Source organism: Elaeis guineensis, chromosome 12 (genome assembly GCF_000442705.2).
Source record: "Elaeis guineensis isolate ETL-2024a chromosome 12, EG11, whole genome shotgun sequence".
Classification (NCBI taxonomy): domain Eukaryota; kingdom Viridiplantae; phylum Streptophyta; class Magnoliopsida; order Arecales; family Arecaceae; genus Elaeis; species Elaeis guineensis.
In genome coordinates, this window is record NC_026004.2 from 26,312,352 (window position 1) to 26,384,440 (window position 72,089).

The 72,089-nt window shown below is 36.2% G+C and overlaps 2 protein-coding genes and 1 long non-coding RNA gene across 5 annotated transcripts; all 3 read left to right on the forward strand.

The window, feature by feature from the left end:
* The first annotated feature begins 10,051 nt into the window (after positions 1 to 10,051).
* On the forward strand, positions 10,052 to 11,347 carry LOC105054612 (uncharacterized). Its single transcript, XR_012135851.1, has 2 exons — positions 10,052 to 10,962; positions 11,034 to 11,347. It is a non-coding gene; the product is annotated as an uncharacterized lncRNA (long non-coding RNA).
* Positions 11,348 to 14,768: 3,421 nt separating this feature from the next.
* LOC105054611 (uncharacterized) lies at positions 14,769 to 33,297 on the forward strand. 3 transcript variants are annotated; one of them, XM_073246997.1, is made up of 2 exons: positions 14,769 to 16,092; positions 33,176 to 33,297. In XM_073246997.1, the coding sequence occupies exons 1-2, from the start codon at positions 14,979 to 14,981 to the stop codon at positions 33,256 to 33,258; spliced, it is 1,197 nt and encodes a 398-aa protein (XP_073103098.1). In that variant the 5' UTR covers positions 14,769 to 14,978; the 3' UTR covers positions 33,259 to 33,297. The 3 variants fall into 3 exon arrangements, with proteins under 3 accessions (XP_073103098.1, XP_029123287.1, XP_010934471.1); XM_029267454.2 differs by lacking the exon at positions 33,176 to 33,297 and adding an exon at positions 19,009 to 19,337 and having other exon boundaries at positions 14,772 to 16,092; XM_010936169.4 differs by lacking the exon at positions 33,176 to 33,297 and having other exon boundaries at positions 14,777 to 16,423.
* A 1,085-nt stretch (positions 33,298 to 34,382) lies between these two features.
* On the forward strand, positions 34,383 to 35,864 carry LOC105054609 (heat stress transcription factor B-2b). Its single transcript, XM_010936168.4, has 2 exons — positions 34,383 to 34,782; positions 34,864 to 35,864. Exons 1-2 carry the CDS (start codon positions 34,513 to 34,515, stop codon positions 35,668 to 35,670), a joined length of 1,077 nt encoding a protein of 358 aa, XP_010934470.1. The 5' UTR covers positions 34,383 to 34,512; the 3' UTR covers positions 35,671 to 35,864.
* The last annotated feature ends 36,225 nt before the right edge of the window (positions 35,865 to 72,089 follow it).

Here is a 72,089-nt window from a genome sequence, read left to right on the forward strand (position 1 = left end):
CATATAAATATCTAAAATACTCTTTATCATCATAATTAAAATCTTTGATTTCAAATTTGAGCATATTCTTCAATCTCTTAATTGCAAATCTGATGGTGAATTCTTTGAATTTACTTTGCTCTCTATCAGATTGCTCTCAGATCTTAGTCACCTCACATGAATTATCATCCTATGCTAGCACGATGTTCACACACAATTTCATATACCCTTCATCCCGCACCTCAATTCCATAAATTAGATTTGGAGGAGCTAGTCTAGATGTGATTTCTTCTAACATGACTTTAGATAAAATCTTAACTATATTTATTTGTGCCATTATATCCACCCATAGAGTTAGTCATTATTAGAAAAAAATATTAGGACAAACATTATGAAAAGAAGCACAATGAATTTCAAAATACAATTGTAGATAGATTTTAAAAAATTATAAAAAAAATTCATTCAATATTAAAGGAGAAATATAATTGCAACCACAAAAATATAACAGTCCTAACAATCATGATATAAGATAATAATAATAAATAATATAATTATTTATTATTATGTGTATATATGCTTAAGATATTTATGGGGTTGAAGCATATATCCTTCTAATAATAAAGACTCTTCTTCTTAATCTTTTCCAACTCTGAAAAAGATAGTGAGGCTATTATTATATTGGGACAGCCAAAAATCATACAATAAGTGTTTATTGAAGGAAATCTTTTTTATGCTATTTTATATCAAAAATTTGCTGATTTCTAGATTGACGAAATGAAATAAGATTTTTGTATGAATATTTTTAGTATAGTAAAGAAAAAAGAGAGTGGAGGCACTATTTTGAAAGGCAATATATGCAGCAATATTGATCCAAGAATTGATTTTAATGAGTATAAAATATTTGAATATAATACTAATGATTGTGTATTCTTGGAGTAGTTAATTTATTTTATAGGAAGCACAATGAGTTTGAATGTTTAAAGAAGTATAGAGAAGCTTAGAAGAATAAATCCTAAAATTAAAAAAATATTTGAAGTATTTTGAAAATAAAAGAGGATGATTGGATGAAGCTATATTATGAAAAATCAAGAAGAAGAAACTAAGAGTCAACCCCTAGAATAAAAGAGTTGACTGTGATATATATTTTTCAAGTGGTATAGACTAGGAGTCAACCCCTACATAATTGCAAGTCGACTCTCTCAGTCAGATAGAATGCAGAAGGTTTCAGTATAAGATCTCGAGTTGATCTCTACTTGACTATGAATTGATTTTCTTAAAAAAAAAATAGAGAAATATTTCTATAGAACAGTCTTCAAAATGACTCCTACTTAACTATGAGCCAACTCATAGTTACTCAAGTCAACCCCTTCTTGGTCTCAAGTTGACTCGACTGCGGCTGATAGTTATAATAGATAGTTCTATAGAAATTTAGATTTATTTCAAATGATTTTCAACGATTAGTTTTTGTTCCCTAATAGCTAAAAATGGCTAGTTTGATTTTTTTTTTAATAAGATTTAAAAGCTTCCAAATATAATCAGGAGCCAAGAGAAAGAAAGAAAAAAGTAAAAAAACTCAAGTTCTTGATGAAGACTTTGAATTCTTGAGTAAGTCAAAAAGAGAAGATTCAAGAGCATTTATTGAGTGAGCTACCTTAAGTGCATCCATAATAATCTTCAAAGAAGCCTCTAATTGATTGAAAAAAAGAAGTTCAAGCTTCAACAAGTATTCATCATCAACTTCAACCGAGCTTCAATGAGTTTTATTCTTCTCATGCTCTTACTTCTTATTTCTAATTTCTATTATGTATCTTGTTTCTTTACAATTTTTTTGAAATAAAAACTTATGGGATAGACTTATCCAAATCCATAATTAGATATTATATTGACTAAGTCTATGGATGATTTAGTTGGAAAGACTTTGGTTGATTTTTTATACAAAATCAACTAGATTGATTGTGAGTCCCCTAAAATAATCGATTGGATTGATTGTGAGCCTACTTAAATAATCGATTGGGTTGATTGTGAGCCAAGTTAAAACAATCATGCTATAATCAAGAGGATTATAGTGAAATTCTTAAATAGAAAAACTTGAGAAATGGATGTAGGTACTGGATTTGGCACCGAACCACTATAAATTATTGTATTTATGTTGCTTATTCTAGTTCTTATATTATACTTTAATTTATTATTTATTTTACTGTGCATACTTATTGGTCTTACCTTACACTATTTAGTTTATTTTTATTAAGCACATACTTATCTTAAGATTACAAAATTTTTAGGAAAAACTCAATTCAACCCCTTTCTTGGGTTGTTACATCTAGACAACAATTGGTATCAAAATAGATACTTTTTTATCTTTTATAGACCTAATTGTTTAGAGCTCAAGATTAATGGTAACTCTTAGAATGTCTTTTGATGAAGGATACTTTTTTGTAAGACCACCTCTTTTTTGTGGATTTGATTATATTTTAGAAAGCTAAAATAAAAATTTTTATTCAAGTACAATACTATGATTTATGAAATATTATAGTACATAGTACACACACTACTAAAATTTTTGATGGAGTTCAAGTTCTTAAACATGAAAATGAATGGAACAATAAAGAAATAAAATTAGCTCAATTGAATGTAAATACGATAAATATATTTTGTTGTGCTCTTGATGAACATTAGTTTAATAGAATATAAATATGTTCTTCTACTATAAAAAATTTAAATATATTGGAAACAATTTATGAAGACACTAATAAAATGAAAGAATCAAAAATTCGTATGCTAACACATGAATATAAAATATTTTAAATGAAATTCTATGAATTTATTTTTGATATATTTTCAAGACTTACAAATATTATTAATGATCTAAATTTATTGAAAAAAATCTTATACTAATACTAATCTTGTGAGAAAGATTTTTAAATCTTTGTCCAGACCTTAGGAAGCAAAAGTGACAACTATTTAAGAGACAAACGATCTAATTAGCTATCTTTGAGAGAGCTCTTGGATTTTCTCATAAACCACAAGCAAATCATGATAAATTAAGATGAAAAAGATAGCAATAAGAGAGAAAATATTAGCATTCAAGTTCTCAAATTAGAAAGATAACATAAAAATTGAGAAATTCAGTGAAGAAGACAAAGACTTATTACTAATCATCAAAAAATTTAAAAACTTTGTGAAGGTGATGAAGAAGAAGAAACTAGAAAGAAAAAATAAAGCTTCAACTAAGGAGGAGACAATCAAGAAAAAGAAGAAGGCAACTTGGAGTGACAGCGAAGACTTCATCTTCAAGAAAAAAGAATAAAAGATAAATAATTTGTGCTTTATGGCACAAAAGGATGAGGAATACTCTGAAAACCCACTAATTTTATTTTTGATAAATTATAAGAAGCATTTGTGAGTTGACAGATATTTTAAAAATACTGGGATATAGAAATAAAGAACTTAAAAAAGAAAAGAAGCCATGATACTGTGTAGCACCCAGTCAATATACTGCTCAATTTGGGATTCTATAACTATTTACTTTATACTCCCAAGTGTTATAAAAATATTTATTTCTAAATTATTAATATTTGTTATGATATAACATGCAGACTTGACTGGTTAATTTGAATATGAAATATGTTTACCGTTCCCCCACCCCCCCAAGAGGAGAAGGGGAAATGGGTTGAGTTATTGTTTTTTTTTTCTTTTTGGTAATGAGGGCACTTAAGGTAAGAGCATGGGTCATGCTAGTAAGTTGAAGTATTTCTCCATGTGTATGTATATTTAAGAAAACATCTCTATATAATAAGACTCTGATTTGATTTTATTCTTCCATAACTGTGGAATACCTTCAAAATATCTTTGGAAAAAAAAATCATAACTTGGCTTAAAAGTTGGGTTTGTACTTCATGAGTTAATTGATTAGTGTCAGTTTAGAGAGAGATATTCTAAAGTTTGGATAAACCTTCCAGAGGCTTCTGTGGAAAATATTTTTCATTATTCTTTTTATAATATGTAATTATTTATTTGAAAAATCAGATATTAGATTTTGTATAGCACTTTCAGTCTTCACTTTCTATTGGCATCAGTGGTTTTATATTTTTCCTTAATGTTCTTTCTAAATCTCAATCTTCCAAATTAAAAAATATTATCCCTTATATAATTTTTTTGGCTAGCTTTTTCAAATTTGCGTATGGTAAGTGTCTATGAATGACCATTGGAAGGGTTAGCTCTTATTGTCGAGTTATCCTTCTACTAATCTTTTGGATGTATAGAAGAGATTTATGCATAGTAAAAGTCACGTGGTTAACAATTTTGTTAGAATGGGCCAAATTCACTTATTTTCATAGTTAAGAATATGCTTCCACCTATATATAAATAAATATATTTTTATTTCTATAAATTATATATAAATATGGAAACAAATGAGTATGGTTAGAAATAACACAATATGTTATACATATAATCCAAGCAAAATTGATCATTCAATATTAGTAATAGAATATTTTTCAGAAAATGAGATTAAGTATTAGTAGAATGACAATATCGTGAAAAAAACCATCCAATAATGTAGCACAAAGGATAAAAAAGAATAGAAATAAATGATGAATATCCCTATTTCTTTATCAACAAAATATTCACAAATTTCGAAGCATAATTATAGGAAATCCAAAAAATTAATATTCAAAAAGTACCAAATAAAACTATAATAGAAGGAATAAAAAAAATATATGACCACATTCATCATATGTATATGCGCAAAAGAAAATATTTTTATCCTAGAAATAACTTTACTGATATAAAGCTACTCTCCACAAGCACCACCTACAAAAGAAAAATAATTATCCTAATAAACCACATGCAAATACTAAAATAATTAAAAAAAAGGTAACTCATCATGAATAAATTCTATATAAACCTTATATATCTAATATCACCCTTCAGAATTTATGTGTTGATCTCTTTCCTAAAAAAATCCTATACATATAATATCTTATAAAAATACTTTTTTGAAAAGGACTTATGGTTTGATTTTTGTCCAGATTATTTTTTTAATAAAAAATATATTACTAAAGAAGAGAGGTTAGTAAGATTGCCATGTGCTCCACGCACAGGAGCAACAACGATCCAAGCCTTCCTTTAAACTCCTCTCTCTTGATAAAAAAGGAAAATTCTAACCCCAAATCCTCATCAACCGCCTTACTGTCTCCCTCTCTCAGTCTACCTACACTTTACCTCCTAATAATCGTGCCATCACCCCCCTTTTCAGGTTTACACCCTCTTCCTCACCCACCCCCCTCCTCTTCAACCCTAATCAGCCTCTTATATTTCAATTGTCTTCTTCTCCATGGCATCACTGCACTGCAACCCTTAAAGCTCTTCAAGAGCTTGAGGAAATACATCGATCCCTTCGACGTCATTCCAAGGTAAGAGGGCCTAAATTCGACCTCTGCAGTCTTTTTTTTCTTCTCCTTCCTGATCCCTCTCATTCATTATTTTTTCTCCAATCCTATACCGCTCTTCTCCTCTATTCTTCCCCCAAAAAAACCCACATCCCTCTCTTCTTTCAAATCTTTACTCATCCTACTCTTCAGCTTTCACCTTATAATCTTCTTCCTTTCTCTAGATATTTTTCCAAACCCTAACCCCAAATGAGGAAAAAAAATCTGAGGTTCCCTAATCTTCTTCCCAAAATATTTGAAAAAAAATATGAAAATTTGAGTTTTTTCTCCTTTCCTTGTGTAGTCTTTTTCCAATCCTTGCCTTCCCCTAACACTTTTTTTTAAGAAAAAAAGCTTTGCTCTCCCCTAGTAGCATCGCCTTTAATTTTTTTCTTCTGCATCCATTCCTCTTTCATCATTTTTTTCATTAAACAAACCAACATCAAAAATTATTGCAGCACGATTAAATATTTTACAAAAAAAATTCAACCATGGCACTACATGTTCTTTAATCTTCCAACTTTGTTTAGAATATATTTTTTTTAAAAAAAAAAAATTAGCTGTATCGATCTCTATGTATCCTGGCTTTCTCTGTTTATCTATTTGATCTAGTTCCTCCTCTATTCATCAACACCTATAATAAAAAAGGGTGATATCTGCCATATATCTCTTAATACCGTGAGAAAAAATGGAAAAGGAAACAAAATTGCACCCTTTTTTTTCTCTATTCTTCTATTTTATTTTGTCTTTCTTTTTGATTACATTTCTTTGACCTACCTTTATCATTTTATGGCTGTCAAAATAGAGAAACGGAAGGCTATTTAAAATGGCAACCCTCCTATTGTTTCTTCACCCTCATCTTTTATGGGAAGAGGAAGGCTGCTCTACTGGGAGCAATCCTAAGAAATAAAAAAAAGGCCGAGGACGTGTGCTGCACTTCCCCCCTTTGGTGAGGAGAAATAGAGGTGAGACATATGCACTGCATGTGGATGATCTGCTCCACATTATCTGAGGTGATAGTATAGATCTTCTCTTGATCTCAAAATGATCTGCTACCGATGAGCTTTGGATTTCATCCTTTCACAACATCTGAGCCTATCTCAACTGGATTAGCCAATCCAACCATCCGATATGGGTGACTGAATGTGGATGCAGTATATGTGGCAGCAAAGGTAACCCTAATTTTTTTTACTTTCATTTTGGTTCCACAAATATCGTATAACCTTAATTTTTTTTTCCTGAAGGAGGATCAAATTAGGATTGTTACATCACATCATATTCAAAGCACAATACATCAAACCTTGAGAGAAGAATTGCGAAGAATCATGAGGTCCTCATCTATAGTAGAAGAATAGCACAGCGTGATCCACTGCCCTACTCATCTATAACAGAAGAACAACACGATTTGGAGAGAGAAAATATGGCACTTTCTTCGATCAACACATGTCACCTATTGTACTCTCCTTTAATATATTTGTATATACATATAATATCTTACAAAAATACTTTTTTTTTGAAAAGATTTATGGGCTAACTTTTATCCAGATTATTTTCTTAATCAAAAATTTATTATTAAAGAAGAGAGATCAGCTAATTGCTACATGCTCCATGCATAGGAGCAACAACGATCCAAGCCTTTCTTTTAAACCCCTCTCTCTCTCTTGACAAAAAAAGAAAATCCTAACCCCAAATCCTCACCGTCTTGCTTTCCTTCCTCACTCCACCTCCTTCCTTCCATCCCCTCCTGTTCAACCCTAATTATCCCTTTATGCTTCAACTATCTACTTCTCCATAGCATCACTGCACTGAAAATTCATTGTACCATAACCTTCAAAGCCTTTCAAGAGTCTGAGTAAATATGTCAGCCCCTCTTATGCCATTTCAAGGTAAGAGGGCCTAACCTCAACCTCTATAGTTATTTTTTCTTCCCTTTTCTTATCCCTCTTATTCATTTTTTTCGATCCCATACTACTCTTCTCCTCCATTCTCCAAAAAAAAAAACACATCCCTCTTTTCTTTTAGATCCCCACTCATCCCATTCTCCAGCCTTCACCTTATAATTCTCTTCTTTTCCATGGATATTTCTCCAAACCATAATCCCAAATGAGGAAAAAATATAGGATTTTCTAAGCTTCTCCCCAAAATATTTGAAAAAAAAAACTAAAAAAAATATTTTTTCTCCTTCCCTTACCGTCATTTTTCAATCTTTGCTTCCCCCTTAACATTTTTTAAGAAAAAAAAGCTGCTCTCCCCTAGCAACATCGCCTTAAATTTTTTTTTTTGCTTCTATATCCATTCCTCTTTCATCATTTTTTTCATTAAATAAACCAACATCAAAAATTATAGCAGCATGATTAAATATTTTACAAAAAAAATTCCACCCTATAACACATGTTCTTTGATCTTCTAACTTTATTGGGAATATTTTTTTAAAAGAAAATTGGTTGTATCGATCTTAATATGTCTTGGCTTTCCTTATTTACCTATTTGACCTAGCTCCTCCCCTATCCGTTGACACCTATAAAAAAAGGGTGATGTCCACTATGCGTCCCATAATATAAAGAGAAAAAAATGGAAAAGGAAAAAAAAATCACACCCTTTTTTTCTTATTCTTCTATTTTATTTTGTCTTTCTTTTCGATTATATTTCTTCAACTTACCTTTACCATTTTATGGACGTCAAAATGAAAAAGTGGAAGGCTGTTTAAAACAACAACCCCTATTATTTTTTCTATTGAAAAAATATGTCCTAAAGTCAATCGTCTGGATGATTGTGCTACTTGTAATTTGTATATGAATTATAAAATAATAAAAATTATTTGATAAATTCATCGTAAGGTGTACATCTTTCTTAATAAACTCCAATGTTATAATGAAATTCTTAAAACTATTTACTATCGATAAAAGAAGATTTATCATAGAGTTCTTAAACTTGTTCGTGACTAAATGATACATTATTACTAGGATAATAATATTTATCAAGTATAAATCATTGTGTGCCATATGGACTGATTTTCGTAACCAAGAAGTATGGAGACATTGATATGGTATACAGGTGAGATGTAAGAGTACATCATCACTGAACAGTGATCAAACTGTGGAGCACTCTGCTGTCTAGAGTAGCTCGCGAAGGATATGGACATAAGTGTCCCTCCGATCTGAGATTACTATAGTGACTTGCAAGCAACTCACTATATTTTGGTGTCAGACTATTTATATTTCTAATACAGTGATGGAAGGCTACTGGATACAATCAAATACTTGTGAAGTCGGTGTGTGAGTTAAGATGGGATTGACCCCTCCATATTATAAAAGTAAATGTATCACTGTGTTTCAATTGAGCAAAATCTTGGTCAGGGTAATCTTTGTGAGGAGTCATAAGATTTAAAAAGATTAAAATACAATATGGATAACTATTCTAGGATTGACAGTTAACCCTAAGTCACCTTGAACATTAGGGTTAAAGAGATGAATTATGCGGTAACCATGTCCCAGGTTCTTGAATGTTGCTTTACAAATTATTCAACATTATCCGATCATCGGATATCATTATTAGATGGTCACTTCGATTGGTATAGAAAGTTATTTCTATGCAACCGGCTTAGTGTTCAAATCTATGGGGTCACACATAATAGAAGTTTCAATTTGATCTGATGGTTGATTGACGATTGAGAATCATTGAAGGGTATAATTGTTAATATGATTGATGATTAATCTTATGCAAAGGTTGCAATAAATAATTTACTAAGGGTTAGTAAATTATAGAAAGAATTAATTAGCAATTGGATTGCTAATTGGCTCAATTTGATTGAGCAATAAAGTTTGGATCAAGTCTAATTGAATTGGATTCAATTAGGTTCGATCCGATTAGGTTATTAGATGACCTAATCACTAAGAGAGATTAGTTTCTGATTTGATCAAGACTTAGGATCAATTAATTTTTGATTTGATTAGGATTTAATTGAGGTAGTTTCATAAATTTATTTGGTTCAAATCAGATTGGTTTTGGTTTGGATCCAAAATCGGAAACTACCTAGAGTCCAAGTGTATGGGACTACTCTCTTGCGCCACCTCTCCTAATGACACCACTACTCATGCAAGAATGGTTTTTGCATGAGGTTTCTCCATGCAAAAGAGAGTTTCTGCTCCTCCTTTCTTAACGTCCAAAGTTGGGATAAAATTTGATTTTAAGGTATGTTCAAATTGTGTTTGAATTTGATTCCTTATATGGATAAGTTTTGATCTCATCCAAATATCTTGCCACCCACTATTATTTCCTCTTGTTTTGTGCAACAAATATGAGAAGGATTTCAACGTGTGAAACCCGATATTTTCACTGTGAAAGAGAGAGGGTGGCGTGAGCATTGGATTTGGATAAGGAAGTTTTGGATTTGATTTAAAACTTCCTTATCAAGACAAGTTTGTTTCATCCCAACCACTCCTTTCTGCCACCTATCAAAACCACTTCTTTTGTGCGGCAAAAAGCAGGAGGTTTTTACTGTGGAAACAACTAAGGGGCATGAGGTTTTTATTAGCGTGAGAAAGGGCTTCTCAATGCTAGGAAAAAAATTAAGTGGGGTGGGTCCTAGAGTCCTTCTAGACATGGACTCCTAACTAACCCTAATTATTAGGGATAAAAAGGGGGGCACCTCTCATGCAAATCTCGCGAGTGAATATTAGATTTTGGTGTGTGAAAACCAGAAGGGAGCCTCCCTTCTTGAGAGGTCTCTTGGGCATGAGAAAATTAGAGGAGAAGGTCTTCTCTCTTGGGTGTGGGTTCCTCTTTCTTGGAGCTAGAGTTTCGGTGAGAAAAAAAATCAAGAGAGAAGGAGTTCTCCCTTGCCTTCTTCCATCAATCTCTTTTTCCTCCATTGATCAGCCACAAAGGGCCTCTGTAAGGAGCCAGCACTCCAAGAAGGTCGATCCGATCATGCTTCATATGGATATCTGTAAAGACCGGATGCGTGTGTGGCTAGGAGCAACATACAATCCTTCGATCTTCAGCTGCAGTGATCTTCGATCTGCACTCAGGTATAGAGATCCGATCTCTATCATATTAGATTAGATCTAATATTTTAGATATTATTTTCAGATTATGCATATATGTTTTATGTAATAAGATCCATACTTAGGCGGTTGTAGATTAGATCTAGTGCATAGTAAATTAAATTGTTTAATCTAGTTGCTTCCGCTGCAAGAATTTTTTTTAAGATCCATGCATGAACTACCCTAGCTTTCTTTCATCTTCATCCTAATCTTTTATGGGAAGAAAAAGACTGCTCTTCTAGGACCAACCCAGAAAAAAGAAAGGTCGAGAAGCCCGTGCTGCACCTCTCCCCACTGATGAGGAGAAATAAGGACGAGACATGTGCACTGCATGTGGATGATCTGCTTCAGATTATCTGAGATGACAGCATAGATCTTCTCCTGATCTGTTGCTAATGAGCTTTGGATTTCATCCTCGCATAACATCCAGGCCCGTCTCTATTGGATCAGCCGATCCAACCATCTGATGTAGGTGACCGGACATGGATGCAACTCACGTGGGATCAAAGGTAACTCTGATTTTTTTCTACTTCCATTTCGGTTCCACAGATGTCATATAACCTCGATTTTTTTCTTAAAGGATGATCAAATTAGGATTGATATGTCACATCATATTCAAAGCATGTCATATGAAGTCTTGAGAGAAGAATTGTGAAGAATCATGAGATTCTCATCTATGATAGAAGAATAACACAGCATGATTTAGCACCCTACTCATCTACGATAGAAGAACAATGAGATTCGGAGAGAGAAAATATGGCAACTTCTTCAATCGACATGTGTCATCTGTTTTACTCCCCTTTAATGTATTTGTATTAATATCTGTTTTAAATATGTACTGCCTCGGAATTAAGAAAAAGCATTTGAATCAAATTTGCTATGTTGGTTGCTTGATATCATGGATGCAAAATAAACTTTGGACCTATATAACAAGAGGTGCTACTAGGTTGGTTTCAACACTGAACTCAGTACATAACGTATGGTTTGGTTCATGTTGGTCCCGATATATTACTCATTTTGGATGATAAACATGTATCATATAGTCAAGTCAGATTTTTCTCCTTTTTATTTGGTAATTTTGGTCAGAATTGGGTTTGCCATTGTTGGAGATACCCAATCCAATGTGAAACTTAGCCAACTCAAACTTGGTCATGCTTCTTCCACTATGATCACCCAACAGACGCTAATCTTTGATAGAACTTGCTCTAATTTCTAAGTTTATCCGGTCTAAATTATGCTCATGTAAGAGATCGTTGGTTGTGCCTATTTCAAGTTAGTTGATCAAATATAAGTTAGTCCTTAATCTTAAATATTAGTAGAGTCCAACCAAAGACTATATGAAATTCCTTACCAATTCTTCTGTTGTGTAATATTTCAACTTTTCCGTTAATTGTCCGATTTAGCAGAATCTACTCCCAGATCTTGTACCACGTATGGAAAGTACTGCCGTAACTGGATCTAATATGATGGCAATATTTCACAAAAAAGAAAAGAAAAAAAAGAGAGATGGCAATAAATGGCTGTGAAATCCCTCTAATTGAGGTTTGCCAACCTACTAAGATTGTGTAAAAGGAGACGGCAAGTTTAAAGAACAGAGCTCACCTAGGGGAACTCCTATGCCATTTCAAGTTCTCCTTTGTCCATGTCCACAGTCTAGATGTGAAGGATGAGATAGCTGCTAGATTTGTTCCTAATGACATCTGCTCTTAAATCTTCCAGCACAATCTCTTCATAATCTCAGATATGTGGTATGTTTGCCAACATTGGCTACGTATCATAAGTTATAACCAACCCTATCTTCATCGATACACATCTTGTCGGATCCCAAGTCGATCAATGTCCTAATTTGAGAGGAAACACTACCTGTTCATCCATAGGTGTCTGAAGTTTAGTTTATGTTCATGAATGAAGGTGCATTGGAGTTTCAGGATCTGAACAATGTTTCCAAGTCCAAGGCTCATGGCTCTTTTAATGGTCTAGTTCTGCTACATCGAAAGAAAGATTCCTTCTGAAGTTTCAGTGTGCAATCCGGCAAGTAGGCATTTTCCAAGGTCTCTTGCCTTCAGTGCTGCCAAACTTGGCTATGTGGATGGTAGCATTCGCTTTAATGCTTCCACTAGGAAGTATATAATAGTCATCTTCCATAGCAAACACTATATAGATCCTGACTGCAGGTACTTCAGTTGCAGTGTTCTAAACCTTGGCCTTGGCTTGGCAGCATGGAAAGCATTCTTCAACCTTCGCTTGCATGAAGAACCAATCTCGGTGAATGGAAAGCCGTATTGGCACAGTGATGCTGAGACTTAGCAAACAGTTTCAATTGATATCCATGGCGAGAATGGTTTCACCATCAATCTTGCTGAAGATATCATCAAATTATTTGACCATTGTAGGCTAATGAGAGCGGCAGTACCATCCAAATTCATGGAATTGGAAGGTTATCTATCTCTTGCTGTGGAGGTCAATGCAAACTTGTATGATATAAGGGTCCCAGAAGACAAATAGGGGATGGATTGGACAAGGAAGCATCAGGCCTGTATGCTAATCTATTTGACAGGCTTATGCTACAAGAAAATATCACCCTAATGAAGTTTGAGGAACGTGGAAATAGTAATCTTTTGGATAAATCGCAAGCATTGTAATAGTTGTTTTACATGTGATGTGATGCATGGCAAGTTCAAAGAGCCAAAAAAAGAGTGCCCGGAGCCAAATAACATAAAAGTAACAGTCTTCAGTGCTCATGGTGGTAGCCTCGCCTCAAATGGAAAATGAACAATTTTACCTTCAAACGGTACAGAAGAATTGCTTGGCAAGTTTCCTTTAGATTATGAGCCAGTCGATGTGCTATATTTTTCACTTTTGTTATTGGAAATTCTGAGCAATTGTTGGATTACAAGTACAGTGGCTCATTTATTTTTGCCAGCCTTCTTTTTTTTTGGATTGGGGGGAAGGGTGGGATTGGGGGTTAAATAAATGCATTAGGTAATATACTGCAGGCAACTATTTCAACTATTACAACATGCTCTGGAATCTCTTTACTCTCATTAAGAAGGTGGTGGATTAATTTCTGGGCTGCACCAATACAAAGACAAGTATGGAAGCACCGGCACAAAGACGAGGGTTGGGCCAAGAACTTGCTTCCAAATGGAGAAGCAGTGGGATCATTGGGATAAAATCAATTTGTCAATTGAACATAATGCTTTAGACTTTTTAGATTCTCAAAATATTGAAGTAGTTGTTAGAATAGGGATCTCTTAAATTAATGGTGTAGGATCATACGTTCATGGAGATCAAACATCAATCAGTCCATCAACATTGTATCATGGAAAATTTTGAATGACATTGTGAAGCCCTTTCCTGATTAACACGCATCGTAAGTGCACTATAACATAACTACTCAAAACAATTTTATTGCCTTTTCTTCTGTCTGCTTGCAAAGTATTAATTGTAGGCAATTGCAAGCAATTTTGTGGTCATCTAAATTCAGTAATGGTTTCATGCAAGTTATCAGCGATACTCATGGTTTAGGTTCATACCTTTATTGGAGGCCAATCTACAGTTTGCATTTTTTCATGTTGAATAACAATTATCTAGAAGACAAGCCAACGATTTGCACTCTTGGACAAAAATCGTAGCTGCCTGAATTGAGCTACACAAACTAATCAAAGGTGTGGAACTTCATAGAAAGTTCATTAATTTGTTCGTGAGTCTGTGTTGAATTTTCCGCATGAAAAAATGATCAATTTTCTTTCACGGCCTCAACTGTTGGATTGTATTGTGTACAGATTTTAAAGCACGACGAACTTTTTGCTTCTTTTGCAATATAGATCACAAAACTAATATCATACTTTGAAAGCTGTGCAAAGCACGATTCAATAGTAAAGATCGTAAAAGAAGATTAACCATTCTTTTGCATCAAAGATACAACCCAAACCCTTTGTCCATGTCCCAGATGGAGCAGTATTGAAGTATTTACAGTGTATATAGGAGGAAGGGGTACGGAGAAAATTACAAACGCAAAGTCAGTTAGGCATGTGCAGTGCATGCAATATAAACCATTAACTGCTGCATTCCTCCATCTTATCAGTAGTATTTCTCATTATTTGCACCCTAACAACAACTAATCAGCTCACTTCCTCCTATCGTCTTTCCTCAGACAAAAGAAGGGTTTAAACAAAGGATTTTTCTTACCAAAAAAAAAAAACTAAAAGGTTTTTTTATTGGGGAAAAAAATGAACCGACTCACGACCCATGCGCTCCAGCGTTCAAGAGTGTGAATTTTAATAGCAGAGGCTACGTGAAAAGAAATCTGGCAGATAAATTTACACCATCAAATTTTTTTTTAAAGGTGTTGGTGCGTCCTGTTGGTGTCGGCTCAGTCTCGGTTTAACCGGACGGCCTGTCTCTCTATCGGTCCAACACCGGTCTCCGTCCGGCCCAGATCCATCGACCAGCACTGCCCAACATCCGGTCCACGACTTCCACGAAGAAGACCCCAACGGACGAATCCGTTCGCCACGCAATCATGTCCTCCTCCACCCCGATCCACCTCCTCCTCCACGCCGCCGTCTCCGCCGCCGCCTCCCTCCTCGCCACCCTCCTCCATCTCCCCTCCCTCTTCCTCCACGGCCTCCACACCTACATCCACCCCGACTCCCTCGGCGGTGGGGACGGCGTCCACGCCGCCATCCGCCGCCCCAGTGATGCCCCCTCCCCCTCCAGCGATCTCCGCCGCCGCAACCGCTCCAAGGACCACCGCCCCGACTTCGACGAGTCCGGCGCCCAGCTCTTCCGGCTCCGCCTCGCCGACGCCCAGCTCCGCACCCGCGTCTACTTCCCCGAGTACCGTACCTCCTTCCTCTCCGCCGCCGTCGCCCTCCCCAACCTCGCCCTCCGCAGCCTCCTCCCCCCGGATCCCGCCGCCTCCGCCGCGATTCCCGCCCTCGCCGCTCTCGTCGCCGCCGCCCACCTCGTCCTCGCCCTCGCCAAGCTCTCTCTCGAGCGATCCGCTTCCCGCCGCTCGGAGAAGGAGCTCAGCGTCCTTTCCGGCTTCCTCGGCTTCCTCGCCGCTCTTCTCATCGTCTTCCACCTCTCCTCCTCCGTCTTCGACTTCAATCTCGGCGCATCCGATGCCGCCTTCTCAAAGACGGCGGCGGCCATCCTCGCCGGCTGCCTCTCTGGAATCCTCTTTATCCCGGCGGCGAGGGCAGCGCGGGCCTTCTGGCTCGGGACGGACCAGCTCCGGTGGAACCTTTCCGTGGTCTCCTGTAGTGCTCCGGTTCAAATCCTTCTCTACGCTGCCGTCCTCTCCGGCGCCGCTGCCCCGCTCCTCTGGGTCAATCCGGTAGTCGTGGTGCCCGCCAGCGAGGTCCAGTCGCTGAAATTCAAGGAGTACCGAATTTGGGCTCTCATGGCTTCTGCTTTCTCTCAGCTTTTGGTGCTCCGCACTAACCTCCAGATGTATCTGAATGAGGCCGTGCTATGCTGGTATCAGCGGCTGCACGCCAGCCGGGCGCCGGACATGGATTACGGGCGGGCAAAGGTGTTCCTACACAACCACTACCTCTGCTTGGTGGCGCTGCAGTTCTTCGCACCGCCGGTGCTGGTGCTGGTGCTCCTTGGGTTGTCTCAGCTGAGAGGTAACTTGTTTGGTGGTGTACCGTTTTTGGGTAGCCTTGTGGATTGCTCTGATCTTGTAAAGGAGATAGCTTTGTTTATTGGTTGGTGGATTGCATTCATTTGGGCCATTTTGACCATGTCGAACCTTGCTCTTTATCGTTGTGGCTTTTTGATTGTTTCGTGATTGTGGGTTTTGATTTTGCTATATTTAGCATGGCTTGTTATGGCCATTGAGTTGAATGTTCTTTTGATCGATCAACGGTGTTCTTCATGAGCGGCATATGTACTCTGATTGAAGAGAAAAACATATCTCTGGTCAGAGTGATAAATTTTCTTTGTTCTGTTGTATTATTGTCCTTCTCTGTTTTACGCGGTCCTCAAGCTTTTTTAATTTAAATTGCCTTCAAGTTGTTCTTGCTCCATTCTTTATTTTTTATTCGTAGTAACAACTGTAGTGGTGAGATGAATGGAAAGAGATAGGAGATCAACAAAAGCAATCCTCTTGAAAGCAAAACATAGATTCATAGTTTAAGGTTTTATGCTAGATGGGAGTTACATTAAGTGGCAAAGCTCAACTTGCTGATCATCTACCATATTGGATCTGCTTGTGGTAAATCAACCAACACTTTCTACCATGTTACACCATGTTCTCTCTCTTCATATCCAAAACTTTTGAAGAACCTTTACTCCAATTACATTGGAATGCTTGGACATGAATGAGCTAGTAATTTGGTCCTGTTTGAAGACCTTCAATCTCTACATGGATCTAGCTGGTCTGGATGAGCCAAAGAGAAATTGAGTCCAGTTTGATTTATATGGAGTCATGCAATGTTTCTTATTTTCTTGTCTCCTTCCTTGCCTTGTCCAAAGGTGGCTGGAGGGGGCACATTGTTTTCCTTTTTTTTTTTTCGATTTTTAATAATTCTTCTCTAATGGCTAATGGACAATGCTGTAGTAGCGTGTAATCTGGTAGATCTGAGTGAAACATAAATCACTTTATGAACTATAAAAAAAAATGGTGAACTGTTATGTATCAACTCACTTATGGCATTCACTTATATGCGAAATTGTCTCTTTTTGGGCAAAGTATTTGGTAAGAGTAAATCTTTGCACTGGCATAGCTTAATTTGTTAACCTACAATAATCTAAGATCCATTATGAATAAATCAACTTTCCCTAGTGCAGGAGCCGTTCTGTATATGAAGTAGAGAGCCATCTAATCACCTTTAGCTCTACCATGTTGTACCATGTGTGGCCCTCAAAATGAAAAAATTATTGAGGAACCATTTTTCATTTTCAATCGATGATCAATTAACATGCTTGTGAATGTTCTAATATTCAGATTCTATTTCAAGACTTTCAATAGAGAGCCATCCGATCAGCTCTAGCTAGTACCAAGTTGTATAATGCTACTCCCCTCTATATGAAAATGTTTTTTGAGGAACCCTTCTTGAATTTCATTCTATCATTGATTAACTTGGTCATGAATCTGGTGTTCATGTTTCATTTCAATCTTTGAATCTCAACTTGGAATGGATATAGCTGGTCTTGATGAGTCTTGTTTGATTTTTATTGAGTAATGCATTGCTCTGTTCTTATCCTTCTTCTCTTCCTTCTTTTGTTTGGTCGATATGGAACATTTGGAACCCTTTGTTCTTTTGATCTATCACTAATGGTTCTCTAGTGGATAATTTGGAAGTAGTGTAGTAAACTTGACTTAAACATAAACCACTTATAAACTATAACGAGAACCTCAGACATTTGATATGTCAGCTAACTCCTCTTATATTCATTCATTTGTATTTGAAATTATATGCCAGTGTCTGCAAGAGTAGCTCCTTGCAATGCCGGAGCTAAATTCTCTAATCCTCAATCATCAAGGATTTGCCCTTTGTAAATTAACACAATATACTATGTTGTACCACAATGTCCCTCTTTACATCCAAAATTTTGTTCAGGAATCCTGTAACAACCCAAAACCTCACTTAAAAAAGCTAAGTGGAAGGTGTAATTTGAGTTCCTTAGCTCTGTATATATACCCAAGATATCTCCAGTAATTAATCGATGTGGGACAAAACAGATGCTTGTACAGATCCTCATACAATCTCCCTATTTAAGCCTCGGTGTCCTTGCCAGGCTAAGGGTCCAAATCCAATTACACACACTACATGTACTAATCCATATAGGCCATGGATTGGATCCACTCTGATATCATGTGTAACAATCTAGGACTACTTGAACAGGCTAATCGGAAGGTATTATTTAGGTTGCTCGGCCCTGTATATGTACCTAAGATCTCCTCAGTATATAGTCGATGTGGTACCAAACTGATGCCTGCACAGGTGCTCACAAATCCTTCTCCAACTTCAATTGGGCATTCTATTATAAATTAACTTGGTCATGAATGGACTATTGTTTTAGTTTGACATCAAAACTTAGAAACTCAGCTTGGATCTAGGCAATCTTGATGAGGCCTGTTTGATTTCTGCTAAGTAATGTTTTAATCTTCTTTGCTTTCTCTTCCTCCTTTTATCTAGATGGTGTTCTTAAGGGACACATGGAACCTTTTGGCTTTAAGGATGCTCTGGTTGACATATGTTTAAGCAATTTCAGACCTGAGTAAAATGTAAATCACTGTATGAAGTATAAAAATAAGCCGAAACTTTTATCTGTTTGAAAATTTCATATGACAGTTGTGGAGGAGCAGTTTGTTGTTTTTATGGATCATGTATGCCTCCTACAGAGCTTTGGTTTTTTGATAGATGTACTGCATATCTTGATTGCTGTGCCATGAGGATGATGGAATTCTATTTGTGTACTACTTGTAGACATAAAGGGAAGGGATACTATTTTATTGTGTGCCTTTTTTTTAAGTGCCATCAATCTTAGTCTTTGACCTAGTCTCTTTTATAAGTGCCTTTGTGTGCCTTTGGCAGAATTTTTCTCTCGATGTGCACTGTACTTGTGGGATTAGTTGAACATTTGTTGGGCTTTGGCCAGCCACTGGGGTGACTTAATTCCATGTATGGCATCTTACTGATCCACTTCTTTCAGTCATTAAATTGGTTTAAGTCTATCCACCAATACTATCATTTTTTGTCTTGAAAACTAATGCATCCTAGGTCCAAAGTATGTTTGCTTTAGTTATTTCAATTTTCAAGTTTTGTTTTTGGTTAATACATTACTTTTATTGAGTCTTAGGACCCATTTAGAAGTTGAATAGGCTAAACAGCGATAACAGAAAGATCCCTGATGTTGTAGTTTACATTGTGCTTGGCAAGTGTGAGCCTTATTTGCTATTTTGGGAAAAATGAGATTATTCCATATAATGATTGCAACAATCATGCTTGAGCATTTGGATGCAGATTATGGATAATATAATGCCATTTGGATGTTATCTAGGCATAAGGGTGAATTTTTTAGAAGGTGGACATGTCTGCCCTTCCAATCCCACTATTCTAGGTTCATTATATTAGTGAATGTGTTTGGAGAATATTGTAAAGTCATGAATTATTTTAACATTATTAGCTAAAGTTGAAGTATGATAATATATCATGCTATATTATTGATTTTTGGTAATATTTACATAATATATTATCAAAACACACAATGCAATATCATAGGCCAAGGATGACGTGATAATATTATAAGTTATAGCATTAGTAGGTGAATTATCTTTACATTTATAGTACAACTAAAATATAATAATATGTGATATTTTATTATTAATTATCAAAGAGTATTTTCATATAATAATATAATATTAGAATATGACATGGAATATAATGGGCCATCGATGACTTAAAAAATATTATAGTTATTGCACTAGGCGATGCATTATTTTTATACTATTAACTATGTTTGAAGTATATTTTATTATATTATTAAGTTTGAATTATTATATATTTCTCAGTAAATGCGGGGCTAAATGAACCATCTTGCACTTGGTGTAACTGTAGACCTAGCCACCACGTGTACATTGTATACCTGATTTGGTTGGGTTGTTTACACTACATCTAGGCCAATATTTGTAATTCAAAGATCGATCAGCAACAAACTTTGGATGGCTATCTAATATAGACCAAGTAGTAGATCTTTAAAAGGAACATGTTACGCAGGCTGAAATATCAATAGTGCAGGTTGATACACCAAGGGTGCATAATAAGTGACTATGGTGTAGACCAAGAGGAGTGAGACCTATTGGTCTAAGGTGAGACTTTTAGTTGCGTGGAGTCCAAGGATGGAGGTTAGCCAACAGTTACTACTGCCCATAATGTGGAAGTAGTCATATTACCTAGAATGTGGGAAGAGTGGTAGCACTGGCTACCATGCATGGCAATAATTATCTATGTGGCGCACAATAATAAGGATATGCATCAAAACCTAATAGTGGCACCTATTTTACAACTATCCAAGATATGAATGGAGAGGTGGCACTACCTATCATGTAATAATGACCCATATGGCATACAATAGCAAGAACAATGGTTAAGGTTAAGTGGTGACACCTATCCAAGTAGTTGATGAGCCATTTATAGATATTGAATTGTAATGTAGATAAAAAGGCTCACCGTCTACCAATCAAATAACTAGTTTATCTTTTTCTTTAAATTATCATTGCTTTTATTTTTCAAATTCGATGGTTGAGTTTTCCAATAGGACTATAATGTACCCATAGCAGTAGAGTACCTCATAGTCCTAGCTTCACTTCACTTCTTCTTTTTTCAAGCAGGTGGTGTTACATTAGTGAAAATTATTGAAGGCCAAGGTACCTAGACCCATGACATTTTCATTCTCCCCTTCCTATTATCTTCTTTCTGGCTATTGACATTGGTGGCACATTTGTATGATTAACAAAGACGACCACAAGACTTGTTATTGCTCTTGCAACCTAGCACGAAAAAAGAGAAAGTGCCAACAAGTTTTTCTAGCTTGTTTGGTGAGATATTCCTGCAGAAAGCGAATTAGTTTTTCTTGCACACTGAGTGGGACACTATTGCATAGCCAAGGTTTGCTGTGACCGAACCGACATGGCAAAGAAAGGGGGGAGAGGGAGAACTGGAGAGAGGAAAAGAGAGAGGGGGGGAGGGAGGGAAGGAGAGGGAGACAACGGAGATATTGGTGGTGGCCAGTAGAGGGCAGTGGAGGCCCTCGAATGACTAGAGGAGCAGGGAACTTCAAACCAAGAGAGAAAGAGAGAGGGTTAGGAGGAAGATGACACCCTCCAGGGGCCTCCGTGGCCCACTAGCAGCCACCACTGGCCTCCCCACCCTCTCCCGCTTCTTCTGTTCCTGTCTCTCCCTTCTCCCTCTCTTTGTCTCTCTCGATCTCTCTTTTTTTCTTTCTACGGAGCGCGGAGCTCCGGAGGCCTCAGTGGCCCTCCGGTAGCTTTTAACGGCCTCTCCGGCCTTTTTCTCTCCTTCTCTCCCCCTTCTTTGTCTCTCTTTTCCTCTCTTTTGTTCTCTCTCCTCATTGGTGTTCCATTTTTCATGTCAAAACTGTCCTGATCGGCCGTTGGTATGGTTCGACATGCTCCGACCGAAAGGTTCGGGATGTTTTGGCGAACCTTGTGTGTAGCTATCTTCATGTTGCTGAGAAAGAGGATGGATGCTCTTTATATGGTGGTGATAGATTTGCCGATCACTCTTCTATAATATATGGCTACATAGCCTAAGTCCTATAGAGCGGCGTGGCTTATTGGAAGCCTTTGCATGCCAAGTGGCTACCATGTTAAGGCCACTTGTAAAGCCAAAATAAGACAACTTTGGATTTGATAACAAAACAAGTTGAAAGCCGTTCTTTTGTTATTGAAAATCGGCCCATCAATCTTTGCATGGAAATATTGGAGTCTTCAAGGAACCTGACTATCGGGTTTTGGCATATCAGTAAGATAAGGCCGAAGACTATCTTATAGAGTCCTTAAGATTCATAGATCAAGGCAAGAAAAAGATCCTATCAAGTAAGGTTGGTTGTGTTGGTATCGAAGTCCAGTGATCAGCTGGTAGCATGATTCGGCATGCCCCCATGCCATTCTATGCTAGACCCAAACCAACACAGCAAAGAGGGGGAGAGGGAGAAAAAGAGGAAAGAGAGAGAAGGGGAGGGAAGGAGAGGGAGAGGGAGAGACAGCCTTCGAGGGCCATCAGAGGGTCGACGAGGCCACTGCCGCCACTACCGAGGGAGAGGATCTCCAAATTGATCAAAACAGGGGCTTCAACCCTTGTTTTGTTTTTTATTTTGGCATTATTGGGGGAAGTTGGCAACATCATTCTTTTCCTTCTTCTTTGGTTGCTAACTTCACCGGAAAATAGCAAAAAAAGAAAAGGATAGGGAAAGTGGCAATGATGTTGTTGACTTCCCTCACTAACACGAATAAAAATAAAATAGGGGTGTTGCCGACTTCCCTTGCCAACACAAATTAAAATAAAACAGGGGTTGAAGCCCATGTTTCGATCAATTCTGAGATCCTCTCCCTTCACGATGGCGATAGGGGCCTTGGCGGCCCTTTGACGATCGTCTTTCTCTCTCCCTCTCATTCGCTCTCCTTCTCTCTCTCTGTTCCTCTCTTTCCTTCTTCCCTCGGTCCCCATCGGTGTTTCATTTTGAAGGCTGGAACTATCCCGATCCACTATTGGTATGGGTCAGCATGCCTTGAAATGGACGGTTTGGCCGACCATGCTATCAAGTGCAGAACTATGCCCGGCTGAACAGAGAGTTGATTCTTCGATCAACATTGGATCGGCATTCAAACTTGGAACTATTAGTTATCTTGATTTACGGATGGCTACTGTTAATGAGGCTCGTGTGACCATGCTGAAATGGGCTTTTACTGATAAAATCGGTTTTCCCTTAATAGTATGGGTGGACACAACAATTCAGCAAGCCTGTGATACATATTGCTCCTATTCCAATAGCTGGAGGGACATCAACCCTAATGGGTATCTCCATTTCCGCTTCATGAGCAAGCAGCCATATTGGATACATCCCCTTCCGAATCAATCTTATCCACCATACTCACAGGCTAGGAGGCAAGCTTGGTGATGGGTCATACCTCCATCGGATCCTTCATGGTTTTTATCTACTGGTCAAGTTTGGATCTTGCCTCCACTGAATCTTCCAAAATTTGTTCTTGCTGCTTAAATTCATTTTTCCTAATACTTGTATCTATCGACCTTCTTAGTAAGTGAAGCAAGTGAATGATGGGTCTCCAATATCTCAGTTTGCCTTTTTTTTTTTTTTTTTAACCAGCTAAGTTAGATGATTACCAAGTCTAAAGTCAGGCGATGGTGCTACATACATCCCATCACTTTCTTGATCGTCAACTAACGGATGTGGAGGGCATTATTTACATCACATCTAGATCGATATATGTGATTTGAAGACTGATCAATAGTAGACCTCGGAAGGCCATCCAATGTAGGTTGAGTAGTAGTAGGTCTTCAAAAGAGATATTTTATGTAGATTGACATGGTAAGGCTATAGGCCAAGTAATTGTGATATAGATTGGGGGGGTGAGGGCTATCGGTCTAGGATGAGGTTTTTAGTTGAATGGAGTCCAAGCATGGTAGTTAGCCAGTAGTTATCACTATCCATGATGTAAGAGTGGTCACACTACCCAGAATGCGAGAGTAGCAGTACTACTTACTATGCACGATAATATTGGCCCATGTGGCACACAATAGCGAGGATCTGCATCAAAATTGAATTGTAGCACCTCTTACCCCTGCCTAGGACATGAGTGGAGTGGTGGCACGACCTATAATGTATGGCATTAGTGGCCCATATGCCACAGTAGGAAGGCCCAGTGTCCAGATTAAGTGGTGGCACCTATCCCAACAGTTGATGATAGCCTTTTATAAATATTGGATTGTAATGTTGAGAAAAGGGCTCTTCTTTTGCCAATCAAACTATTAGTTTATCATTATCTTTAAGTTACCCTTGCTTTTATCTTTCAAATTCTATGCTTTAATTTCCTAGCAGGACTCTAATTTACTCGGAGTAGCAGAGTACCTTGTAGTCTCGGCTATATTCTACCTCTTCCTGTTTTGAGCAAGCGGTGTTATGGTAGTGAAAGTCCTTAAAGGTCAAGGCACTTGGACCTATGCTAGTTTCACTATCCCCTCCTTATTATGTCCTTTTGGGCTACTTGACATCGGTTGCGATCCTGTACAATCACCAGACGTAGCCACAGATTTGTCATCACTCATGTGACCCTCCATAGGAAGGAGAAGGTGCCAACAAGTTTTTTGGCAATTCTGGTGAGACATTCTTGTGGGAAGTGAACATGAGTTAAGCTTGCATTGAACAAAAAAAGGTATAAGCTAAACCAAGGAGAAAGCCAACAATGTTTGGTATTATCTTGGGTCTAAACAAGGATGAGCTCCTTGTACATTAATCCCAAATTGTGCGTTAGGAGTAGGTTAAGTATTGCTTATTTTCTTGCAGTTTATGTACTAGATTTTATTGCGATTTTCCTGGGGTGTTTTCAAGGGGAAGAGGGCATAATATCCACCATGTTATTAAGCATTTTCCTAGAGGGTTCTAAGTCTGATTATGAGCAGGGTTATCATCGAAAACATCCTACTTCAGGTTTAGGTTGGGTTAGAAAAATTTTTAACCTCACTAGAACTATGATTTGGAAAGATTTTGATGGCCTTTTTTAGTGGGGTATTGGGAATCATGAATTTGACTATTCTTGGAAACTAGAAAATGAATAGTTTTTATCTATTGGGTTTCAGATAGATTAAGAGTCCTATTTGAGTCAAATAGTGCAAGTTAGAATCCCTAGTTTCATTATAAGTAGGTTAGGAGTCCTTTTATGATTAGGAGATATTCTTTTGGTGCTGTTTGAGATTCTATAACTATGGGTTCATGGGGAGTAATGAAATCTGTAGGTTAATAGATTTTATTGAATGAAATGACTCCTCTGTGGAGATTTAACCCTATAATATTCTCTCTCACACAGTCTCTGTATTCTTCTACTCTTTTGTTCAATCTCTTCTTCTCTTTTCTTTACTTTATATCTGTTTCCCGGCTGAAGGAAAAACTACGGACGTTGGTTCAGATCTGAAATTTATTTCTGCACTAATCAATTTGTTTCCTTTGCGGCCTCCTGTAAGGGGCTGCATAAAGCATACTTAGGAAATCATACACTATTTGGCCAAGGAAGAGATCTACCCTCTCCAGCAAACTTCATCTGGTTCAATACAACACTGACAAAATGACTGACCATTTTGTGAAAGATAGGGTTGAGAATAGTGAATTGATTTGTGGAAATGTGTCACCTTCTTTACTTTGACCGTGTATTCTGGTCTCCTCTTCATGTCTGGCTTGTTGAATCTTGATAAGTTTCCTCCTGTTCAGCTTAGCATATGCAAGGGCTTTTCTTGAGGTCTACACAGGTGGAAATTGATTAGTGCTCTTGTTTGGCATCTGAGTAAGTTTTCATATCTCCAAATGAGATAATCAGTCCATTTTTAAAAGGACATGTTTCTACAGGAAGTTAGTTCTGAAAATTTAGTATAAGCCGTGCAAAATCCAAATTTTGTAGGTCAGCATCAATCAGTTTCACCATCCTCTCTATTGAAATATTTAATACCAATGAAAAGAGAACTATATTTTTGGTTGCTTTCTATTTTATAAAAACATGTTAAGGCACCATTCAACAATCTTGAGGTGAACTGCTTCCATGATAAGTGGATGTTAGCCCTAAAATTGATTTTGATGATGTCAAAAAGTATTTGAGTATAAATTATGTTTACTAATGAATTGCTTAAGAATGGTTGTAGGCTTCTTCAAATTGCTAATTCAAATTACTCAAAAGGCTTTATCCTCACGAAATTTCAAAGACCATATCCTCAAGAAATACTCAAAGGCAAGGAAGACTTAAATACATTATCTTCAGAAAATCAAAAGGCCTTAGTTTCAAGAAAGGTCATTTTTCCTCACCTAAAACCCTCAAAATTGGAAGCAAAGAGGTATAAGAATTAGAGGGTTTAATCTAGTCTAAATGCGCTTCTTAATAAGTGAAAATTATGTTTAAGAGGGCAAGTCTAACCTAAAAATAATTTGGTTCAAGAAATGCTGTCTAAAACTCCCTATGGCATGCTTGATACATGTCTGAGCTGATCCAGCCTGAAGCTAAGCCGACCCAGTATCAGAAGACAGGAAAGACAAGCCTTTAAAATATAGAATAATTCTCTGAGCTGACCCAGTAATTAACTTAGCCGATCAAGTCTGGAACTTAGCCGACTTAGTGAAGAGAGGAGCCGACTTGATTTCAGAGGAAGATGAACACAGAAAATAGTATAAATCAATATTTCTTCTGAGTCAATCCATACAATTAGTGAGCCGATTGAGTTATCAAGTGAGTCGATTAAGACAGTCTGAGCCGACCTAGTTTCAGGCTAGCAGAGCAAGATAGAATGCGGGATTTTTGGCACCTGCTGTTGAAGCTGACTTAGATTTTCAGTTAGCCGACTCAGTGATGAGGTGAGCCGACTCAATGAATGCAGACAAAATAACGGCTAGTTTTTCAGAAATCCTGAAACATGGCTAATTAATTCCAAATGGCTATTTTCTCATCCTAAATGGCTATAGCATTAATTGAAGGTGTTTTTCAGTCAATAAATATGAGGAATTGGCGGAGGAAACTAACTTTTGGAACTTTGAACATCTTGAATATCTAAGAACAACGTTTGAAAGAAAAAGAGCTCATTGAGTATTCATTCAAGAGAAAAGTGTGAGGAATCGTAAGAGAGAAAGGAAGGAATTTGGGAGAGTCATAAATCCAATCCTTCCAACATTAAAGACAGATTGAAAGAGAGGGAGAGTGAGTGAATTTCAGCCAGCTATCATTGTGAAGAAGCATTAAAGGCTGCCTTAACCTCTCAATCTTTCAAGGAAGAAGTCCAAGCATCGAATTTTCAAGTACCTCGACTTCTTCAGTTCTACAAAGAGTTTTTTTATTGTTCTTAACTTTATTCTTGTATTCTTATATTGTTTACTTGTAATAAGTTTTTTGGACTTAGAAACTTGGGGTTGGTTTGAGCCTTAGAAATTGGATGTTGTAGTGGTTTTGATTGGTATCTCTGAAAAAATCAATTAGGGTTAATTGTAATCCCGAAAGAAAATAATCAGGGTTAATTGTAATCCCAAAAGAAAACAATCAATTGTAAGATTTTGGTTGGTGAGCTATTGAAAATCAAGTGGGTTGGATTGTGAATCCAAGAAAATATTCAGCTGTAATCTTGAAGAGGTTATAGTTGAAATTCTCAAGCAGGTTTGCTTGGGGAGTAGATGCAGGTGCTGAATTTGGCATCGAATTACTATAAAATTTTTATGTTTATGATTGCGTTTGGTTTGACTTCTGTTTATTGCTTTGCTTTCAGTTTGTTTCTGCTGCATCTTTAATATTTCCTGCTATCACCTCACTCACAGAATCTGAATTGTTTTGGCCACTGAAATTCTTTCTAGTTTAAAGTTTTAAATTTTATAAAATCCAATTTATCCCCTCCTTTTGGTTTGCTGCCTTTAGGAAATAGTGGAGCTTGTCTTTTATTAAGGAAAGAGAGAAAAATATTATTTTTTTCATTTTATTAAAAGCAAACAGCTGAGGCAGCATCCTACAATCTTGAGTAAACTATCTCCCTTATAACTCAACTTTGATCTTGACTTTTGTAGATAACCCAATCCATGTCTTCTCTTCTTTTTAATATCAAGTTGAGCATATAGTGTCACTGGCCTGATAAGGTTTTTGTATCCAATTGCGCCTTACAGCAATATCAATGATATTTGGATAAACTAACAGCTTTATGAAAGATGACAAATGCATTATGAGGAAATCTAATAATAAGAAAAGTTGGCACCACAAATGCATTTCTTTGCATGTTGAAGCTAACAATTGGGCAACATATCAACATATTAAAATGCCATCATTTTTTTGAGAAATCTTTCATAAGCCATGTCCGAAAAGATATGCTTAAGTTTTTTTTGTTTTGTTTTGTTTTTTGTTTTTTTTTTTTTTAATTTTTTGTAGTGAGAAATGTCAAAAGAAGATCTCTAGATTTATTGGCCACTATTTAAGCAATGGCAATCTTGAGTGTTCCTTGCTCATTATTTAGTAACTATAAAAAAATTTGGTCATAGGTATGTAGATGTTTCATTTGATCTTTGATGTAGTCACTTAATATACTTTATAAAAAGAGATGTCACTTTCTATCGATGTTTTAAATCCCATGGGGGGGGATGTCTTGATTTCTCTATGAAACACATTGCCCCATTGTCCTATCCTATCCCAGTGACCACTTGTGTCAAGCATCTTGGTAGGTAGCGTCTGTCTCTCTCCCCTTCTTTTCTTTCTTTCTTTATTTCTATGTTTTCTTCTTTCTTTCCTTTCTTCCTTCTTTCCTTCCTTTCTTTCTTTCTTGTCTTCCTTCCTTTCTTTTCTTTCTTCTTTCCCTTCGTCCTTCTTTCCTTTCTTTTTCTTCTCCCTTTCTTCATTTCATTCTTTCCTTTTGCTTCTTATTTCTTTCCCTTTGTCCTTTTAACCTTTTCTTTTATTCTCCCTTCCTTCTTTTCATTTTTTTTTCCTCTTTTTCTTCTTCTTTCTTTACTTTCTTCCTTTTATCCTTGCTTTCTTTTTTCTTATCCCTTCATTCCTTTCTTTCCTTTTTTTCTCTTTTCTTCTTCTTTCCTTTTTTTTTCCTCTGCTTTCTTTTTTTCTTTCCTCCTTTCCTTGTACGGATGGGTTTTTGGCTGGTTCCATTTTCTCACTGATATGGGATGGCCAACATATCCCCTGTCCCATCTGGATTTAAAATATTGGTTTCTATTTCCATGAGTTTTTGGAGGTTGGCTCATGTTAATAAGCATATCCTGCTTTAGATTTAATTTTCTAATGATTCATTGAATCATGAAAGCTTGTTTTTAAGGTTTGGATGAAGTTATAATGGGAGACCAGTATTAATTCTAATTCAAAATTAAAAGTCATAAATGATAACTATAAAAGTCAGTAGGTTGTCAGAATCAAGGTATCAAATATCATTATGGATCATGGACTAGGTACCGTATAGTTATGCTATGCTAGCATATAGACAAATGCTTGGCACGCTTTAGCTTGCCAGCATCTAACCAACACAATTTTTTTTATTTTGGGGTTTTTGTGTTGTTTTTCACTTGTATAAGGGTTTATTGTTATGATACTTAGAGTGTTTATGGTGTTGGTAGTAGTTGTCATTTGTTTGATCCGACAAAACCACTGATCAAATAAATGATAATTGTCTGATCAGTTCATTTGGACACTTCAAGGTCCATTAGGGAATCATGTTTTTTTAGTATTTGAGGGTAGGGATTGCTGAAATACAAATCTGAAAAAGAATTGAAGTAGCAAAAAAGAGCATATTTCCAAAAAGTTAAGCCTAACTGGTTGAAGTCACTACAAAGACTGTCTTTGAATGTTTTTAATTTCAAAATCATGATGATATCCTTTCCTTGATTTAAGGTTTTTGAATTTTGAGAGCTGAGAGGGCATGATTAATTATTAAATAGAAAGAAGAGGTTCAAAAATGAAAATAAGTAAAATGAAAATAAGAGAAAAATATGAAGTTTGGAAAAAATTATGCAGAAAGAAATTTTCCACTTCCATATTATCCAGTAATTTTATGAAATTTCATCTTAACCAATGAACTCAATTTTATAAAATAATTTAGTTTCATGAAAAGGGCGGGAATGCAATATCGGGATTTTTCATAAATAATCTTCTTGAAATGAAAGTCAATGCAATATAGTTACAACATCAATGAAACAACTTAAGCAATGAGTTAATTGTTGTTAGAAATATGATGACATATAAATTATAAACTATATATTCAACAGACTACAGGAAACTTCCTCTCTCAAATTTTATTATTCAAGGGGTCAAAATGCTTGGAACACAATGTCAGAATGCTCCAACACTAAGTCTAACATTTTATGTTGAAAGATATGAATATTTTCTTGCAATATGAGGTATATAAAATAAGTACTAATTTTTCCAGTAAGCATATTTCTATCTCAACAAAATCACATGTATTAAGAAGCTTTTGCTAGTTGCACTCTGTCTGAACTCCACATTCTACTCTCTTTGTTGACTTTTTCGATTGGACTGCATGATGAGAAGTAAATCTTGGACATTCATTTGTCTGATGATTTCACATGTCAGCAATCCACATGATTTTCCATAACTAAAATTATGTTGACTATAATGCTCAATATCTCTAAGTAGAGTTCCTTCTTTGAAAGTTTCAAATATCAGTGAGATGGTCTAGCAAAAAAGGGCTATAAGCCATTGAAAAATGTTCTTCGTGACATCATTTAAGTAGGAAGATGAGGCATTGTTAGAAAGTTATAAGTCTTCTTAATGGGGAATATTTTTAAATAATGATGTATTGCTTGATTCCTGAGAGGTCATATCTGAAAAAGAGATCATTTTTCAGCCATGATTATCACTTTGTGATATTTTTGAGTAGAACGATCACTTTGTTATTGATCAATTACTTTTGGCTGCACTAGACCCCTCTTGATTTTTTAGTCATTACCTTTATATCTTGACAGTTACGATGATTGTACTGTTGCTTGGTTCAGAACAATTTTGCAGCATATTCCCCTTTTTCTTCTCTGTTGCTTTCCTTCCCTATAAATAGCTTGACCTTCCATCTCTTGAATCTAAAACTTTTTTTTTTTGTAGTCTATTAAGCTTATGTAAGTTATCAATCAATGTGATACTGGATGTCCTTGTCCTGGATTTTTTTTTTTTAAATGAATCTTCTTACTAAATAGATTACCATACTTTACACTAGTCTTCCCACGGTTAACTGATATGCGATATCATTGTCAATTATGCGTTCTGTATTTAAAAGTTCTTAGGTTGTATTTATTTTGTGCCTTTCATGGTGAAGTTGTCTAGAGTTGCTTTACATATTATGAAAGTATTCTTTTTGCCATCATTCAAAGGGTTGTGGTGGCCTCTTTGTTGTCGCTGCTTTTCAAGTCATCTAGTTTTGCTTTACTTAAACTAATGTATACTATTATTCTGAATGCCATTATTTTAACGGGTTGGAGGGCAATAGTTTTGTCAATGCTTCATATTCAGTGACGAAACTACAAGGCAAGCATTATGACTGACTATAATCAAAATATTCTCAATCCCTTCATTTTGAAGTTGTCTGTTGAATTTATCATTTATTCCATTCTGGGGCTAGCAGTCAAAGCATGCCAAGAGCTGCATTTTAAGCTCCATTCTCACAGCTTTATTCTTGGTTCTGTCAGCTCCACTTGTTTGACATTTGACATATATTCTACATCTTTGCACTTGCCTCCATTGACCTTCCTCCAATTAATATGCCAATGCCAACCTATTCCGTTACCTATCAACTTATATTTGTGCCATAAATGTTCATTTAGTTATGTATACATGTAATTGTGAATTTCATTATTGGAAAGTATCAAATAGTTCATTAGAAGACTCTTGGTGGTTGTATCAAATGCCTGGATTGGTGCCTGTCCATTTCAGGTTTTTGGGGGTTAACGGTGTCATCTTTTGTGTAGCTGAAATCTACCAACAGGTCTTGTCAGAAAAGAAGAAAAGGAAATACTTTGGCATGCTATTGTTATTTGAGTTGGGGGTCCCTGTCTTTACACATTATCCAATGTCAAACTAGAAGGTGCTTGAAGAGTTGTTTAACTAGTGATAATGGACCATGGGGCAGGTATGGCATGTTGGGGACACAGGTGATTAGAGGACCATATTGTTGGGCACCTCCAACAGTGTGAACCTACTGCTTGACAACCTTATTCGCATTATGTGTTGGCTTAAGGTTAGTGTTGGATTGCCATGAATCTAGTTGAGAGTGTAGAACTATAGTATGCTGACTCTTCATTGGTGCATATGCTAGGTCTTGTCTTCTGGCTGATTGCCAATCCATTCCATCCCACCTAATCTTTAGGATAGCAGCCACTAGTGTCACCTACAATGCACCCCGAGAGGAAGCATGTATGATGAGATTGTCTTAGGCCAATGTGATGCATGAGAAAGCATGTATAACTGTTGTTTTCTATGACCAAAAAATTTGCATTTTCATTTTTGTAACGTAATGTAACATTTTGCTCTTGCACTTCTCTTGTTTCTCGTCTTCTGGTATAATTTTTTTACCAATGAAGGTTTGGTAAATGAGAATGTTGGATGAGAGATGGACCATTTCCACACTAATTTTCGCATGGATGGCTTGAGGTCGGTTTGGCAAGAATAGACTCAGAGGCTTTCCGGTTATATAAAGGATGACAGGAGGGTGGCTAGGAATTAGTTAAGATTATTTAAACCAAAGCCAATAGTCAGGCATCTTCTCTCCATTGTTTTGGTTGATGTTATCTCTGCGTGATGGCCAATTGGCCATGGCTCGAAACTGTTATGCATCAATTATATAGCTTAACTGAATAATGGACTGTTGTAGAAATTCTTCTAGTCATTACGAACTTGTAATGGATGGGGTGGTCCATGGCGGCGGATTGAAAGTGACAAGCAGACATAATAAGACTTACAATCATGAACATGAAGCACAACTACTTGTACGATGATCAGGGCCCGGCAACTTTTTAACGAATACGTTAATGGATCAGCAAATCTTCCGTATGATTTTCTATAATATCTGAGATGTATCGTACGGTATGGTGTATCGTGTGCACCGTTCATTATACGATGGATAGCTAATATGGCTGGATGTGGCTTACATTGCGCAGTCTTCATCTATTTATGACCATTCATTGTGTGATGGATGATGAGCGTGATGTACCGCTCCATATTATGCACAGTAGAGAATCCACTCAAGGCCGGTCCTGGAGTAGATCGAATTGAGTGACCACCCCAAGCCCTATATTGATATTCCAATAAAGTGTAAGGATGATTTTTTATAATATTATAATAAAAAAATAATTAAATAGATTAATGATAAATTTTACATATCGTTTAATGAATATATCTATAAAAAATTATTATATGTAGATTAATTTTTAATAATAATTAATATTTAAAATATATTAATTTTTAATATTTTTTTTATTTTATTTCAGATCTAAAAAATGTCGAAGGCCGCCTTGGATCCACTCTAAAAAATTGGCAACATGTGTTAGGATACTACATGATCGCATCATGAACAGCTGATCGCCTGTCCCAAGTCTCAACAGGAGAAACTTCAAGGCTTCTAGATGGTCTTTTTCAATTAAAAAACCCGCTCTTTTGTTTCAACAGTTGGGCTGGTTTTACCGGTTGCTCTCAGAAAAAAATTAAAAAAAATTCTTTCTTCTCTTTCCTTCTTCTTCTTACTGTACGCCACCTTTTCAACGTGTCGCCCTCCTCAGCCCCATTTTTCCTATTCATTCTCCTTGCAAGCCGGCTAGACATGGCGTTATGACCGTTATAGTAGCCGTTGCAACGGTTTCAACCACCCATATTATATGGTTAAAGTAAATAATATGAAAAATTAACGGACCGGCAACTAGTATATTTACTTAGTACCTTCTTCAAATAAAATAATATTTATTTTAAATTTAACAAAATGCTCACTTTAAAATTCTTTCTAAAATGGATTGTAGGGTCTAAAAACTATTATTCTATATCTATTTTAATATTAAAAATTTAAAAATTAATAAAATAAATAACTATTATGATCAATATAACAACTAATAATCATTCCATTAGAGAACTATCATAACATGATTATATTGTTATCTAAATCTATGCACATGATAGTGACCCGCAGAATAGTTCTAGACTATATCTTATTTTATAAATTTTTAAAATATATATTTATTAAATATTATTATTTTTTATTATTTTTATGATAGAAGTTATTAGATATTTATTTTGTTACCGAGTAAAGTAATTTTTCACTGCTTTTTACTAAAAAATGGTTTGTACTATAATTATCCATTATTTTTTTGCCTCGTAACGAAGTTATAAAAACTTTATTACTGACTTTTTAGAAGAAAAACAAAAATCGTCGTAATGACATAATTATATTTATATACACCTCTAGGTAATTTTTTCCGTTGTTATGATTATTGTAACAGCTAATTACGGTTTTGAACGTAAATGCATGACGCCGTTACGGAAACTTTGCCTGGTCCATGCGGAGGTAGATGGGATGCCGCATGATGATTTCTATGCGGAAAATGCGTATGTGAAAGTTTGACCCCCAATTTTTCCACACTCTTTCTTCTTTCTCGGTGTCTCCTCCATCATCAATAATTTAATATTACCCACAACAAGAACCTTCTAGAACGTTTAAAAGTCCCCACTCCCTCCTCCATCCCTCTCCGAACCGAAGTCGCCCTCCCGGCCGTCCTTCGGTCTCGAGATCTGTTTAGAATTTTCTCGATCGGTGGCGTTGGAGGATTCGCCGGCGGGGATGGCACCACCGATGGCCCCGGCGGGGGATCAGGCCGGCGAACAGCCGCCGCCGCTGCCGGCGGAGGGTAGCCAGCGGTCGATCCCCACGCCGTTCCTCACCAAGACCTATCAGCTCGTCGACGACCCCGCCGTCGACGACATCATCTCCTGGAACGACGACGGATCCACCTTCATCGTCTGGCACCCCGCCGACTTCGCCCGCGACCTCCTCCCTAAATACTTCAAGCACAACAACTTCTCCAGCTTCGTCCGCCAGCTCAACACCTACGTCGGTCCTCGATCTCCATCCATTCCCAATCTCGGCCCCAGTTCTTGTTTTTCTGATTTGATTTTCTTGAATTTTTGATAGGGATTTCGTAAGATCGTGCCGGATCGGTGGGAGTTCGCCAACGACTGCTTCCGGCGGGGCGAGAAGCAGCTTCTTCGCGATATCCACCGCCGCAAGATCATCCCCCAGGCGGCGCCGGCGCCGACGCCGGTGCCGGTCGCAACGTCTATCGCTGTAGCCATGCTGGCTAACCAGGCCGGTTCGCCGACGAACTCGGGGGAAGAGCAGGTATTATCATCCAACTCCTCCCCCGGGGCACCGCCACCGTCCGGCAGCGCGGCAGAGCTGAGGGACGAGAACGAGAGATTAAGGAAGGAGAACTCACGGCTCTCCCGCGAGCTCTCGCAAATGAAGAGCCTCTGCGATAATATTCTCCTCCTCATATCGAAGTATGCTTCCAGCCAGCAGCAGGGCGGCGGGGAAGGAGGAGAGGGCGAGGCGGCGGCGGCGGTAGAGGTGGCGTCGCCGGTTCTGGAGCTGATGCCGGCGGCGGGGCGGGCGGCGGAGGAAGGGGAGGAGGAGCGGTTGAAGGCGGAGGAGGTGACAACCTCGCCGTCGCGGGCGGGGCCGTGTGCCAGGCTGTTCGGGGTGTCGATCGGGGTGAAGCGGGTCCGTGGGGAGGACGACGGCGAGGATCAGCCGCAGAGGGTGTCGGCGCCTGGGGTGAAACCGGAGCCGTTGGATCCGGGATTGGATCTGGATCGGCAGTCGTGGATCCTCCGCGGCGCGCTGCTGGCTCATCGGGCGTGTAAAGGATCGGATCGCGTCGCCGGAGAACGAGAGAGCTCACGTGCGCTAGCGGAACTGTCACGTGACCAACCACTCTAGTAGATCAGAAGGGTAGAAACTAGAAATTATTTTATCGGATGTCTCGAAAAGACAGAAACTAGAAATTATTAGAATTAGATTTCCTTCTCTCTTTCTTTATGTAATATAAAGTACATTAATTTATTTAATTTTTCTTGCTGGAAGTGCACCTCCATGAAGAAGTGGAAAAGAACGCGGCAAGTGGTTTCCTTCTAGAGTTCGGTACTGACATGGTCTAAATGTGACGGAAAGGCTTGTGGCCGTTCTCCTCTTTCTTAATCTAATATTGAAGTTTTTTTTTAGAACTCGACTCAATTTTTTTACCTGCAGTTTGTTTTTTCAACTCTGCTCAATTTTTTACCAGTGTTGAATTGAGCTGTGGATCTAACGAGTAGTTGTTGGAGGAAAAAAAAAAGGAACACTAGATTTAAGTATATGGACAGAGCCAGCATTCTGCGAATGCTTTTCTGGGTTAAAAAAATTTGGGGAACGCCGCACGTGGGAGTCTTCTAAGTTCCCAGTGGTCTCTTTTTTAAGTTGCAGCGGCTGATGGATTCCCTCGTGCAGCATGTTGTGCGCTGAGAAGTATCATGTTCTTCGCTCTTAGTCTTAGATCTCCTGGAAAAAAGAGCAAGAAAGCTGTTTTGTATAGCAGGCCTGACCTAAAAGAAGGGTAGCTATGGGTTTGGTCGTTTCCGATGCGATCCAAACTCGAGTAGTTTATTAGTCATCTTACCTAACCCAATTTATGGCACGTTGGATCACGTAAGAACCATGACTGTGAGATTGGTCTGAATATTTGAGATCATTATTTTCGCCAAATGTATGTTCATCTATATGTGAACTTATCCTCAAAGTATGGCAGCCCATTTCAGTCAAAGTCCAACTTGAGCTGCAAGAGAACTTTCTTTCACATGTCCAATGTGGAGCTAAAAAAATGGAGGTATTTTAAGGCTTCTGAAATAACTAAAAGAAAGGTATAAGTTTCTATTTAAAATTTAAATCTTTTCCAATTAAAATTTTTTAGCAAATTTATTACATGATAAAAGTAAACATATCTGAACATCTTTCTTCTGTCCCGTGGTGTATATTGGATACTAAAGATCTAAAATGTTCCTTTGGCTGCAAGTTTTGGAATCTTCTTGGAAAGAGCCGCTGAATCTATGCATTTCCCCAACCGAAAAGCCATTACATGCTGCTGACAAGGGATGAGTTTGTCAAGAAATAAACAAGCTAGGAGACATTTTCTTTGATCAGCAGCAGGTTCAAGTTGGTGGCTAGGATAAGATAGTATTCTGGTGTGGTAGGTGGGTGTGGGGATGTATCTTTGGCATCCAGTTATTTATTGCAACTTTTAGACGAGGCTGAATCGTTGAAAGCTCTTCGTCACCCAACCTCCCACAAAGATTTCCATTGCTGATGCATGCATGCAATATGTGCAGTATCTTCAGAGATGCCCTGGCGATAGAACAAATAGAAGGTCGATCTCTTTAGGTCTACTTACGATTTTATCATTCAAGTTGGGAAAATCTCTAGGATGGCCAAGGCTACACCAGGTACTAAGATCCCACTAAATTTAAAGATGTTCAATGTACTTGCTCAAGAAACTAGTTCCAACATAAGGATAATCTTGTCACGGATGTTAAGAAAATTCGGTTTCCTCGATCTTAGACTGTTATAATATTTCTTATCAGCTTTGATTTTCTGATATAATTATTTCTTAATTGCCTGATATAAATATTTCTATAAATCAATCTGTAAAGCAGTCTGATTGTATATTCCTTATCAATCTTGATTTTCTGATGTAAACATCATTGTAAATCAATATGATTGTATATTTTATATTTATATTTTATCTATATAAATACATATCCTAGAAACTCAATCGGGGTAGGTAATTTCAGAATTCTCTTTATGCTCTTGATATTGACATGGTATCAGCAAGTTTCAATTCAGTGGTGGTGAAAAAAAGAACATCTTGTGCTTTTCTTAGTTGCACCTCAATGTTTTGGGACTATTTCGGTCTGTTCTTTTCTTGGCTATGAAGCTAATTTTAGTTTGTTCATCTTAATTTAGTAGGTCAACAATCTTAGCTTGCTTTTGAAAATTTTTTTGATCTTCGGGGTTAGATTCAGTCTTTATTTTGGTTTGTACAAGCTAGCTTCTTGTATTTTAGGCAGATCAGTTCTCTTATTTTCATTGTAATATTTAGGACTTGTATTTTTGGACACCAGCTTTATAATTTTATATATTGATTATGATGGATATATAAAGTAAAACAACAATTATTCCTAGCTGTTTTAATGGAAAACATTACTTCTTATGGGAATTTACTTTGAGATGCTTTATTATGGGACAAAAATTATATGGATATATAGATGGCATTGAATGGAAGCCAAAAGATTCAGATACTGATGTACTAAAATAATAGAGAAAAAATAATACAAAAATTGAAGGGAAGAAAACAGTTTTTCTCCAGAATGCCCAGGTTGCATCTAAAATTTTTTTCTAATGTTCTATTTGTTTAAGGATCAAATCTTTATCTGAATCGCAGCGAAACCAGGAATCAAATCTCAAATTATCTGATATAAACCTTCATGGAAATCTGGATATGCAGACCCTCTACTTCGCATGCACGTCAGACGCTGCAGGAAAGTAGGATGAACTCCAATCCAATTGGTTTCGCATACACAATCAATCGAGGGATGAGATGTGATGATGTGACACCTCACACCAGCAGGTAGGATGCCCAAGAAGGATCCACGCCTAAGGAGAGGAGGTGGCAACAAAGAAAGAGATGTAGAAGATGAAGGACCTCTCTCTTTATATGCCTGTCTCTCTCTTTTTTTCTCTTCTCTCAATTTGATTTGCTTGCTATTCTATTCTCTTTTTTCATTTATAGGTAAAGACCCTCTCTATTTATAGATGATTCTCATGACCCAATGAGAGGAGGACTCTTTATTCAAATTTGATTTGAATTGGTCCAATATTTATGAAAGAAAGACTCCTATATGAGATATAATTGTCATCACTTATGACATCCACTTTGCACCCACTCCCACCCCCACTTGGGACGCCCCAAATAAGCACCAAATCAATTTTTGATTGTGCTTCATGAGTGGGTATTCCGAGTGCAAGTAGGAATACTCATATCTCATCCAAAACATGTCCGATTCGAGTTCGATTTGAAACCGACTCGAAATAATTTCGAAAGGCTGTCAATTCTAAACTCTTTAGGACTTTGTACCGAATCTAACTTAGATTTTGGACCTATTTAAGTCTAATTAATTCAGATCTAATCTAAAATTAATTAGTACTTAAATTCAATCTTTCATATGTTTCATGGATCATAAATAGAAATTGTTCATCTCCGGGATTGAACCTGAACCTCATGTGTAGTGCTAGCTAGACATAGTCAACTCTTCAATCCCGTTTGACCCATAACTTAATTCTCAATCAAGTTAGCTTATATGTTCAATCAAGTCAAGTACTTTTAGATTGGACATATAAACATAGATCAATTCTTTCCTATTTTGTCTGACTTGTGTGCGTGACTTCATAGGTTCAAATACTAAGTCGGTAGCACAGGAACCAATTCCTGCACTAATCGAGATACCATCTAGCAATGATTTTCGACGTCCAGATATGTCGAATTATCATAAAAAAATATTGCAGAACCCATACTCATGGTTACCACATAATTCATCCTTTTGACCCTGGATGCTTTAGGATGGTCTCAGGTTAACTGTCAACTGAGATTGCTTCATCCACATTGTATTTCAAATTTTCAAATCCATCTTATGGATTACCCTAGCCAAGGCTTTACTAAATTGAAATACAGCGATACATCAACTCCAATAATCTGGAGGGGTCAATTCCATCTTGATCCATATACAGACTTCGCAAGTACTTGATTGTACCTGGTAGCCTTCCGTCACTGCATTAAAAATCTAGGTAGTTCGGTACCAGAGCACAGTGAGTTACTTGCAAGTCACTATGGTGATCTCAGGTCTGAAGGATATTTATACCCATGTGTTTCGCATGCAGCTCTTGACAGCAGAATGCTCAGCAGGTGAGTCACTTGTTCAGTGATGATGTACCCTTACATCTCACCTGTATACCATACCAGTATCACTACACTCCTTGGTTAAGAGGACAACCAACCCATATGGCATACAACGGCCTTCACTCGATAAACGTCATCATCCCGTAATGACTATCATTTAGTCGCGAACTTGTTTAAGAACTATACGATAAATCCTCTCTATATCGTACACTAGTATAGTTCTAGGAACTTCATCACAGTACAAGAGTTCAAGGAAGATGTCACTTTGTGATGAAAAATATCAGAATAACTATTATTCAATAATCAATAATTCATATACAAGGATGAACTCAATCGTCACACGATTGATTTTAGGACATAATTCCCAACAAAAATCATGAGCTGTATTATCAGCTCGATGGAACCTAGATAAGCATCAATTTGAAGATGTATGATAATGCTATAGAAATATGAAATTCATTGAAAAATATATATTATCAAAAAAATGATGTACGGAAATACAATCTCGCCATGGAAATCAATGGATATACTCAAGTTACCAAGACAGTCCAAGAATATTATTCAGGATTTATGAATCTGTGGTATGAATACAACTCTATTATATATGAGGAACTATCACCAGTAGCTCTTTCTATTGTCCGTGAATTATAGAAAAAAAAATATGTGAGATCAGTTTCTCATGAAGCTTAGATCCAAAGATAGTATGCCCTAGTTTAATGAATCAGAAACTCATGTCTAATTTAGAAAATTATTTTTAAACAGTTTTGTGAGAGAAACAATGAATTCTTTCTCATACTAATCAGGAGCACCAAAAAGAGACTGATATTGCCTTTGTCACTCGTAGTATATTTAAACTACATAACCTTCAAAATATCCAGTATTTCTCATGCAAAAAATTTGGACATCTTGCTAAGGACTGTAAAAAGAAGGTCTATAGCAATTGTAAAAAAGAGGGGCATATTATCACTGAATGTCATCGACGACTCCAAAATAAAGATGTCAGAGCATTCCATACCAATGTTGGTGATTTTGGAGGTTCTTCGTCTAATCAAATATCTGCTGATAATCAATTTTTTGTAATAGCCACCTTCTCAATTACTGTTGAATCAATCCAATAGATGATTCAGTTAGCCTTATTTGCTATGAAAACATAAATCTTGATATATTGACTCTACTGCATCTAATCATATGACCTCCTCACTCACTAATTTTTATATTCTACCTTCTTATGATGGTCTCTCTAAAGTTGTACTACAGATGGTTCTAGTCTAAATATTACTGAAATTGTTAATATTCATTCAACATCTTTGAATCTCGATGATGTATTTCTTATCCCCAAATAGTCCACTAATTTAATCTTTGTTGGTTAACTTGTAGAGAATAATTATAAAGTCTCATTCTCACCCACTAGCTATTTGTTATAGGATTGGAAAACTGAAAAGTTGATCTGGAGGGGGCGTAAAGACAAACGACTCTTTACTTTGACTCAAGCATCTGATAATAATATTGCATTTTCTACTTCTTCTAAAGATATCTCCAATAACTTATGGATATTATGGCATAGAAAATTAGAACATTCAAATTTTAATAAACTATCCATGATGTTTCATTTTGGATTTCTTGACAATAAAATTACTCCTTTAAAAGAGTTATTTTGTTCTAGTTGCTGTCTTGATAAAAGTAAAAGTCTTCATTTTTTAAATAATACTTATATCTCTACTTATGTATTTACACTAATACATTCTAATGTTTGGACTGCTCTCATGATTTCCAGTTCAAAATACAAATATTTTGTTACATTTATTGATGACTATAATTGTTTTACTTGAATTTATTTACTACGGCAAAAGTCAAAATTTTTTATAGTTGTCAAAATTTTTGTGTCGGTGATTGAAAATTAATTTGAAACTCAAATCAAAGTTTTGCATTCTAATTCAGGGGGAGAGTATACATCGAATGAGTTTATAGTTTTCCTTCAAGAAAAAAATATTTTATTTCAAAAATTATGCTCTTACACCCCACAACAAAATGGCATGACTAAATGAAAGCATCGTCATATTCTTGATGTTACCCATATCCTTTTGCGTGACATTTTTGTTCTTTGTACCTTTTGGGATGAAGTTATTAGAACTACAGTTTTTATAATTAATCAACAAATCTCTCATATTCCTACAAATAAAAGTCCATATTTTTGGTTATTTCAAAAATAACTAAATTTTAGTATCCTGCATACTTTTGGATGTGTTTGCTTTGTCTATCTTTCTTCTTCAGAATGTAATAAGTTTTCAGCTCAATCAGCACATTGTATTTTCTTTGGCTATATAATAAATCAAAATGATTTTCATTATTATGATCCATAAATCAAATGCATTCACATTTCTCATAATGTTATTTTGTGAAAATTTATTTTTTTATGAAAATTATTTAATTATTTCTCCTCATATCTCCGCTTCAGTATTGCATTTATTTGATGGTTCATCATCCTTGAATCATTTTAAACTAGAGTTTGTTTATAAGAAAAATATCTCCAATCAATTCGCCCTCTGCTCCCTTCAACACTTCATAGGATCTCATTCCAATATCTCACTTTTTTTCTTCTCATTTGGATTCTCAGGAACCTATTCTCTGTAGATCATCCTGTATCCGTCATTCTCTAGCTCGTTATGCTTTCTTATCTTTATCAATAGCTTTTTTGTCCATCTTGTCCTCGATTTTAGTTCTCACTACTTATAATCAGGCTATTAAAGAAGATTGCTGGTGGTAGGTTATGGATGAAGAGTTGAATGCCTTACCACCAATACATAGGATGTTGTTCCTTGTCCACCTAACATTACACCAATTGGTAGCAAATGAGTATATATCATGAAACTCAAGTCTGATAGGTCTTTAGATCAATATAAAGCTTGCTTGGTAGTTTTAAAAAATCGACAAGAATATAGTATTGATTATCATGAAATATTCGCTCTAGTTGCTAAAATGACATCTGTTCGTATTGTTATTGTCTTAGTAGCTTCCTATAGTTGGCCCTGAAGCGAAAATTTAGTGCAGGGGCAAAATGGTAATTTTAAAACTTTTTCAAAATTATTATTTTACAGCGAAATTATTAATTAATCTCATTAATTAATACTAATTAACCCTACACTAGGATCTAAATATGATACAACAGCATGCATTTAAATTTGAAATTCAAATTTGAATCAGTAAACGTTTTACAGCACTGTGTTCAGAACACATCACCTTTTGCGGGTAGTCGATTACCGCAATCTGATCACCGTCGGAGGGCTCTGATTGTCACATCGCAGCCACCCAACTGTCTGACCTCTGCGGATCGTCCACACGAAGCTCCCGTCTGATCAGCTCCTCACGAATGCTAGTTCGTGATTTCACCCTTTTGATGGCAGATGTTGATCGAACTCCTTCGATCGATGTGTGCCGACTTCTCGGATGCTCCAGATTGTCTGCACAGTTACTTGAGAGGCTGATGGATCTCTCTCTAAAATTTGGTGGACTCACGACACTCGTGGCACACCAATCTCACTTCCCGAACCCTAGGTAGAAACCCTAGGGTACACACCAAAAATCCTGCGCCCAATTTTCTCTCTTTTCTTTCTTTTTCTCTCAGAAGGTTTTGGACCTTCACCTTGTGCAGAAGCCTTCCTCACGCCCCAAAGTTTCTCTCCTAATTTTTCTACGCACGTCCCACCTTTCTCCTCTTTTTAAAACAACGTCGAACGTGTCTTATCCGCGTGAGAGGATAAAGACAAGAGGTTACACATTTGAATTCAAATCAAATTTGAATTCAAACAAAAACCAACTTATCCCTATCCTTTTGGGCGTGAGAAGAGAAGGGGCGTGGCTCTTTGTGCGTGAAAAAGTTTCACGAGAAACCTTTTTCTCGTGTAAGTAATGTGGCGCACAAAATGGATAAGGATGAAAGGGCAAGTGATAAGTTATCCATTCAAATTCAAACATGCTTTGAATTTGAATGGCTAACTAATTAATTTATCCATCCATATGGCGCACAAATGAGAATGTGGGGAAGGGTTTTATGTGAGAAAAATTTCACGAGAAGTTTCTTCTCGTGAATTCAAATGGGTGCAAGGAAGTTGGGTGACGCAGGGAATTAAAACAAGGTGGTTTGATTCAAATTGAGCCAACCTAGTTTAAAATACGTTGAGCACAATTAGACCAAATTAAACCCAACATAATTAGGCTTAATTAGGCTTAATAAAATCCTAATCAAATCAGGAATTAACTAAACCTAACCCCTGATCAAATCAGGGACTAAACCACCTTAGCGATTAGGTCAACATTTAACCTAATCGGGTCAATCCAAACTGAATCCAATTCAATTGGACTTGATCCAAAAATAATTACTCAATCAAATTGAGTTAATTAGTGATTAAATTACTAATTAAACCTCTCATAAATATTGAGTCCAAATCCGATGGGCAATCAGGCATCAGAGACCATCGATATGAAACCCTGATCAAAGAGTTCAAATTTCAAATTCAAAATTCGAAATTCAAAATTTTAACCCCGGTACCCAAAATGTGTGGAACTCATGATTAGAGAATCCTAATTCTCAATCATAGAGTTCCAGATAGATATGACTCATAATCAGCCATCAGATCAGAAAGGAACCTCTAATGTGTGTGACCCCGCAGGTTCGAACCTAAGCCGGTAGCACAGGAACCAATTTCTGTACTAATCGAAGTGACCATCTAGCAATGGTACTCGACGATCGGATAGGTCGAATAATCACAATCGCAACATTCAGAACCTACGTGAATATGGTTGCCGTATAATTCATCCCTTTTGACCCCTGTGTTTAGGATGACTCAGAGTTAAACTGTCAACCCTGATGATATCATCCGAATCGTGCTCAACTCAATTAGTCCTGTGACTCCTCACTAGGACTACCCTGGCCAAGATTTTGCTAAATTGAAACACGACTGTACACAGCTCCTAAACTGGAGTGGTCAATCCCATCTTGACACACGCACCGACAAGTCAAGTACTTGACTACACCCAGCAACCTTCCGTCACTGAATTAGAAATTCAGGTAGTCCAGTGCCTAAGTGCAGTGAGTTGCTTGCAAGTCACCGTGGCGGTCTCAGGTCGGAGGGACATTTATACCCATATCCCATCGGAGCAAATCTTGACAGCAGAAATAGCTCCGGAGTTGGTCACGTTCAGTGCAGATGTACCATTACATCTCACCTGTATGCCATACCAGTGTCTCCACACTCTTTGGTTATGAGGACAACCAACCCATATGGCACACAACGACCTATGCTCGATAAATATTGTCGTCCTTGATAACAACGTATCATTTGGTCGCGAACATGTTTAAGGACTAAACGACAAATCCTCCTTTGTCGAGTCTAAATAGTCCTAAGGACTTCATCACAACACAGGAGTTCATTAGAAGATGAAACATTTGTGATGAAAAAATACCAAAATAACTTTTATTTATTTATAATTCATGTACTAATACAAAAGGAGCACAACCGTCAACAGGCTGACGATTGGCTTTGGGACACTATTCCCAACAATCTCCCACTTGGCCTAAAGCCTATCGGTGCAGTATCTAATACCCATCTTCGACTTGTAGTCGTTGAACTCCTTCACCGCAATGGCTTTAGTGAATGGGTTGGCCAGGTTCTCCTTCCCGTCGATCTTTTGAAGGTCGACGTCACCTCGATCCACGATCTCCCGGATGAGATGGTAGCGACGCAGAATATGCTTCGTCCGCTGGTGTGCCTTTGGTTCCTTCGCCTGAGCAATGGCTCCAGAGCTGTCGCAGTAGAGCAGAACTGGACCAACAAGGGAGGGTGCTACTCCGAGCTCGATGATGAATTTCCTCAGCCACACCGCTTCTTTGGCAGCATCTGATGCAGCAATATACTCCGCCTCGCATACTGAATCAGCCACAGTGTGCTGCTTGGAACTCTTCCAGCAGACAGCCCCACCATTAAGGGTAAAAATAAATCCTGACACACTCTTGCTATCATCGCGATCAGACTGGAAACTAGAGTCTGTAAACCCTATAAGTCTCAAGTCCGATTCACCATATATAAGCCACTGGTCCTTAGTATTTTTCAAATACTTCAGGATGGTTTTAACAACCTTCCAGTGATTCTCTCCTGGATCAGATTGGTATCTACTCACTACCCCTAGTGAGTATGCCACATCTGGTCGTGTACATGTCATGGCGTACATGATAGATCCCACTGCCGAAGCATATGGAATCCTATCCATACGCTCTCTCTCTTGAGGTGTTGTCGGACAATCCCTCTTCGAGAGAGAAATTTCATGGCCTATCGGTAGATAGCCTTTCTTGGAATTTTCCATGCTGAACCTTTTCAGCATAGTATCAATGTACGTGGACTGGGATAAGCCAAGCAACTTTTTGGATCTATCCCTATAGATCCTCATCCCTAGGATATAGGAAGCTTCTCCCAGATCCTTCATGGAGAACTGTGATGATAGCCAAATCTTTATTCCCTGTAATGCAGGGACATCATTCCCGATTAAGAGAATGTCATCCACATACAATACAAGAAATACTACTGCTGGACCATTAGCCCACTTATAAATGCAAGGTTCTTCTCCATTCTTAACGAAGCCATACGTTTTGATCGTCCTATCAAAATGTATGTTCCAACTCCGAGATGCCTGCTTAAGTCCATAAATGAACCTCTGTAGCTTGCACACCTTAGACTCATCTGTGGATGTGAACCCTTCAGGTTGTATCATATACACCTCTTCGTCCAGCTCTCCATTTAGGAAAGCTGTCTTCACATCCATCTGCCAGATTTCATAGTCCAGATGGGCAGCTATCGCAAGCATAATCCGAATGGATTTGAGCATTGCCACAGGAGAAAATGTCTCGTCATAGTCTATACCATAACGTTGACGATATCCCTTGGCAACCAGACGGGCTTTATAGGTCTCCACCTTTCCGTCTGCGCCCCTCTTCCTTTTGAAGACCCACTTACACCCTATGGGTTTTACTCCTTCGGGTGGGTCAACCAATGTCCACACATCGTTGACCTTCATGGACTCCATTTTGGATTTCATGGCCTCTAGCCATTTCTCAGAGTCAGGTCTCTGCATTGCATCCATGTAGGTGATCGGATCCTCATCGTTTTCATCAAGTTCGATAGGATCACCATCCCGGACCGAGAAACCATAATATCTGTCCGGTTGATGTGGTACTCTACCAGACCGCCTTAAGGGTGCATAATCAATGGGCTCCGGATCTGATCTAATCAAATCCGGTTCAGGTTCAGTAACATGTGTCGGTTTTTCCACCTGTCGAACTTCGTCAAGTTCGACTTTAGAGGCAACAGTTCCTTCACTAAGGAACTCCTTTTCTAAAAAGATTGCCTTAAGGCTGACAAACACCTTTTGCTCATCAGCAAGGTAGAAATAATACCCTTTGGTCTCTTTTGGGTACCCTATAAAATTACACTTGTCAGACCTAGGTCCAAGCTTGTCTGTAATTAAACGTTTAACATAAGTCGGACACCCCCAAACCCTAAGGTGCGAGAGTACTGGCTTACGTCCTATCCATATCTCATATGGCGTTTTGGCTACAGACTTACTCAGAACTCTATTTAGAAGGTAACAAGCCGATTCGAGCGCATATCCCCAGAGGGAGATCGGCAGACCAGCAAACCCCATCATGGATCGAACCATGTCTAACAGGGTCCGATTCCTCCTTTCAGACACACCATTATGCTGTGGTGTTCCAGGAGGAGTCCACTGAGAGAGAATCCCATTCTCTCCTAGATATGTCAGAAACTCATTGGAAAGGTATTCACCTCCTCGATCAGATCGAAGAGTTTTAATACACTTCTCAGTTTATTTTTCTACCTCATTTCGGAATAGTTTGAACATTTCAAATGATTCTGACTTATGCTTCATTAAATAGACATACCCATACCTAGATAGGTCGTCTGTGAAGGTTATGAAGTAGAAAAATCCACCTCTTGCACTTGAGCTCATGGGTCCACATACATCAGAATGTACCAGACCTAAGAGTTTACTGGCTCGCTCACCTTTTCCAGTAAAAAGTGACTTGGTTATCTTTCCAAGAAGACAGGACTCACAGGTTGGAAGTGATTCACAATCACTAACTTCAAGAATTCCTTCTTGAGCCAACCTGTTTATCCTGTTCTTATTGATATGACCTAGCCTACAGTGCCAAAGGTAGACTTCTGATACATTATCTATTCTAGAGCGTTTACCGAATTTTTGAACCACATTAACAGGCTGTGATAGTAAGTAAATTCCATTATTTAATTGTCCAACAAATATTGTAACACCATTCAAAATGATATTGTAAATATTTCCTTTTATTAAAAAATCATAACCGTAATGGCCAAAAGGCCTACAGAAATAATATTTAATAAAAAACTTGGACAATAGTGACATTCACTCAGAATTACATTACGAGAATTGATTACAAGACTCATGATTCCTAAAGCTAGAACTGGAACTTTGCTTCCATCTCCAACATTCAGGAACCTCTCGCCTTCATCAAATCTTCTACTGACCTGCAGACCCTGCATCGAATTACAAATATGATAAGGGCTTCCGGTATCCAATACCCAGGCAGTAGTATCACAAATCGAAAAGTTGCAAGGAGTTATCATATAATTACCTTGCTTCTTCTTTGGCCTGTTCGGGTCCAGGGAGGCAATGTATTGAGGACAGTTCCTCTTCCAATGCCCGTGCTTCTTGCAAAAGAAGCACTCCGCCTGGCTCTGGTCATGCTTGCGCTTCTTGGTCTGACCCCGTGCTACTGTCCCAGCATGAGATTGCACTTTCTTATTTTTCTTCTTCTTGTTCTTCTTCCCCTTCCTAAAGGGTTGACGACGAGAAGAAGACCCTCCCACTACATTCACCGACTCCTTATGGAGTTGGTGATCCTTCTCAAAGTTCTGCAGCAACCCCAACAATCCGTGGTAGTTTACTGCAGGCTTTGTCATTCGAAAATGAGTAAGGAATGGGAGGAAGGACTTGGGCAAGGAATTAAGGATCACATCCTTACCGAGCTGCTCGTGCAGAGGAAAGCCCAATTTGCTTAGGCGCTCAATCATCTCGATCATATACAGTACATGATCAGTGACTGAGGCCCCATCCCTCATCCGAGCATTGAAAATAGCACAACTAGTTTTGTGCCTTTCAACGTCGTCAGGCGTGCCAAAGGAGTCGTTCAACATTTGAAGCATCTCCTGTGGCTGGGCATTCTCAAACCTTCGGCTGAACTCGTCATTCATTGCTGCCAGCATAATACATCGAACGGTGGTGCGGTCATTGAGCCACTTCAAGTAAGTGTCTCGGATCGCTTTACTAGCGTTCGGAGCTGGCTCCTCAGGTGCTGGATCCGTTACTACATAAAGGATCCGTTCATGCTCAAGGACGATTTTCAATTTTCGATACCAGCTATCGAAATTGGGTCCCATGAGCTTGTCATTATCTAATAATGACCGGAGCGACAGGGTAGTGGCCATAGCTGCTTAAAAGAAAACGAAACCTCTATTAGTACATAAATTAATACTAAAGACTTGGACTTTAGTCTAAAGTTTTTTCCAATATTTTTACGAACTGGTAGCCTCATCCTCCAATTCGAGAAATTACTTTAATTCCTTAATGGGTACTAGAATCCACACAGACTACACACGAGCCCAACTTTGGTTGGTCAACCCATGTGCATCTATGGGTAGGTTCTTAACCAGTTGTTTTTCTAAACAACTTCTAGTAATTTATTTTGCCCCAGAACCTAATCAGTAGGCTTTGGCCTCCACTGAAAAGATCTAGTTAGGTCCAACCATTAACATGACTTAATTTAGTGAATCAGACCAATAAATGATCAGGCCCGACTTTGGCCGGCCAACCTAACCACCATCAGAAAGACTCAATTAAATTATCATATTATGAATAATAATTCCATTAGCCAATGAGCACCAGGCCTTTGGGCCTCCAATGATCATTGAACTAATGGACTCATTATCATTCACTTAATGGGAGGCTATGACTTAGTTATCATTATAACTTAATCATTTTAGGGACCTAATAATTTTTGAGGATTTTATTAAAGAATAGTAGAGAAGAAATCATCCAGCCAATTTCAATCCTCCCACTGACTTCACCAAGTCAGATTAAAAAGGATTTAATTAAAGCTGGCATTAGGAGCACCTAAATCAGTCATACTGATTTACCTAATGACATGGGTGAGCTCTAATCACCAAGTGATCTAATCAAAATCTAACTTACCAGATTGGCCAGATAAGTGAGATCAGTGGTGGGGATTTGCCATTAACTCGTCAATGATCGAATCAATGCTAGTAGCTCCCGCTTAAGAACCACTGGTCAAAACTGCCGAACTTACCTTAGACACCAACCGGTTCATTAGTTTTAATTTTGATCAACTTAGTAAATAGAGCTCCACCGCGTAGCCATGAATTAAGTCCATCTTGGTCTAGTTAAAGACATGGACCCATTCAACTACAACTATTGAAGTTGAGTCTAGAGTATCCTTGACCTAATCTAATTCAATTTTTGATTAGATTTGACCAATTACTCCAATTCGTCCATTTTTTAAACTAACCTTAGGTCTAACCCAATTATGGACCTAATTCATCTAACCCATTGACCCAAAAGTTTATGCAATTGTCTTAGGTCTTAATTCACAATTCTAGACCTACTAGACAACACTTAATTCTTTTAATTAAGTACTTGGGCTGATGGGTCAGGGTTTGGTATTTCAAAAACAATTTTCAAATTTGAAAGATTTTATTTTCTGTTCACCAAATGTGTTAACTCATTTCACAAACGGGTCAGCACATTTCATAAACAGCAATTCTATTGCTCATTTTATAACAGAAAATAACTTAAAATAAATCATAAATTTTCTTTTAGATCTAATCTAACACATTCATGATAAATTTCTTAATTAAGTCCTTTCGCTGCTTCATCGGCATGGGATATAATTGCATCGGCACCCCTACCGCCATAGGAGACCCCATCGAATGGGAAGAGAGGGCCCTTAAACCCTACTTTTCTCCTATGATCGGACGGCCATGGCAACCAACCCAATTAGATTACTTGCTACTTGGATCATGTATATCTAAATATACAAATTTTAAAATTTAAATTTTGAATTTCAAATTTCAAATTTCAAATTTTAAATTTCAAATTTGAGATTTCAACCAAATTTCAAATTTCGAATTTTCAATCTTTGAATTTTAAATTTTGAATTTTGAATTTCAAATTTCAAATTTCGAATTTCAAATTTCAAATTTGAGATTTCAACCAAATTTCAAATTTTAAATTTTAAATTTTGAATTTCAAATTTCAAATTTTGAATTTCAAATTTCAAATTTCAAATTTGAGATTTCAACCAAATTTCAAATTTCAAATTTTGAATTTCAAATTTGAAACTTCTAACAAATTTCAAATTTCAAATCTTTTTGAATTTCGAATTTCGAATTTTGAATTTCAAATTTAAACTTATAGATTACACCTTAATCTACGCATGCATATGTATATCATATTCTAGAACCTGCTCTGATACCAATTGAAGCGAAAATTTAGTGCAGGGGCAAAATGGTAATTTTAAAACTTTTTCAAAATTACTATTTTACAGCAGAATTATTAATTAATCTCATTAATTAATACTAATTAACCCTACACTAGGATCTAAATATGATACAATAGCATGCATTTAAATTTGAAATTCAAATTTGAATCAGTAAATGTTTTACAGTACTGTGTTCAGAACACATCACCTTTTGTGGGTAGTCGATTACCGCAATCTGATCACCGTCGGAGGGCTCTGATTATCACATCGCAGCCACCCAACTATCTAGCCTCTGCGGATCGTCCACACGAAGCTCCCGTCTGATCAGCTCCTCACGAATGCTAGTTCGTGATTTCACCCTTTTGATGGCAGATGTTGATCGAACTCCTTCAATTGATGTGTACCGACTTCTCGGATGCTCCGGATTGTCTGCACAGTTACTTGAGAGGCTGATGGATCTCTCTCTAAAATTTGGTGGACTCACGACACTCGTGGCACACCAATCTCACTTCCCGAACCCTAGGTAGAAACCCTAAGGTACACACCAAAAACCCTGCACCCAATTTTCTCTCTTTTCTTTCTTTTTCTCTCGGAAGGTTTTGGACCTTCACCTTGCGCAGAAGCCTTCCTCATGCCCCAAAGTTTCTCTCCTAATTTTTGTACGCACATCCCACCTTTCTCCTCTTTTTAAAACAACGTCGAACGTGTCTTATCCGCGTGAGAGGATAAAGACAAGAGGTTACACATTTGAATTCAAATCAAATTTGAATTCAAACGAAAACCAACTTATCCCTATCCTTTTGGGCGTGAGAAGAGAAGGGGCGTGGCTCTTTGTGCGTGGAAAAGTTTCACGAGAAACCTTTTTCTCGTGTAAGTAATGTGGCGCACAAAATGGATAAGGATGAAAGGGCAAGTGATAAGTTATCCATTCAAATTCAAACATGCTTTGAATTTGAATGGCTAACTAATTAATTTATCCATCCATATGGTGCACAAATGAGGATGTGGGGAAGGATTTTATGTGAGAAAAATTTCACGAAAAGTTTCTTCTCGTGAATTCAAATGGGTGCAAGGAAGTTGGGTGACGCAGGGAATTTAAAACAAGGTGGTTTGATTCAAATTGAGCCAACCTAGTTTAAAATAGGTTGAGCACAATTAGACCAAATTAAACCCAACATAATTAGGCTTAATTAGGCTTAATAAAATCCTAATCAAATCAGGAATTAACTAAACCTAACCCCTGATCAAATCAGGGACTAAACCACCTTAGCGATTAGGTCAACATTTAACCTAATCGGGTCAATCCAAACTGAATCCAATTCAATTGGACTTGATCCAAAAATAATTACTCAATCAAATTGAGTTAATTAGTGATTAAATTACTAATTAAACTTCTCATAAATGTTGAGTCCAAATTCGATGGGCAATCAGGCATCAGAGACCATCGATATGAAACCCTGATCAAAGAGTTCAAATTTCAAATTCAAAATTCGAAATTCAAAATTTTGACCCCGGTACCCAAAATGTGTGGAACTCATTATTAGAGAATCCTAATTCTCAATCATAGAGTTCCAGATAGATAAGACTCATAATCAGCCATCAGATCAGAAAGGAACCTCTAATGTGTGTGACCCCGCAGGTTCGAACCTAAGCCGGTAGCACAGGAACCAATTTCTGTACTAATCGAAGTGACCATCTAGCAATGGTACTCGACGATCGGATAGGTCGAATAATCGCAATCGCAACATTCAGAACCTACGTGAATATGGTTGCCGTATAATTCATCCCTTTTGACCCCTGTGTTTAGGATGACTCAGAGTTAAACTGTCAACCCTGATGATATCATCCGAATCGTGCTCAACTCAATTAGTCCTGTGACTCCTCACTAGGACTGCCCTGGCCAAGGTTTTGCTAAATTGAAACACGACTGTACACAGCTCCTAAACTGGAGTGGTCAATCCCATCTTGACACACGCACCGACAAGTCAAGTACTTGACTACACCCAGCAACCTTCCATCACTGAATTAGAAATTCAGGTAGTCCAGTGCCTAAGTGCAGTGAGTTGCTTGCAAGTCACCGTGGCGGTCTCAGGTCGGAGGGACATTTATACCCATATCCCATCGGAGCAAATCTTGACAGCAGAAATAGCTCCGAAGTTGGTCACGTTCAGTGCAGATGTACCATTATATCTCACCTGTATGCCATACTAGTGTCTCCACACTCTTTGGTTATGAGGACAACCAACCCATATGGCACACAACGACCTATGCTCGATAAATATTGTTGTCCTTGGTAACAACGTATCATTTGGTCGCGAACATGTTTAAGGACTAAACGACAAATCCTCCTTTGTCGAGTCTAAATAGTCCTAAGGACTTCATCACAATACAGGAGTTCATTAGAAAATGAAACATTTGTGATGAAAAAATACCAAAATAATTTTTATTTATTTATAATTCATGTACTAATACAAAAGGAGCACAACCGTCAACAGGCTGACGATTGGCTTTGGGACACTATTCCCAACAGGCCCATCTATCAGATGGATGTTAAGAATATTTTTCTAAATTATGATTTGATGGAAGAGGTGTATATTGAACCTCTCAAAGGGCTGTCCATTCCTTCCTCTAATTCTATTCGCAAGTTGAAGCGATCTCTCTATGGTCTCAGATCAGCTCCTAGGGCTTAATTTACTAATTTTTGAGGAGATTCTATGGGCTAGATTTCAATAAAGCAAGTTTGATCCCTCCATATTTTTACAAATGACAACAAATGGAATTACTGTTCTACTTATTTTTGTCGATGATATATTAATCACAAGAGATGACTCTTGTGGTATTCAATATATACAGTAGATTTTATGAGACTCATTTTAGATAAAAGATCCTGGATTTCTTAGTAGCTTTTTTGGTCTAGAAGTTCATCAAATTACTCGAGGTATCTTCGTCAATTAGCATAAGTACCTGCAGAATCTCATTGAACTTGCTAACTTAACAAATACATCTATAGTGGATACTCTTATGGAAGCTAATCTAAACTTTACAGTGATGAGGGCAATTTGCTCTCTAATCCTACTCTTTTTCGTTAACTTATTGGCTCTCTTATCTATCTCACTTTTATTCAACTTGATATCTTTTATGTAGTAAATATTGTGACTCAATTTATAATCTCTCCATGTTATCTTCATTTTGCTGCTATCTATTGCATTATTGGGTATCTTAAAGATACCTCCGAACGTGGATTTTTTTTCTCTCATGGGTCATCACTGACTTTAACTGCTTATGCTGATGCTAATTGGGGTGGTTGCCCGAATACTCATAAATTCATAACTGATTGCACTACAACAAAATAGATTATTAGGGACAAAAATTTTTCATTGCTAATAACCTATTTTTGTCGCTAATAGTTATTAGCGATAAAATTTTCATCGCTAATATTTCATCGTCAATAATCACATCGTCGATAATATTTTATGATAGAAAAAAAAATTTATCATAAATAATCATTTATTTACGATGAAAAATTTTTATCATTAAAAAAATTTATTTTTTCAAAAATTATTTACAATAAAAAATTTTAGTCATAAAAAATTATTTACGATGAAATTTAACGTCACTAATAAATAAAAGATTAATAGCTATGAAAATATTTTCATCATTATTAATTTAATTAAATATTTTCTTTTAAAATCAAAATTTTAAAAATTTTTAGCGATAAAAATATTTTCATCGCTAATAAGCACACTTGCGACGAAAATTTTTTATTGCTATTAATTTAATTAAAAATATTTATAAAAATTAAATTAAAAATATAAGCGATAAAAATTTTTCATCGAAATACCCTTATTAGCGATGAAACTATTTTTATCCCTATTAATTTAATATAAAATTTTAATATTTTTAAATTTATTAAAAATTTTATTTACGATCAATTTTTCATCATAGTAAAATATTTTTGACGATCAATATTTCATTGAGAATAATTCCGTTGCTAATAATTTACAAACATATATTTTAAAAATAATTTATGAATATATATTTTTAATTTATATTTATAATATTTTTTAGAAATTAAAAATAAAAAAATAAAATAAAAAATTTACATAATAAACTCATAAATAAATTTTATTATTTTGTTATATTAAATTAAAATTATAAAAGATTTGAAATAAAAATAAAAAATTGCATAAAGAGGCCGTCAAGTGTCGGCATCTGCAGAAGGAGAACGAGCTGGGGAAGAAAAGTGCTCAGAAGAGCTCGGACCGATCTGCTGCTGCCTCATCAGCTGTGTCGTCCACTCCATTTGCATCATCCGCTCCATTTGGATTTGGAGCTGCTGATGTCAGTTGACGTATGTAGCCAACTCATGAGCTCATTGTCGATCCTCAATAGCCTGCCTTTGCACCTCCATCAGTCGAGTATCGCAGGTAGCATGGATGTCAGTCCTAGACGAGCGTGAGGATGAGGGAGCAGTGATCCCATACTCTAGACCCCTAATATAATAGGATCTTGTATCAAGCACCCGATCACAGATCTCGTCATCTATGGGTGCGGTCGAGCCCTCAGCAGTAGGCTGGGATCTCATGCCTGTCATACGGTCCTGAAAATTAAAGTTATAGCTATTTTAATTTTATAATAAAAATCAGATTGTGAATGAAAAAAATAATTAAAAAAACTTACAAAGAGCTCCTGGCTGCCCATCATGCACTCCCCTGACCGTTGCTGGTGGATCTGTTGGTAGATATCGATCCTACCAGGAAGCTCGCCACTCTCAGCATCTCTCTGTAATTTAAAAATAATTAATTAAATTTTTTTTAAATAGCTAGAGAATTATATACTAATTAAAAATTACTTACCATCTGCTCTATGTGACGAGTGAACGACCTCGAACCTCCACAATGCGGTATGATTTATCTCGCCCGATTTGCGGTATTCTAGACACATCTTCTCTGTATAGTTACCAATCAAATTAGTAGATAACAAATTTAATTTAAATATAAATGATTCAATAATTAACATAAAAAAAAAAGTTTGGATGTCTCCAATGCTCTAGAGTGAGGTTCTTTGATGGACCTCACCCTCACCTCACTACCGGTGGAGACTGACCTGAAATAATAATAAATAAATCATTAATACAATAGCTATCCAAATAAAAAAATTAAATTTTATTATATAAAAAAATAATAATATCACTCAGATCCACCTCACTCGAACCCATCTCACTGAGACTTGCCAGTGCAGGACCTTCTGATGATGGAACTGGTGCGGCAGTAGAAATCGATGAAGGTGCCTCAGCCTCCGAGGTAGACAGCGAACACGAACGTCGTCGTCTTTCTCCTGATGCCATACTTGTAATTCTTGATATATAAATGAATATAATATTAAATAATAATAATACAAACTATAAGTAGTTGAGCATATAATAAATATAAAATAAATTTATGCAATAAATATAAAATAAATTATAAGCAGTTGAGCATGTAAAATAATATTAACACAAAATAATAACACGAAACCTAATCCTGAGGACACAATGGTTTTTTATTTTTTTCTAAAATATTTTTTACCTAAATTTTATTTTATAATTTTTCATTTTTTTAAAATATTTTTTACTTAAAAATATTTTTTTCTAAATAATTTTTTTCCTGAATGAGCTTCGGACTCGACCTCCCATGGCCCCTACTCCCACGATGCCGATGCCGTCACACACCCTGTACTGCTCGAACTTGACCCCCGCTCCCATGGGGTCGGCACCGGCATCGGTGCCGGTGCCGTCACACACCTCGCACCGTCCGGACTTGACCTCCCACGGTCCTCCCTCTCACAGTGCTGGCACTATCACAGACCCTGTGCCGCCCGGATCAGATCGCGATCTGGATCCCAATCCGAATCGAGGTCTCGACTCAGATCCCGACCTCGATGAAATTTGGATCGTGATTCAGATTTTATTTTTATTAATCAAATAATAAAATATTTGATTAATATTTTATTTTTTTATTTTTTTTATTTTTTTTTATTTTTTCTTTTTCCCCCTCCTTTCTCTCTTCCCTTCCTCCCTCCCCACCGTGCAAACCCCTCCCTGCCGCCGCCCCCTCCCCATCCCCATCTCCCCCGACCGCTGGCCGCCCCCTCCCCGGCCCCGTCTCCGTCGGCGACAGCCTCCCCAGCCCCATCTCCATTGCCGCTGGCCGCCCCTTCCCCGACCCAATTCCCCCCGGCCCCATCCTGGCCCCCACCCCATCCCACGTCCCTATGCCCAAGACCCCCTCCCCACCGGCCAACAACCTCCGCATCGGCTGACCCCCTCCCCAGCCCTGTCTCTGTCACCACCGGCTGCCTCCGTTCCGACCCCATCCCCCCCTCTGGCCGCATCCCACCCTGCCCCCGTTTGGATCCCACCCCCTCCCCACTGGCCGACCCCACCTCGACCCCAAGGCGCCACCGACAGCCCACGGCACCCCCTCTCGCGGATGGCTCCGCCCATCGGTGAACCGATCAATAAAAAAAAAGGTTGAAAACCTTATCTTCGACGGACGGTAGATGGCGGGCGCTGCGGTTGGCGGATGCGATCGGGTGGCGGATGACGGTGGTGGAGGGGGGCTTGCCGATGGGAAGAGACGGAGGGAAGAGCATGGAGAGAGGAGAGCTTAGGGAGAGGGAGAGAGGTCAAGAAAAGAAGAGAGGGGGGAATAAGGGTTTTGCACGATTTCACGCGAAGAGACATCGATTTGACATTGATTGAAAGCAGGAGTATTAGCAACGTAATTTTCATTGCTAATAATATCATTAGTGATGGAAGCTAATTTTCATCGTTAATAATTTAAAAAAAAATTGATAAAAAAAATTTTGTCATAAAAAAATTATTTACGATGAAACATAATTTTTCGTCGCTAATAACTTTATTAGCGATAGAAAAAAAAATTTTATCGCTAATAATTTTTGCTAAAAAAAAATTTTCTCATTTTTTCACTAAAAAAATTTCCTTCCCACCAAAAAAATTTCTCCGATAAAAAAATTTTTCCACAAAAAAATTTATTTACGATGAAAATATTTTTTTGTCGCTAATAACATTATTAGCGATGGAAAAATAATTTTTATCGCTAATAATTTCCATCAAAAAAAAATTTCTTTCATTTTTTCACTAAAAAAATTCCCTTCCCACCAAAAAAATTTCTCTGATAAATAATTTTGCCACAAAAAAATTATTTATAATAAAAAAATAATTTTTGTCACTAATAATTTCTGTCAAAAAAAATTGCCCCATTTTTTCAAAAATTATTTGTGATGAAAATAAAATATTTTACCATTAATTATCTTATTAGCGATGAAAAATAATTTTTATCACTAATAATTTCAAAAAATAAAAAATTTATTTACGATGAAAAATATTCATCATCAATAATATTATTAGCAATGAAAACTAAAATTTTATTGCCAATAATTCTACTAAAAATAAAAAATTAAATTTTTTTTCTCTTAAAAATTTCATAAATAAAATTATTTATGATGAAAACTAAATTTTTATTGTTAATAATCTTATTAGCAACGTAAATATAGTTTTCATTGAAAATAATTTTCATAAAAAAAATTCTCCAATAACAATTTCATAAAAATTTAATTTTAGATTTTTCTCACTAAGAAAATTTTCTATCCAAAAAATTTAACAACAAAAAATGACATTAAAAAAATATTCATGATAAAAAATAAAATATTAATAAAAAAATTTATATAAATAGTTAATTTATAATATTTTTCTCTAAAAAAATTATGTATATAAAAAAATTACGTACGTAAAAAAATTTCATAATCATGTACCATCGGATGAGAATCATTTTTCTACTGAAAAATAATACAGAAGGACCATGAATGCACTCTTGAAAAATAATACAAAAGGACCCAGCAAAGGCCTTCCGTATATAGTTTAAAAGTATATAACATAATTTAGTCCATCGAATAGTTAATAAAGTTTTATTCTTTATATAGTTAGAAATTGATATTTTTTCTGAACCAAATTCTTTGCGTTTAATTTTTTAAGATGGTTTGCTTTTGGATCTTATAGACGGTTGATTCGGTTGTGGGTGAAGAATTTTGTTGCATCATCTAACAAAATCTGGATACTAGGAGAATGATTCTTTTTCAGTGTCGAAAGTTATTTTTTTAAATTTATGATTTTTTAATTATTAGTGACGAAATTATTTCATTGTAAATAATGAAGTATTTACGACATTTCTAGCATTTCATCATAAAAAATATGTAATTTTTATATTTTTTATATTATATATTTTTTAAAAAATATTAATAATAAAAATTTATTTTTCATCATAAATAATTAGTAATTTTTGAATTTTTTATTTTTTTTCAAATATTAATGATGAAAATTTTTTATCGTAAATAATTGAGATCCAATATCATGTTTTAACGTATAAAGATCAAGTACCATGTGAATAACCTTTTTGTAGATCATGTTTTAACATATAAAGATCCAGTATCATCTTCTTTCTATGTTCTTGAGCAGATAAAAGGCTTTTATACTTTGTAACCTTTGATCAGTCCATAGAATCAACAACCTATGCAAAATTGAGTAATGAGATAGATTCAGAGAAACCTAAAGACGAAAAGTATTATCGCAAATGATGATCAACTTTTAATTTTTTTTCATCGTAAATAATAGATTATTTATGATAGAAAATATATTTTCGTTGCAAACACTAAGTGCTTTTGTACTTTGTAACCTTTGATCAGTCCATAGAATTAACAACCTATGCAAAATTGAGTAATGAGATAGATTCAGAGAAATCTAGAGACAAAAAGTATTATCGCAAATGATGATCAACTTTTAATTTTTTTCATCGTAAATAATAGATTATTTATGATAGAAAATATATTTTCATTGCAAGCACTAAGTTATTTATGATGTAATATTTTCATCATAAATAATCTATAATTTTTATATTTTTAAATTTTTTTTATTTTTTTAATATTAACGATGAAAAATTTTCATCATAAATAGTAGAGTATTGACGATGGAAACTAGCTTTTCATCACCAATACTCAAGTATTTGCAACGTAATATTTTCATCGCTAATAATATACAGTTTTTAAATTTTTAAAATTTTTTAATCTTTTTTCATATATTAGTAACTAAAAATTTTTATCATAAATAATTAGGTATTTGTGATGAACAGTCACTTTCTGTCATAAATACTCTACTATTTATGATGTAATATTTTTATCTTAAATAATCTATAATTTTTAAATTTTTAATTTTTTTTTATTTTTTCATATATTAGCGATGAAAAATTTTTATCATAAATAATGAGGTATTTATGATGAAAATTTAGTTTTTATTGTCAATACTCTATTATTTACGATGTAATATTTTTATCATAAATAATTTATAATTTTTAAATTTTTTATTTTCTTTCAAATATTAGTGATGATAAATTTTTATCATAAATAATTGATATTTATGATAAAAATTTAGTTTTCATCATCAATACTCTATTATTTATGATGTAATATTTTTATCATAAATAATCTATAATTTTTAAATTTTTAAATTTTTTTAAATATTAGCGATAAAAATTTTTCATCATAAATAATGAAGTATTGATGATAAAAAATAACTTTTTGTTACCAACAGTCTAGTATTTATGACGTAATAGTTTTATCATAAATAATCTATAATTTTTAAATTTTTTTATTTTTTTTCATATATTAGTGACGATAAATTTTCATCATAAATAATGAGATATTTATGATAAAAATTTAATTTTCATCATCAATACTTCATTATTTATGATGTAATATTTTCATCATAAATAATCTTTAATTTTTAAATTTTTAAATTTTTTTATTTTTTTAATATTAGTGACAAAAATTTTTCATCATAAATAATCAGTATTTATGATAAAAATAAGTTTTCATCATAAATACTTATATTATTTACGATGAAACTATTTTCATCATAAATATTTGAAAATTTAAAATTAAAATAAATATTTTATTATTTATGATGATTAATTTTATCGTAAATAAGAGGTATTTATGATGATTTTTTTTTCATCATAAATATGAAGCTATTTACCATAAAATTTAATTTTTATCATAAATATTTTATTATTAGTGATGAATTTAAATTTTTCATCGTAAATAGTCTTATTGACGACAAAAATATCTTCATCTCTAATAAATTTCTCACAAAAATTCTCTTTTCTTGTAATATTGGTGTGTTTATTTAGGACAAAGTCCATATTTTCAGTTATTTCAAAAATAACTAAATTTTATATCCTGCATACTTTTGGATGTGTTTATTTTATCTATCCGTCTTCTTTAGAATGCAATAAGTTTTCAGCTCCATCAGCACATTGTATTTTCTTTGGCTATATAATAAATCAAAAAGATTTTCATTGTTATGATCCAAAAATCAAATGCATTCGCATTTCTCACAATATTATTTTATGAAAATTAATTTTTTTATGAAAATTATTTAATTGTTTCTCCTCATATCTTTGCTTCAGTATTACATTTATTTGATGGTTCATCATCCTTGAATCATTTTAAACTAGAGTTTATTTATAAGAAAAATATCTCCAATCAATCCACCCTCTGCTCCCTTCAACACTTCGCAGGATCTAGTTTCAATATCTCACTTTTTTATTTCTCATTTGGATTCTCAGGAACTTATTCTCTATAGATCATCCTGTATCCGTCATTCTCTAGCTCGTTATGCTTTCTTATCTTTATCAATAGCTTTTTTATCCATCCTGTCCTTGATTTTAGTTCCCACTACTTATAATCAGGCTATTAAAGAAGATTGCTAATGGTAGGTTATGGATGAAGAGTTGAATGCCTTACTCACCACCAATACATAGGATGTTGTTCCTTATCCACCTAACATTACACCAATTGGTTGCAAATGAGTATATATCATAAAACTCAAGTCTGATAGGTCTTTAGATCAATATAAAGCTCGCTTGGTAGTTTTAAAAAATCGACAAGAATATAGTATTGATTATCATGAAATATTCGCTCTAGTTGCTAAAATGACATCTGTTCGTATTGTTATTGCCTTAGTAGCTTCCTATAGTTGGCCCATCTATCAGATGGACGTCAAGAATATTTTTCTAAATTATGATTTGATGGAAGAGGTGTATATTGAACCTCTCAAAGGGCTATCCATTCCTTCCTCTAATTCTATTTGCAAGTTGAAGCGATCTCTCTATGATCTCAAATAAGCTCCTAGGGCTTAATTTACTAATTTTTGAGAAGATTTTACAGGCTAGATTTCAATAAAGCAAGTTTGATCCCTCCATATTTTTACAAATGACAACAAATAGAATTATTGTTCTACTTGTTTATGTCGATGATATATTAATCACAAGAGATGACTCTTGTGGTATTCAATATATACAGTAGATTTTACGAGACTCATTTTAGATGAAAGATCCTAGATTTCTTAGTAACTTTCTTGGTTTAGAAGTTCATCAAATTACTCGCGGTATCTTCATCAATTCGCATAAGTACCTGCAGAATCTCATTGAACTTGCTAACTTAACAAATACATTGATAATGGATACTCTTATGGAATCTAATCTAAACTTTACAATGATGAGGGCAATTTGCTCTCTAATCCTACTCTTTATCGACAACTTATTGGCTCTCTTATCTATCTCACTTTTATTCAACTTGAAATCTTTTATGTAGTAAATATTATGACTCAGTTTATGATCTCTCTATGTTATCTTCATTTTACTGCTATCTATCGCATTATTGGGTATCTTAAAGGTACCTCTGAATGTGGATTTTTTTCTCTCATGGGTCATTCCTGACTTTAACTGCTTATGTTGATACTAATTGGGATGGTTGCCCTAATACTCATAAATTCATAATTGATTGGTGTGTTTATTTAGGACAAAGTCTCATCTCCTAGAAGTGTAAAAAATAAGACAGGATTTTGAAATTTTCTACTGAAGCTAAGTACAAAGCAATGTCTTCGACATATTCTAAAATTGAATGGTCGTGTGGGCTACTTATTGAACTTGGGTTCTTGCAGTCTGCAGCTAAACCTCTATATACTAACAATACAAGTACCATTAAGATTGCTAAAACTCTAGTTTTTCATTAGTGGACAAGCATATTGAAATTGATTGTCATTACATTCACGATGCTGATGATGGAAAACTTATTTTACTTTCTTATGTGTCATCGAAAGATCAAATTGCTGATATATTTACTAAGACTTTTTCTTTTTATAGATATCAATTTCTTACTAGCAAATTGTTGCTGGTTAATTCACTACCATTAATTTGAGGAGCGTTAAGGATGTCAAGAAAATTTGCTTTTCCTTGATTTTAGACTATAAAATAATATTCCTTATCAATCTTGATTTTCTAGTATAAATATTTCTTAATTGCCTGATATAAATATCCCTATAAATCAGCCCAATAAATCAGCTTAATTGTATATTCTTTATTGGTCTTGATTTTCTGATGTAAATATCCATGTAAATCAATTTGATTGTATATTCTATATTTATGTTTTACCTCTATAAATATATAGCCTAGGAACTCAATTGGGCAGGCAATCCCAAAATTCTCTTTATGCCCTTGACATCGACAAATTTAATGAATGGGAGCATTTTAGTCTCCAAACAATGCAACTTACTATTCTAATCCATTTATCGATAGGTTGGGCATGGGCTAATAAAAATTCTAACTTGACTGCTAGTCAGGTTGGGTTAGGGTCCTGAATGCAGCCTATGAGCCCAAGCCAACCCAATCTTATATATGTACTAGGAAATCCAAGCGCCACCTACGCACATGTGTTAACAAATTTGAGAATATGATCAAATATTTAAATTTTAATTCAATTTTAATAACCTATTTTTGTGTCATGTTTTTATACTCATTTTTAAAAATACTTGTTAAAAAACTTCATTTTCTTCTTTTTTCTTTCTTTGGTTCCCACCAATTTGCTTAAAAGAAACCTTTTTTTTTTTATTAAATGTTAGAAAGTGCAATTAATCAATTACAAAAATAGTGGAACATTTAATCAGCTGGACTTGCTACCTATCCATATCAGAAAAGAGAGCAGTAGATTTTCAAAACTTCGTATGCTAAAATAGTGTGCAACCCTTGCATAGAACCTAGACTGATAAGAGATTATGCCTAAGTAATCAATAGAAATCAAATCTTCAATTAGAAGGAAGATTGACAACATATTTTTTGGAAGTGCATGACCAATAAATTCAAGATCCTTCTTGACAGTAACACTTCTGCTGTCCTTGGTGGCTTGAGGGAATCTGATGATGATATTAAGGATGACCTATTTGAGCAAAATGTCAATAGGTCTATGATATAGAGGAAGAGATGAGGATGTGGTCTAAACAATCTAGACACAGAATTAAGGAGAACATTCTTAGAGTGAATCAGTCCTTAAAGAAACCCCAAAAGGGCTACCGTCGATAGGTACATGAAAGTGACGAAGATGTTTTGACTACCGAACCATGCTACAGGTTGAAAAAAAGATAGCTAGTTCTGGTATCTGACCAATCTTCTAGTTGACATTAGTCCCTAAGAAGTTTGTCATTAGAACTTTATATTTGATACGCAAAAGATACTTTTTTTTCCTTAATTCTGGAGGGCATTATAGAAAACCTTTTTATGCTATTTATTTATTTGTTCATGTTTCTTTACGTAAGATCTTGTGGTTTAGGCATGCCTTCAGTGCTAGACCAAAGTGCGAACAACTGCTGAATAATGTTTGTGAGCCTTTTAGCAAATATATAGTTAAGATGAGGGACAAACCAATCATCATCTTGTTGGAAGCCATTTGAAGAATGTTGAAGGCCCAGGCAAATACGGAGAGGATCAACAAATTTGATGGTCAGATTTTTTCCAAGATTTAGATGAGATTGGAGAAAGCAAAGATCAAAGCAATAGAATGTCATTCCACATGGGGAGGAGGGAGTAGAATTGAGGTTGATCATAAGAATGTAAGATTTGTAGTGGACACGGAAGAAAACACATGTCCATGCAGAAGATGGGATCTGTCTGGTATCCCATGTTGTCATGCTGTGGCAACAATACTATTCATGAGAAAAGATTTTTTTTTGTCATCGATACTCCAAGTAAACTTGTATGAAGGTCTACGAGCATGTCATTTAGACAATCCCCGGCATACGATAATAGACCCACACTCCATTTGAACCTATTACTCCCCACCTTTAAGCAGACCACCTAGCAGACCTAAAAGGGCAAGGAGAAAAGTCGAAGATGAGCACAAGGACCCTAGTATAACAAGAAAAATAGGCGCTTCTCTTAGATCTTCTAATTGCTTGGAGCGAGTTCACAATTCAAGGATATGCAAAAGATCAAAAGAGGTTAGGGAGACAAAGTTGCTGTCACGAGGGGACAAGGTAGCCGGAATCAAGATAGCAGCGAGTGTGAAGGTGGCAGGCAAAACAAAGGTTGGATCAAGGAGCAATGCTTCTCAAGTGATGTTATATCTATTCAATTCTGATTTTTTCTTCTAAAAAGTATAGTTATATTTATTTACATTTAACCCATTTGTCATAGCTCATTCAGTTAATTTGCATCGGTGCTTGCAAGCTAAACGATGCTGGAGACATGCCCATGGCACCTAGAACATTAGAAGAGTGCCTCAATACATGTATGATGCTTGGACCCACTCTCAAGAAGATGTAAACCAAGTATCTAATTCAGTCCATTTTAGCAAGATGTCTAGTATTGTCAAAATGGGCCGGCCCGGCCCGATCCGATCAGGCCCTAAAATTTGATGGGCCGGGCTAGGCCCATCCCAAAAATGGGACATAATATTGCTGGCCCAGTCCAGCCCTTTAAGAGCCGTGGGCCGGGCTGGGCCAGCCTATGGGTCTTGAATCTCAAATGACTGATAAAAAAAAAAACTAATAATCTGATAAAAAAATCAACATATCCTCAATTGAAAGTTGAAACATCATCAATTCAACCATTTAAAATTCAAAAATTCAACCCAAACATTAATAAAGTAAAAATTAAAAATTTCAAACATCACCATTCAATAATTCATCACACTAAACCATATAAAATACTAAAATTTAATATCTACAACAAATCATATTTCACTATCTTCATTAGCCTCTTCTTCAAGTTGTACGATATTTGAATCTGCTTGTGATACACTTATCTCAAGACTATCATCTTCATCTAAAATTTACAATAATAAAAGAATTAGACAATCAATCTCATTGAAAAATGAAAATCAATCATTAGTCAAGACATTAAAATAAATCTAAAGAATATATAAAAAAAATATCATTTGGAGCAAAGCCATGCAACCAATTTCGCATGCAAATAAGAGTTTGAATATTTTTAAGAAGGAGAGAGCTTTTATACTTGTTCAAAATACAACCTCCAATACTAAAGGCAAATTTAGATGCTACTGTAGTAATTGGAATGCTTAGCACATCACATGCCATAACTGAAAGATCAGAAATTGTGTAGTATCCCTCCAATACTTGAGTACATCCAAATTACTAAAGTAGTTATAATCAAGTATTCACTCTTCCAAATAAAGATCCAATTCAGATTTGTCATCATTAGATTTAGTTGCACTCCCATATTTCTTGAACTCTTAAAAAATTTTAAACACATTCACAACAAAAAATGGATGAGATATCAGATATCAAATAACATATAGCTGAAAAAAATTAAAATTTCAAAATAATAAATTTTAAAAAATATTCAAAACTTACACTAAAAATTTTTGTATCCTTGGTTTTAGCTCCTCCACTTGGTCTAGGCAAAATATTGGATTGAGAATCACTTGCACTTGATGATACACTGGACTTGCTTGCATATTGTTCATAAAGCTTGTACAATTTCATCTTTATAAATTTTTTTTTCTCTATAGCAATAGAAGGATCAATCACTGAGTAATAAAATTCTAAAAATTCAAACTTCATGCATGGGTCAAAAATAGCTCCAAATGCAAGTACTACACTATATTCCTTCCAATATTTGTTAAACTTTCCTTTCATTCTTTAAGTCATGTCCCTGATAATCCCATCTTCACGATATAAATTATCATTCAACATACAATTCAATTTTTCAAACTTGCAAAAAATATAAGTTGGAGGTTGGATGAGATGAGCTAGAGATCTTATTAGTAGTCTTATAAAATAGTTCTAAGAATTCATATATTTTCTCTGCTCTCCTCCATTTATCATCTGTTGGACAATATTTGAAATTTTTATTAACGAATTGGAGATTAGCAAAAGTCTTTTTATATTTGAGTGCACTATCAAGCATCAAATATGTTGAATTTCATCTGGTTGATATATCTAACTTTAAACCAATTCCTATATCAAGATCCATTTGCTTAACACATTCTTGAAATTTTTTCATCCTCCCATCTGATCCCCTCACATATTTGACACTCTCTCTGATTTTATACAGAGATTCACTAGCCACCTTCAAGCCTTCTTGAACAATGAGATTCAGTATGTGAGCAAAGCAACGTACGTGAAAAAATTCTCCATCACACAATAAGCTATTTTGCAAACAAAGATGATCTTTCAAAATATCTACTATATTGTCATTAGATGAAACATTATCTAAGGTAATAGAAAAAATTTTTTTCTCTATACCCCATTTTTTCAAGCAATCAAATATAGTTGAAGCCAATTCAACTCCAGTGTGGAGAGGTTCCATGCGAGCAAAATTGAGAATTTTACTATTTAGTTTTCAATTTTCATCAACAAAGTGAGCAGTTAAACAAATATAACCCTCAGTAGTGCATGCTGTTCATACATCAGAAATCAAACACACTCTATTAGGAATCTTAGTCATAGCTTGTTTAAACTTCTCTTTCTTTCTCAAATAAATTTTTTGAACATCAGCCACAGTAGTATTCCTAGAATTTATCATTACATCTGGATTTATATATTTTGCCGAAGCTCTGATCTTATCATATTCAACAAAATTATAAGACAAGTCATGTTTAATGATAGCTTCTGCAAGCATTTCACGAGAAATCATTTGATCTATTTTTCTAGACCTTATTTTTTCTACTGATCAATAATTATTTCTCTCACATTATGATATTCAACCATTTTACAACTTCGCAAATAAAGGTGCAAATGTGAAGTTTCATAATTTAAACCACTAGGTTTAGGACAACTTTATATTCATGCTTGCAACCATTACATGTTGCTTTTTCAATTCCATCTTTTGCTTTACTAATTTTTGTTGAAAAATTTCAAACATCTGATGTTCCTATTTTCTGCTTCTTATTCATTGATCCAGAAATATTAGATTCAATTTCAGTTTCGATTGAAATTTCTAATGATTGAGATTCCATGATTTTTCAAAAATCCTACATAAAATCATAAAATATAATAAACAAAAAGACACTATCATTGATTCAGTATTCAGTATAACTAAAGTCTAATGAAATAGTTATTTAATTAATAATTTAATATTAATTAATTTAATTTAACATCCTCTGTTAAAGGCTTAAAGCAGTAAAGTAGAGGGAGAGTCAAGGAGAGAGAGCTTCATCATACCGACTACCGAGCGAGCTCGAGAGGGAGAGAGATCGAGAGAGGAGGAGGGGGCCGACGATGGAGAGAGACCAAGAGAGGTAGAGAGCCTGAGAGGGAGAGGCCAAACTGTGGAGCTTGATTCGGAGGTGGCAGCACTGGCGACAAGGAGGAGGATGGAAATTATCCGGTCGGCGGCATTGGTCGTCCGTTGGTCGGCGACAGTCAGAAAAGAGGAGGGGTGTCGGTCGGCGGAAAGGAGGGGTCTGAAAGGGGAGGGGGATCGTCTGGAGGTTGGATGGAGGGGCGTCCATCGGCAGAAGGGAGGAGAGGGCCGGCGATGTAGGGCTTCATGATCGGATTTGAAGGCCGAAGGCGGCAGCATCAATGAGGAGGAGGAGGAGGAGGCGAAAGGGAGAGGAACCGGCTACTCGACATCCTGCTGCTCGACAAAGGTGGTCATCCTACTGCTCGGTGGAGGCGGTCGTCTTGTAGCGATGTGGGGGCAGCGAGGCGGCGACGGCGGCCGGCGATGTGGGGGCAGCAGGGCGGCAGCGGCGGTCGACGATGTGGGGCAGCGGTCGGGATTCGGGATTAAAAAACTTAGGGTCCCAGCCTCCCAGATCGATTAAAAATTTGAAATTGGAATTAGAAACCTAATAGTAATAGTATTTTTTTTAATTTTTTTTTTAATTTTTATGGCCCACCTGGGCTAGCCCGGCTCAACCCATATTAGCCCTTGGGCTAATGTGGGGCGGGCCAAATAGGCCCGATTGTTATTTGGGCTACCCAGTCCATCCTATTTACAGGATTGGACTGGGCCGACCCTCTGAGCCAAGTTCATTTTGACAGCCCTAAAGATGACAATAAGACTTATTAGTAACTTTTGTGCATGATATGTACAGTAACTTGAAATTTTTTGTGGATGTGAACGAGTGTGAATGACAAGTAATACTTGGTTCATACTTCATATTTGGATTGAAATTGGTTGGCATTGGTTGATACTTTGGTTGATAAATTGGTTCCAACTTTTGTTGATGCTATTGAAATTTCACATATTATGATTCATATTTTGGTTGAAATTGATGTGTATATCAAATTCTAGTTTGTGTATAGCTCAAAACTGCATTAAATATTGTAAATTGATGCGCAAATCAATGATAGTGAAACCTTTTGTGCATCACAAATGAGAGTTGAGTGTTTTGGCCATAATTGAGAGGGTCAAGTCTAACCTATAAACTTGAGGGGGGTGTAAGTAACACTACTATAAACTTTAACCCAGCTAAACTGTATTGCATCACATGATTACTAGTACCTGATGAATTCCATAGACTTCTTTGGGTAGTTGAAATACATGACAATCCTAACCGATTACATAGACCCGTAGTCCATGAATACCTTATTCCTTCACAACAATCCTAGCCCATCAGAAGAGTCCCTATTTATCTTCTAGTGGAACCATCAATCATGATACTAGCCAAAAGCCAAAAATCCTGCAGCCGTCAACTATTATACCGACAAACCATATTAGACACTTTGTGTTAGCTTTGTAGGACCAAAACTTACCCTTGAGCTTCTTGGTTCATTGGAGATGCTTGAGGATCTCTTTCTTAAGTGCGGAAGTGAGAGGATCATGTTAGAAAAAATACCCACATCCCTTGTTCCTGGGAAATTATGAGCTTCAAAGTTGAGTTCAAGTGCAAAAGTGGGAGGATCGTGTCAGAAAATCAACTTACTTTATATATATATAAAGTCAGATTAAAATCAGATCGATCAAATTTGGACTAACATCAGATCAGATCAAAACTCTATAATAGAAATTCTATACCAATGATTCAAATCATATGATTTGAATAAGATCTATTATTTTAAAACTATTTACACACAAAAAATCATATAATTTGAAGACCCCTAATCTATGCATTAAGTAGTTAAAAATTGGATAGTCTAAATAAAATTAAATTAGATATATTATTTGATCATTTGATGTATAGACTAGGAGTCTTCAAATCATATGATTTTTGATGTGCAAGTAATGTTGAAATAGTAGATCACATCCAACGGCTTAGATTATCGATGTAGAACCTCTGTTATTTAATTTTGATCTGATCGGATTTGAGACCTCTATTATTCCATTCACAATTAGATCTGCTGTCCCTGTATAGGATTGACCGGTCCTTATAAGGGATAGTCCTTCAGCTGCTACCGAAGCCATGGAGGAAGTTTTGCCCAAGAAAACTCTTCTATTCCTTTCCTTCCAAGTGTCCCAAGTCATGCTAGCAAAGAGCATTAGAACCACCTTTTGGGCAGACTTCGAGAATTCCGTCTCCTCCAGTTCAGACAAATGCCTTTCAAGTACTAGTCCTAGAGATTAATAGATCTGCCACAGTGCCATTTTTCCTCCGGCTGAGCTTATAAAGAGCTGGAAAAAAAAATATAAAGAAGTGGTGCATCAAAGATCCAGCTATCCTTCCAAAAAGGTGTTTGCTGACCATTGCCGATTTGGAAGTGGATTCTGTTCCAAAATGCCGGTAGAATCCTCCCTCACAAAATCTCTCCAGAGTTTGGAGCATCTCTTTGGTGGTTCCCAAGATACAGACAATTTCACCCTTTTGTCATCAGCATCTCAATTTGTTTTTGCCAAATTCCAGGGTCTCTCTTGATGAACCTCCATCCCCATTTAGCCAAAAGAGAGTCCTTGAAATGATTTAGGTCAATTACCTCAAAACCCCCTTCTTCCTTGAGCATACACACATTTTTCCAGTTAACTTACATCATATATGGAAAATACATAGAAGCATCGACCAGATTTTTTGCCATCTACAATATCTTGAAAGGGGCCTTCCTTACCCAGTGGCAGAATCAAACCGAATGGCTCAAAAGAGGAACTGGAGACCTAATTTGAAGAGAAATCGGACATCAGGCCTGAATAGCTTGCTCCTATGAAACTGAATGGCCTTTTGGTGGATAACTTGTTTCATTATTTTGTTGGTACTATAGAAATTTTGCGTATTACGATTCATATTTTTATTGAAACTAATGTGTAGATCAATTTCTAGTTTATGTAGCTCAAAACTGCATCGTATTGTAATTGAAGTGCAAATCAATTGAGAGTTCGGTTGTAATTGATGTGTGGATCAATGCTATGGAAACTATAACGTATCACAATTGTGAATTTCCATAGTAATTGAGATTATTTACTGACATTGTGATTGTCATTAGTCAGTTCATTT

Coding starts and splice junctions, on each gene's coding strand:
- LOC105054611 (XM_010936169.4), top strand. CDS start 14,979: ATGTCCTCCTCCACCCCGATCCACCTCCTCCTCCACGCCGCCGTCTCC.
- LOC105054609 (XM_010936168.4), top strand. CDS start 34,513: ATGGCACCACCGATGGCCCCGGCGGGGGATCAGGCCGGCGAACAGCCG. Junction 34,783..34,863: donor TCCGCCAGCTCAACACCTAC/GTCGGTCCTCGA, acceptor AATTTTTGATAG/GGATTTCGTAAGATCGTGCC.